The sequence below is a fragment of the Pelodiscus sinensis genome, chromosome 29, assembly GCF_052426305.1.
Source record: "Pelodiscus sinensis isolate ZL-2025 chromosome 29, ASM5242630v1, whole genome shotgun sequence".
NCBI classification, from domain to species: domain Eukaryota; kingdom Metazoa; phylum Chordata; order Testudines; family Trionychidae; genus Pelodiscus; species Pelodiscus sinensis.
In genome coordinates, this window is record NC_143080.1 from 1,087,786 (window position 1) to 1,139,209 (window position 51,424).

Sequence of the window (51,424 nt, forward strand, 5' to 3'; positions counted from 1 at the left end):
GATGGTCCTGCAGGTCCTGGTCGACGACTGTGGACAGTTCATGGACATTTTTGTCGGGTGGTTGGGCAGGACACACAATGCCCGCAGTTTCAAGAATTTCAGCCTCCACCACAAGCTGGAGGCTGGCGCATTCTTTTCCCAGCGTGATTTTTGGGTCGGGGTCGTGCAGATGCCACTGTGGGCTTTCTTGCGCAAAATCGCATCTAGACTGGCCACGGAGCGCACTTTTTGCGCAAAAGCATCCTTGCCAATCTAGACGCGCTTTTGCAGAAATACTTTTAACAGAAAAACTTTTCCATTGAAAGTATTTCCGCAAAATCATGCCAGTCTAGACGTAGCCAGGAGGTGCCTTGTGCATGCAGGCATGCCCGTGTGCCATGTGCAGCACTCCTCGGGCTGTGTACATACATGCATGTGCCCTTATCCCCAGCCTGCTTCCAACAGTGGCTAGTGGTGGGAGGGCATCCTCTCTCCCCGCCCCACTGGGGTAAGACGTGTGTGGTGCTCCGGGGCTGCCTCCTAAGGCTGCGTGGCACAGACTGGCGCTGCATGCTTCCCCATGCACGGAATACAGCACATAGCCAGGCTGAGCAGGGCAAGCAACAATTGCACCCCATCCCCTCTGCGCCCCCCTCCAAGGTGGGAAGGGGCTGCACGCCCCCCAGGATGCAGGGGCGCTCGGTACAGGAGGGGCAGGCTGCAGTCCTTGCCCTGGCCTCCTGCAACAGGTACCCATCCTGCCAGCCCAGAGCCTGGGCGGGGGGAGGAGGAGGGGATGCCCACCAGTGCGCACGCGCCGCGTTCTCCGCGCGCCGCCTCGCCTCAGCGCGCGCCTGTCGGGCTCCCCCGCCACGCGCTCCCCAGCTCCCTCGACGCCCTTCCCGCCCGCTCGCGCGCTGCGCATGCTCAGTGCGTGCCGCTCCGCTCCACACCCCCCCACCCCTTCCCCGAGCGTGGCGTCGCGGCGCTGAGGGACGGCGTCGCGGCGAGGCCCGGATGTACAGCGGTTTGGGGCACTATGAGGAGCCCGCCAGGGGACGGCAGCCCGCGGCCCCGCTCTCAGGTGAGGCGGGCGGGGAGAGCGGATGGCGGAGCTGGCGAGGCGCGTGGCTGGCCCGAGGGAAGGCGTTGGTGGCACCACACCCCCTCCGAGAGTCCCCTGTGGGGCAGCTCCAAGCAGGGGCCTCGCCAGCTGGCTGGGAACGAGAGGCCCGCAACGGCCGCCCCCCTCCTCCACGCTGGTGGTTCAAATGGTCCTGTGACGGCGGTAGCCCTGCTGCCAAATAGTGAGCCATGGTAGCGTAGGGGAAGAGAAGCAGAACAGCGCATGCGTGTCAGCGCCGCCAAATTGTGAGCCGCTGGGAGTCGAAACAGTGGGGAAGCGGCGGACGCATTTGCTGGGAGGAGGACGCGCGTGCGCAGTAAAGAGGAGAGGCTGTGCATGTGTGCGCGCGCGCGCAGCCTCCGTCAGGGTGCGGGAGGAGGGACCGTCAGGGGATTACGCACGCGCAGCTCGAAGGGAAGCGCTGGGAGCAGCAACATCCTGCTGCTTCGTGTCCTCAGCGCCTGCGCAGACCGTCGCTGCAGGGACCTGCGGAATAAGGATCCTCTGCATCTGCGCAGGGAGAATTGGAGAAGGGAGACATGCTGCCAAATAGTGAGCTGTAGCTGCTTGTATTCTCAAAGGGGGCTGTCTGCAGAGAGTGGGGGTAGGAGTCCTGGGAGCGAGGTTTTATCCTCACCTATTCCAGCTGTCCGAACCAGAAACCCTTTGACTCTCTACCCTGCTGTAGAACAAAGCTGCCTAGAGCAGTAGGGGTAACTCACTGAAGCTAGGAGGTAAGAGTTTTGGGGAAGGGGGCCAGTAGTTAAACAAGCAAGGATAATGGCGAAAGGGGATAAAGCTGTTGAATCAGCAAGGAGTGGAGTGAGACGCAGAGGTAACCCCTTAAAAATAAGAACTGTATAGTGAGGCCAGTAATTAGGAGGAAAGCATTTCTGTCAACAAGTACAAATTGGTTGAGAGATGAGGATTGGAGTAAAGGAAGTGAAATGGTCAGCAGCTAAACAAAGAGAGTGTGTTGTTGGGGAGGTGGGAATGACCAATATTAGCTAAACTAATGAGGATTGTGAGGAAAACAGCTTAACCAGCAGGGAAAATCAGATTTTATATCAGCTTAATACTGCATAGTATGAGTTGATATTTCTCTTAGCAGAATGCCCCAGGCCTGTGACTATAGTAATACATCATCATAGGTGATGAGAGGCAACTGAGTTCTTTTTTTGTACATGTTAAATATGATTATAATATGAACTGATTTACAGATGTATTGATATTTGTTTCTGGAATACTTTGGTAACATGTTCAATAAAACATTTATTGCATGGCTGTGGTCTGTGAGAATGAAACCATATTTTTGTAAAAGGAAAACTTCATTTTAAAAATGTGTATCACTTGATTGTCTTCACTTTTTTGTGAAGTGTGTGGGCGGATGTGATTTTTGTGATGTCAGAACATCATCATGGTTTATAAAGAGAAATGCCTTTTTGTAAATTAATGTTTTCTGGTTTCTTTGTGTTGTAAATTCAGGTTGGCCTTCTATAAGAAATGTGACAAATTATCATTTGGGCTGCATGTTAGGGATGTAAAAGAGTAGTAGATTAGTTGACTACTTGCTTCCCCACCTGTTGCTGCTTCTGTATCAGAGGCAGCAAGGGGGGTGGAAGCAGGAGCCAGTGTTGGGGAGAGCTAGTTTAAAAGAGCTGGGGGGGGGGGCAGGGGAGGCAGAGTCACAGCAGTCAAAGACTTAGCATGAGCCGGGACAGCTGAGTACTTGCTCATGCTGGGTCCAGCTCTTGCTACATTTAAAAGGCAGATCTGTAGCAGGGGTAGGTCCAGAACCTGGTGTGAGCTGGGACTCATCAGTCCCAGCTTGCACCAGGTCTGGGACCTACCCCTGCTGCGGATCTGCAGTTTAAATGTAATAGGCGCTGGGCTGTCTGCATGCCCAGCTCCTACGACATTTAAACTGCAGAGCCTCAGTGGGGCCCCTTATCAGCTAATCATGTACGTAATACAAATTGTATTGACTACAGGCAGTCCCCGAGTTACGCGGATCCGACTTATGTCGGATCCGCAGTTACAAACGGGGCCGTCTCCCTGGTCTCCAGCAGACCAGGGAGACGAAGCAAAGCGGCGGAGCACGCGGGCAGCGGACAGCCCAGACGCGTCTGGGCTGTCCGCTGCCCGTGTGTTCCGCGGCTTTGCTCCCCATCCCCCTAGTCTGCAGACCAGGGAGACGGGGAGCAAAGCAGAGCAAAGCCGCGGAGCCCGAGGGCAGCAGGACAGCCACGGCGCGTCTGGGCTGTCCCGCTGCCCCCGTGCTCCGCGGCTTTGCTCCGGACGCCTGTGGTACAGCAGCTGGGGCGCTGCCGGTTGGTCCCGTAGCGCCGCTCTGGGAGCTTCCGGACCAACCCGGCAGCACCCCAGCTGCTCTGCCCCAGGCGTCCTGATTCAGCCACTGCTGGTCAGTTTCAGCAGCGGCTGACTTGGGGACGCCTGGGGCAAAGCAGCTGGGGTGCTGCTGGGTTGGTCCAGTAGCGCCGAGGAGCGGCGGCGCTACTGGACCCAACCCAGCAGCACCCCAGCTGCTCTGCCCCAGGCGTCCCCAAGCCAGCTGCTGCTGAAACTGACCAGTGGCTGACTACAGGAAGCCCCTGCCCCGGGCTTCCTGGAATCAGCCGCTGATCAGTTTCAGCAGCAGCTGACTTGGGGATGCCTGGGGTTCTTAAGTTGAATCTGTATGTAAGTCAGAACTGGCGTCCAGATTCAGCCGCTGTTGAAACTGATCAGTTTCAGCAGCGGCTGAATCTGGACGCCAGTTCCGACTTACATACAGATTCAACTTAAGAACAAACCTACAGTCCCTATCTTGTACGTAACCTGGGGACTGCCTGTACACGATTAGTTAATTACCCGCTTCTTAACATCCTTACTGCAAGTCTGTCATCACATTTTTTATCAGAAATCACATTGCAATCCTGGTAAATCTGGTATGTGTTATGAGCGTATAAAGTCACAGTGTGGGGAGGTCTGGTCCTGAGCCTAGGTTGGGAGGTCCTTATTTCTTGAGGTGAGTAGGGTTGTGGGAAAGAGAGGTGGCCTCAGAGAGAGTCTGCCTTGCTCTCAGCTATGGTTCTTGTTCTGCAGGACTGACCCAGCTCTCTGTTCCAGCTGTTTGTCTCTTGCCATTTTTTTTGCAGGTGGGACTCTCTCTGTAATATTTTGCCCCTACCCTTTCTGGCCCTGGACCACTTGGTCCAAGTTATGGCTGCAGATGTGGTCAGAGACACACAATCGTAACAAACCTGTAGCCCCAATTAATATTAATGGTTATAGGCTTTACGAAAATGACTTTTCTAAACTGGAAACTATTCAAGTACACTGTGTAGCGCAGACATGATTCTGTGCTGTTTTGTTTTGTTTTTTAACCAGAGTGGTAGGCCTGAAATGGCTTGCATTGATGTCACTTGCATCATTGTGAATCTGGAATGAAGATATGTGGCTCAAGGGCGGGGTTGTATTTTTGTCACTATTGTATCTAGAGGCCTCGAACTTTGGCAGTGTCAATGCATCACTGAAAACATGGTATTAAATCAGAAACAGTCAATAATAGAAAACAGGCACACAGTATAAGCCTCTAACTACTGTAAAATCTGATTCATGGACTTCGGGAACACTTAGTCTGACAAAGTTGACATTGAAAAATCTTTGGCATTTCTATTATCAAGGTGATTGTTACACTTTTTAAGGCCATATTCGAAAGATACAAGATGGTTTTAGCACCTTTTAAAATATTATAATTGTAATGAATTTCTAAATTTCTTAGGTGTATGCTTGATTATAAGTGGTCAATAAAGACAGTAGTAGCTCTTTTCTATAGCAGGAGCTTTATGTAGGATGTTGTTGTACCTACATAATGGAACTTCTTCAAATGGTGGTGGGAACTATCATTGGGGCACTTTGTTTTGAAACAGTTTCCATGGTAGTGCCATTGCTGTTCCAGTTGTGCAGTGTCAACAATGGGAACCCTTACAAAAATTTTCCACTAGTTCAGTTGAGCTGGCGTTAAAACTGGTCAGTGATCTATGATGATAGTCTTGTAGCCACTAACTGTCTTTATTGCTGTTACTGTGTCAGTTAGACCTGCTGAAAAATAAAACCAGTTCCAGCTGCCAGAACTATCTGTAGATTAGTGTCACGTCAGGCCAACTGAACCAGTGTTAGGATTAGTGGAATGGGGGGGGGAGGGGAGGGAAAGGAAGGCTGGGAATTTACATTTCTGTAGCATAGCCCAGGTTTAATGTACACAATGTTAGATTTGTGATCTGTCTGTCATTATGAATTTTCTAGATCCAAATACAATTGGAGAGGTTTAGCAGCTTTATTCTTGTTACACACCTTTCTGTTCAGTATTTACCTCATGTGACTTGCCATTGCAGTGCCTCACACATGTTCTCAACCCGTAAGCTAACTATCTTGGTGTTTTATTTTGATAAAAGTTTGACCCAGAGATGGCAAAATGTATTATTATTACATTAATAATCAGAGTTACTCTTTGCTTGCAAGAGCAATGAAAAGCTCAAAATGGCTAGGTTCAAATTGTTATGTTTGGAAATATGTACTGCTAATGATCTGCTCAGGTTCCCCCCACTCCTGCCTTCAGCTTAGTTGTCTGCACAATTGAAGTGTTACATAAGATCCTGCTGTAATGTTCCAGTCTCTGATTATTGCTGCTTGCTGTTCATCATGAAAAGGGAATCAAACAGAAATTCTTTTATTTATAATAGAAACGATTTATATATTCAGGTTCTGATACATTGCTTGCTGCCTCACTTCTAATTCAGAATCTTGCAGGATGTTATGGGATTTTAGCATGAACAGCATATTCAAGAGGCTTTTTAATGCATCATATATCACACGTTCTAAAGACTCCTGAAAGCACAGAAGGTTAACATAAGATTAAGAATACTCAAGTCTGGGTTTAAAATATGTCCTTTGTTGGTGAGGCAATTGTAATCTTGTGTTCAGAAAGTCATCTCCCGTTTTCATGTTCTCACTGCTGGCCATGTACTGAACTCTGGCGATGAGGGTGGGAGAATGTTCTATGAAGCTCTCTTTCTATGCTGGTGATATGACTAATATTCAAGAAAATACACAGGAGACATTTAACGTGCCATTTACTTTGATTTTTTTTTCTTACCTAGGACAAAAAAGACGGAGAACCAATGACTCTGTAGCAAATACTTGGATACTTGGGAGGTCATTTTTACACTGTGAGTAAATTCTGTTGCTGATTACAGGAGTTACATTGCTGATTTCTGTGTGGCAGAGCTGGCTTTTCAGCTTTGAGAGTGTTGGATTAATAAAGAAGCTAGGAGCACAGGAGGAATTAAAAAAATCAAACAATAAGCTTTAACTGGACATATTGTTCTAGCTTCTGCTTTGGAAGAGGCTAAAAAAATATTGCTAGCTGCACTGATGCCTACCACTGTAGGAACACTTAAAAAACACAGAATAGTGTAACAACACCTTAAAGACTAACAAAACATGTAGATGTGCCCAGGAAAGCTCATGATACCAACCCATTTTCTCAGGTAACAATTATTAAAATGTCTATACTCTTCTGTAGACATTAGTGTTACACTTAACTCATAATATATGTCCTGTATATTGCAAAGTATGGTTATAGTCACTTCAAACTGAAATATCAATACATCCACTGTGTAGATAGTTGATGTAGACTACCTTTTTGTGGTATAGAAATGGTTGAATTCATTTGACTGTATTTGACAAGGTCCATCTAAAGCAATTTCCAGTGCCTCTTTTTCCAAAGCTTCAACTTTCTCTAATAACAAAAAATGCTTTTATTTAGACATTGTGTGCAGATCCTGGGAAAATGGGCTACAGAATGAAAACAGAACATTGCTCACTAGCATTCTTAATTTGATTTAAGTGTGATTTATACATACAGGCAGTCCCCGGGTTACGTACAAGATAGGGACTATAGGTTTGTTCTTAAGTTGAATTTGTATGTAAGTCGGAACTGGCTCCAGATTCAGCTGCTGCCACTGAAACTGACCAGGGTCTGACTACAGGAAGCCAGAGGTAGAGTTGCTCTGCCCCTAGCTTCCTGGAATCAGCCTGATCAGTTTCAACAGCTGCTGAATCTGGAGTCTGGGACAGAACAGCTGGGGCGCTGCCCGGTAGGTTCCCACAGGACCAACTCGGCAGCACCCCAGCTGCTCTACCCGAGGAGTCCCGCAACAAAAGCCTGGTCTGCTGGGGGGGGGGGGACCCCACTGCCCGTGCGGCTTTGCTCCTGTCTCCCTGGGGTGCTGGGGGGAATCCCCCCCAGCACACCAGGGAGACCCGAGCAAAGCCGCACAGGTGGAGGGACCCCGCCGCCCGTGTGGCTTTGCTCCTTTGCCCCCGAGCAAAGCCGCGCAGCCGGCGGGATGCCGCCTGTGCAGCTTTGCTCCTGTCTCCCTGGTCTGCTGGGGGGGGGGGGGTCCAGCAAAGCCGCTGGACCCCCCCCAGCACACCAGGGAGACCTGAGCAAAGCCGCACAGGCGGAGGGACCCCGCCGCCCGTGTGGCTTTGCTCCTGTCTTCCTGGTCTGCTGGGGGGGGGGGGAGGGTCCAGCAAAGCCGCTGGACCCCCCCCCCCAGCAGACCAGGGACACCCGAGCAAAGCCGCCGCCTGGGCGGCTTGGCTCGTAAAGCCACCCAGGCGGCGGCTTTGCTCGGGTGTCCCTGGTCTGCTGGGGGGGTCCAGCAGCTTTGCTGAACCCCCCAGCAGACCAGGGAGACCGGGAGAAGCTTTTCTCGCCCCGGAGGACACGGGTGGCGACCCGCCGCCTGTGAGCTCCGGGGCGAAACAAGCCTCGTTCATAAGTGCGGATCCGACATAAGTCGGATCCGCGTAAGTCGGGGACTGCCTGTATAAATGAATGAACTGGGCATTAGAACCTATATGCTAGTTAGAAAAATCCGCTTTTTTAAATGTGGACAAAGTTAAGATTTGTTGTGTAAGAAAGCAAGACTATTGATTTTAAGTAAATTCAGGAGGTTTTGAAGTGGAAAGTACTGGCCAACTTGAGCTTTTTCTACATTTTGTGTCTGAGAAGGTCACAAAAGAGATACATGCAACCTGGAAAGTGTCTCGCTCCCACCCTTACAAAGGAACTCTTCTGTCCTGTAAAGCAGAAGGGTCAACAAAGAGCTAGTTGATAGCAAATTGCAGAACTATGATCAGCTTTTATCAGGGACTGAAAATTATGCTTGTTTTGATTAACATGCCATTGAGGGGTTTTCAGTGGTAGGAGTTTGTTGGGGGTCTCCAAGGCTGATGTATGGCTGAAGGTGGTGATTTTTCAAGAATAGGTTCTGGAACAAATTACGGGAACCGGTGGAAGATGCTGCTGCTTCCAGTATGTTTCCGGTTTGAGAGGGCTCTCCAACACCTTGATGAATACTTTGGTATAGATGTGCTCTGAGGGAAACAAGTATTGTGGGCAACTTACAGATTTATACCATTAACAAGATTGTTAAGCTTAAATGTAACATCTCAAAAGGGCAGCATCGAGTAATGAGTATTTGTATACTCTGCTCACACTTGATAATTAGCAGCTAATGTCTTAACAGTTTCTAATTAATTTTAGTTGTCAGTTAGTTGGGGTCGTCCCGATGGGTTCCTGCTCCATCAATGATAACCGAAGGCTGCTTGCGTGTGTGCTCAGTAATGTGTGCCATGTTGATTTACACAATTAGTCACCACCACAGACCCCAAGAGAGCCTTCAAAGAGCACAAATCAAATAAGGATTGAAGGTGCCTGGCCAAGTTTATTGTTAAGCAAAGTACAGTAATAGTGGTCAGTAGACCCTACTGAATCACTACATTTATGTACCCATAACAGTGGCCTCAGCTCAACTCCCACTGCCCCCTGGATGGCCAAAGATTGTGTCGTGTCCCCCTCCCCCCCCCCCCTACAAGACACTACTTCATATATACCACTTTCATAGGCGTGCGCACGGAGTGTGCTGGGTGTGCCCAGGCACACCCTAATGTCTCGGGCCTAGTAGCCCGAGCCATTTTTGCACCCTGGGCCCCACCCAGCCCAGTAGCACAGCGTGGCCCAGCAGCACGGTGCGGCACCCGGGAGCGCCCCCGCCCAGCCTGGCAGTATGGCGCAGCGCCATTGGGGCGCCCCTGGCAGCACGGCGTGGCACCCGGGAGCGCCCTCATCTGGCCCGACAGCACAGCGCGGTGCCCCGGGGCTGCCCCCGCCCATCCCAGTAGCACCGCGTGGCACCTGGCCCTGCAGCACCGCGTGACGCCCTGGGGGTGTCCCTGACTGTCCTGGCTTCACCACGTGGCGCCCCGCCCTGCATCACCGTGCGGTATGATGCCCCAGGGGCGTCCCCGCCCGGCCCTGCAGCACCATACGGCGCCCCGGGGGTGCCCCTCCCCGGCGCTCCAGCTTGGGCTGGCTCTGACTCCAGCCCTGCAAGCTGTAAGGCAGAAGCTGAAAGTAAGGCGGGGGGGAATAAGAGGAAGGGGTGGGAGAGGAAGGGGCTTTTGCGGTGGGGGAGGGTGGAGGAAGAAGAAAGAGGAAGGGGTGTAAGGGGCTTGTACGGAGGTGGAGGGGAGAGGGGGAAGAAAGGGGACAGGGTAGAGGAGACACAAATGCTAGGGCGGAAGTGGAGACAATGAGGAAAAGGGCAGGAGGGGAGGTGTCAATGGGAGGGGTGACGGTGATGCTGGAAGAGGAGAGGGTAAGGGCATTGGGGATTGGAGGGGGAGGTGCTGGGAGAAGGCTTGACAGAAGGGGTAGGCATGAGGAAGATGGGGTTGGAGCAAGTCATGTGTGAGGGCACAGGGGCATGAGGAGAATGGGGGCAGAGGGTGGTGAGGGGATGGGCATCAGGGGAAAAAGGACAAAGGGGGCAGGGGCAGTGAGGGAAGGGGGAGGCACCAGGAGGGTGCAGGGGGAAGGTGAAGGTGCCAGGGATTCTGGGGGTGAAGCAGAAGGGCAGACACCTGCAGGGAAGGGACCAGCACCAGAGGAGAGAGGTGAGGGAGGTGTTAGACGAAGGGATGAGGAGAGGTAGCTCACATGATCAGAGTGGGGCTACTGGAGGAGTGGGCGTAGGGTGGAGAGAAGAGCTGGTGGAGGAGGGGCAGGTCTCAGGAAGGCTGAGAGCAGTGAGAAGGGCAGGAGTCAGGACAGCAGAGGAGGGTGAGGGGTTGGGGGGCAGCAGGCAGGGGAGTTGATGGAGCAAGGGAAAGAGACATGGCAGCAGAGGGGAAAGGTAGATATTTATTAATAACTTGGGTGCCACAATGGCACATCCAAACAAGCCACATGAATTCGGCACTTGTGCACAACATAATTCATTCTGCTCATGGGAGGAAACTCTTAGAGAGAAACTAGAGGGGCCAAACTAATCCCTATTGGTAGGTGGATGGTGGGAAAAGTCCTTGGGTTGGGGGTCACACGACACTTTTTACTTTTGGTCATGTGCCCATCTTGCCTGGAGAGGGTTACTTCCAGAGCCGTGGCTAATGGGGGTCAGGTGCGTGGTTAATGGGGGTTAGGGATGTGGCTAATGGGGGTTCAAAGTGCATTTAAAAAAAATTATTTGGGTGCACACTAATGAAATGTGCTGCGCACGCCTATGACCACTTTATAAACAAACAAGTTACACATCACTCACGTCCCACCCTCTCACATTTCTTCGATACCACCCATCACTAGGGATGTTAAAATTAGACTAATCAACTAATCAAATAGTCGATGGAATTTCTATGGACTATTCGATTAGTCAATAAGGGCGCTTCCACTTTGAAATGTAGCAAGAGCCCACCTGACTGTTGCTACATTTCAAAGGCAGAAGTGCATGCGGTGTTCCACCTTTGAAATGTACAAGAGTCCCTGCTGGGACTGGGGGTAATCCTAACCCTGCCCCCTAACACAGAGCTGGAGGTAACTGGCTTTTAAGCCAGCTCCCCCCCCCCTCAGAACTCTTTCTATCAGAAAGAGGCAGCAAGCGGGGGAAAGCAACTAGTTGACTAGTGTGTCGACTATCTGATAAACAAAAGCTTATCGGATAGTTGATTAGTCGCTTTCATCCCTACCCATCGCTCTGTACCTCGCAGTTTGATTAGATCATCGCTGTCTATTATGCTGTCATTTTAGACCCTTTCCTGAACCTAGCTCTGTCTGTGGTGAGTGAGGGTACCAAGGTCTTTTTTAATGAGCTGGCGGTACCATTCTTTTGGAATGTGCTTTGAACTTATGACCAGTACCAATTACTGTTTTACAGTTGGTACCTAGTACCAATTAATGTTCTATACCTGGGCCTATTGCCAATTAGTGTTTTACACTCTCAGCCCGGTTTGTGCCAAGTTCTATGAGTGGGGCCTACCTCTTGCTCACAACATAGCTTTGCTGTATGTTAGCCATGTTTTATCCTTTGTTAGCTAGGCCTCAGGCTTCAACCTGTGCTACATGGACTTTAGTTTTAGGCCTTCATCTTCCTACAGTCATAGTAGCATTTTGTAGATACATTGTCCCACACACGTCACAGTAAAACAGACTATAACATAGCCCGCTCCAACCCAGCCTATTTATTATTTGTTGAAAGACCCAGTCTCCTGTTAAACTAAATAGGGTTCTCTTTTTTTTATTTGACTGCCCTTTTATTTGATGCCACTTGTCATCACCTACAGCCCCCAACTTAAACCTGTCCAACACATTATCAATAAACTACAGCCTATACTGGGACAGGATACTAAACTCCAAGAGGCTCTGGGAGACAGACCCATAGTTTCCTATAGACAACCACCTAACCTCAAGATGATTCTTACCAACAACCACAGGACATACCACACTAACACCAACCCTGGTACCTTCCCTTGCAACAAACCCCGTTGCCAGCTTTGTCCACATATTCACTCTGCTGATACCATTATTGGACCTAACCAAGTGAGTTATAAGATCAAGAACACACATTCCTGCGCATCCAGAAATATAATTTATGCTATCATGTGCCGAAAGTGTCCGTCTGCTATGTACATTGGACAAACATCTCAGACACTTCGCCAAAGGATTAATGCCCACAAAACAGATATCAGACAAGATCACAAAGAAAAAACAGTTTCTTGCCATTTTAACCAGAAAGGACACTCTCTCAATGACTTAACCACCTGCATTCTGCTACAAAGACCTTTTACATCTGCACTTGAAAGGGAATCCTCTGAAATGTCATTCATGTTAAAATTCGACACTCTCCGGGAAGGAATGAACAAACACTCCCATTACCAAGATAGCTTCCCCAATTATCACCTCTAATACCATTAGCTCACAGACATCCCACTCTCCCCACCTCTAATATCATCAATTCACAGACACTTACTTTCCTTCCTCCCCCCCCCCCCCCCCCCGAATCCCCCTCCTGTTCTGAAATGTGATTTGTCCTTTTCATATGTGTTCACTTTTTTAAATTGTATCCTTTGGTATATATGGTTGTGACTATTTTCTTCCACTGTTTGATCTGAGGAAGTGGGTCTGGCCCACGAAGGCTCATCATCTAATAAACCATCTTGTTAGTCTTTAAAGTGCTACATAGTCCTGCATTTTGTTTCAGCTACACCAGACTAACACGGCTACATTTCTATCGCTTTTAAGATGTAGATTGATATGTTAGCTTACAAAGGCTTGGTGACATTTGTTTCTCTTCTCTTGTTAAGCAATCTGAGAATCTTTTATTCATGTGTGAGATGAAGAGACTGTAATGCAGCTCCTATTGCCTGTGGACCAGGAACTGCGGCTACTGGGCACTGACATGTCAGCAGCTGCTTAGGTAAACATAACGTCTGGTAGCCCACCAGTGGCTAATCCTTATGAACTGAATGCAGCTGGTACTCCAGAGGTTCCCCACTCCTGTTTTAACCCAACAAAGCAAATACCTTCTTAGTTAAGGTTTCATCCTTCACTTTGCTTTCTTGTTCTTGGGTATAGAAGGGAGACTCAGAAGATTAGTAATGATATGTACCAGAGTGAAATAATCCAGACCCTAAGGCTACGTCTACACTGCCCCCTTTTCCGGAAGGGGCATGTAAATTTCACCAGTCGTCGTAGGGAAATCCGTGGGGGCTTTAAATATCCCCCGGGGCCTTTAAATAAAAATGTCCGCCGCTTTTCTTCCGGCTTTTAAAAAAGCCGGAAAAGACCCTCTACACTGGCCCCGATCCTCCGGAAAAAGTGCCCTTTTTTGGAGGGTCTTATTCCTACTGTTAATTTTAGTAGAATGTTTCTCCCAGTTTTTTATCTAAATCTTTTTCATGTGGTTTTTCGATTTATAATAGTTTATATTTTTTCTCCATACTATGTAAACTGAAAAACTGTTGCACTCCACTTTTAGCTGGAATAGCTATTGACTCTATGATTTTCCTGCCTTTGGTTGTCCTGTTTATAGCATAAACTACTTACGAGAAATGCAGTGGACATGGATCACTTAAAAATAATGAACAAATAATTTGTATAGGACTAATATATAATCAAACGTAATGTTTGGGTCTTATGAGTCATTCCTGTGCTGTGCTTATAAAACCATTCTAGAACCATTAGTATATTCTGTGCACAATACAGGCATTATCCACATTGTTCTTTAGGACCCAGCTTTACAGGTAGAACACAACCCAATAACTGAAGAATTAGATAAATACCAACTGATTCTATTTGAATCTTTGAAAATGTGTTGCCCATTTTGTGGAGTGGGGATCCCAACAGCTTACTCACTCCAGCTGAATTTGGAGACAGTTCACCAGAGTTCAGTCCATGTGCAACAGAAGAAAATAATCTGTGTTCATAGTCAGGACTTAAAAAATTTTCCTTAACACCTACTCCAAGGACTAATTTTACTAATCCTAGATGAAAAATATCTGTAGTGCTACCTAGGGATATAATAGTGTAGTCGATTAACCAATTAACCTATAAGTTTTTGCTTATCAGTTAATGCTATATACTGCAAGCATTCCTCCTCTCCCTTGCCAGTACTTTTTTAGCAGACTGGCCAGCCTGTGTAGCTGCACCACCCTCTGCCCTGACACTTGCTGGGCTGTACAACCCTAAACAGGAAACATGACTGGGGGCAGAGCAGAGGGCAGTACAACAGCACAGCTAGGAGGAGCAGCTGGCACAGGTATGCTGCAGTTCCCAGTGGTAGAATCCTGCAGATCAGCAGATACCAATTTCTCTCACGGATATCCACATCCACAGATAGATAAGTGTATCTGCACAGAGCTCTACTTCAAACTGACCTACAAAGGGGAGGGAAGAACTTGGAATTCTCCTCGTCCCCATCCCCCCTTTATTCTGTATGAAGAAGGCATGAGAGCTTTTTGTTTTTTCAGAGAAGAATGGACAGGGTATTTCTTGTTACATGATTCTAAATTGCATTAACAGGAGTGTTGTGAGCAAGACCGGAGAAGTCATTCTTCTGCTCTACTCTGTGCTGATTAGACCTCTGATGCAGTGTTGTATCCATTTCTGGGCACCACATTTCAAGAAAGATGTGGAGAAATTGGAGAAGGTCCAGAGAAGAGCAACAAGAATGATTAAAGGTCTAGAGAAGATGTCCTATGAGGGAAGACTGAAAGAATTGGGCTTGTTTAGTTTGGAAAGAAGACTTGGGGTGGACATTATAGTGGTTTTCAAGTATCTAAAAGGGTGTCATAAGGAGGAGGGAGAAAACTTGTTCATCTTGGCCTGTGAGGATAGGACAAGGAGTACTGCACAAAGGGATCTAGGGGTCATAGTGGAACACAAGCTAAATATGAGTCAACAGTGCACTCTACTGATTAGGCTTCAACTGGCATACGGTGTCCATTTTAGGAAATATAGAGAAACTGGAGAAGGTCCAGAGAAGAGCAAACAAGTGATGCAAGTTCTAGAAAACATGGCTCATGTGGAAATTTGAAAGAACTAGGTTTGTTTAGCCTGTAAAAGAGAAAACAGATGACATGACAGCAGTTTCAAGTATCTAAAAGGGTGTTACAAGGAAAAGGGAGAAAAATTGTTCTCCTTAGCCTCTGAAGACAGGACAAGCAGTGGGCTTACATTGTAGCAGGGGAATTTTAAGTTGGACATTAGGAAAAGTTTAACTGTCAGGGTGGTTAAACACTGGAATAAATTGTCCAAGGAGGCTGTGGAATCTCCATCTCTCCATCTCTGGAGATATGTAAGAGTAGGTTAGACGGACATCTATGGGATGGTCTAGACCAGTGTGTCTCACCTTTTATTTATATATATATATATAGAGTACACCTTTTTCAAAAAATAAAGAACCCCCAGTACCTATAGTTTTCAGACACACAATTTTTATTTCTACTATTGCAACACATTTGTTTAAACAACTTAATCGTAGCTGGGTGAGCGATTATAATTTTTGTACTTTTTACATCCAAAAATTTCAAGCGCAGTAAAACTTAAAACAAAAATTCAGTTCTCTCCACATTTCATTTGTGTTCATGTACCCCCCCAGCCTTCTCTCGAGTACCCCTAAGGGGACTTGTACCACTGGTTGCGATACACTGGTCTAGACAGTGCTTGGTCCTGCAGTGAGGGCAGGGAACTAGACTGGACTTTGATGACCTCTCGAGGTCCCTTCCAGTTCTAGTATTCTATGATTGAGACTCCGTTTCATGTCTTTTGTAGGACCCTGGACTCTGCCTGGGCTCCTGGAATCAGAAAGAAATGCTGTCAACTTGCATGTACTGTATTCCCATCCCCTAAGTATTCATAACTCGTGAATCAGTCTGCCTATCCCTCAAAAGGAGAATGACTTGTTGAAATCACAGATTTCACTTGGGGATCTTTTAATTTGACATCTGGTGTTTGAAGTATTTGGCTGAACTTGGGACACATTTCTTAGCTCTTTTCCACAAACCTTGAGACAAAGTTTTCCTTTTAAAAAAAGAAAAAGAATGCTGAGATTCTCTTCTAATACTGTGCACCAGCAAACAAGTCAATCTACTAAATCAGAGCAGTCAGTTAATCATGGCACATGAGCTGTGAAGTAGTGAAGTTCCCATATCTGGTTTAATTCTAATCAGGTGGGTGGGACTTTCTAGGGGGGGGGGAAATCCCCAATTATCAGGAGGCTTGTGATCAAATCAGGAGAGTTGGCATCATGATATCTAGTCATTTTCACAAAACGAGTCAATAGTTTCACAGTTTATACCCGTGAAAGGGACATCTCTGCACACATCTCCCTCCCTCCCATTTCCCATCCCCACCCGTGGAGCAGGGATTTACTCTAGTCTTGCTGTATGGCCTCTGGAGGCAGCAGCGGCTTCCATGAGTTTTTATTCACCCAGGAGCAGCAGATGGGGGCCCAAGGGATGTGTGGGGTGAGTGCACGGGCCAGCAGGAGGGACCAGGAGATACACAGTGGAGGTGGAATAAGTGGAGGCCTGCGAAAGGGGGGTGCCCACTGGCCTGCTATGAGGATTGGCCCTAAGGTAAATTGAATTTGAGACTCCTGCTTTAGGACAGATTTTGAAAGAAACAGTGAAGACATGGAGGTAAATGGGAAACTAGATAAAATGCAATGTTGGCTTACTGAAGTTTGGGGGGGGGGGGGAGATCTGGACGAGGAAAATGTGGTAGATCTAATCTAGCTTGACTTCCATAAAGCATTCTTATAGTACCACATTGGTGGTAATTATTTAAGATGAAGAAAATAGGCATTAATACAAAAACTGCAAGGTGGGTGAAGAAATAGCTAAAGAGCAGATAACAGTGGGTTCTGCTGAGCTGAGAATCCTCCGTTTCGAGGGAGCTTACTAATGTAATTCCTCTGCATGCAATATGGTGGCAGGACTCTTCTGCTAATTTACCTTAACAGGTATTAAACTTAACCCAAAAAAACTTTTTTAGCTTTTTCCTGGAGGAGAAAAAATGAACCCAGGAAACCCCATAAAATGTTTATGATATTAAATACTCTTCATTTTCATAAACATTCCTCAAATGTGAGAGCGCTCACAATGACAAGCTTGCACTCCTATAAGCGGAACATATAATGTAGTTCCCTGTCTGCTAGCAAGCTAAACCAACCACTCTTGTTTCTGGCATTTGACACCAAATCCCTTTACTGATTTTTAATTGGGCTTTTCAGGGCACCCCTTATTACAAATTCTTTTGACAACACCAGTCTAAGGTGCTAAAACATGCTGAGTTGACTGGAATGTTTGAGTGTGTACAAATTAAAATGTTCAGCTGTCTGTGATTTTTGTACTTGCACAATTTTCCACCATCTTTATTCAGCAACTTGAGACAAATTTCTGCATAAATATGTATCTGCATTGTACAGTTTGCATCTTCTGTTAAAAATAATTCAGAATTTTTTCTTATGAGCCATGTTTCATCTTTCTTTGTTTGGACTCAACTTTTGACCTTTGTACAATAGAACCTCCATTACAAACACCAGAGTTACAAACTGACCAGTCAAGCACACACCTTATTTGTAACCCGCAAAAGGCAGTAGCAGGGACTTAAAAAAAACAACCCAAAATACAGGCACTCCCCATGTTACAGACATCTGCACATAGAAACAAAAGCTCACCTGCTGCCTCAAGGAACAGGCAAGAAGAGCAGGTGGTGGTGGGCAGTGCAAATGCTGACTGGAGGAGCAGGGAATGGTCACATAGCCAGTGGCTAGAGAGAAGTTGCGCTTTGAAGGGTAAACTGCCACTTCTCTCCAGCCACTGACTGCCCCCTGCTCCTGGTTACTTGGGGCTGGGTGCAGTTCGTGGGGAGAGAGGAGTGGCAGACGGGATGGGGCTGGCTGCAGGAGCTGGCACAGAGCCCATGCAAGTGGGGAGGGAGGGGAGAAGAGTGAGTGGCTGGGAAATGCCCAGAAGTCCCCTTCAGAATCTCCACCTGCCTCATCTTGCTCTAATTAAACTTGCCTTTCCTCAAGCAACAGCATTAAAGATTAAATAAACTATTTCTACTAATTTTCATTGCAGATATACAGTATTTCAGCTACATTATGAGTTAAATAGGCATTTGTGGACTAGCCTGGGAACCTTACTACCATTTATGACATTGTTTCTATGGGAAAATGTGTTCTGAGTTCCAAGCAAAATAAACTTTTGAAACATAACCTGTTTGTAAATTGGGGACCTCCTGTAAACAAGTACAGTACTGTGCAAAACATAGACTACTGAAAAAAGGGGGGGGGATCTTAAAAGATTTGACAGTGTAATAACTGTTTTTATGCTTATTTAATTTAATTTAAATGAAAGTGACTTTTTCTTATGCATAATACAGCTTTGAAACTTTACTACGGCAATTTCAGTTGTAAACTTTTGAAAGAGCAACCATGACATTTTGTTTAGAATTATGAGTGTTTCAGTTAAACACCTCAGGAATTGAGGTTGTTTATAATGCTGAGGTTCTACTGTATTGAGGATCACTCTCGTTGGCCAAGTAACAGATCTCCATAGTTCATTTTAATTGCTTTTTATATTTTTATCCTTCTGTGGTTCTAGTTTTGATAAAATCAAGCAAGACTTCTGCTGAGACTCAGGTAGATCACAGGCTGATGACACTACTATCTGATCCCTCCAAAACTAGTTTCAGTTGCTCTTTCAAATGTAGGACCTCTCCATGGAATTGCTGCTTGTGTGAGAAATGCTATGTTTTAATCTAAGTGGTCCACATTGTCAATGCACATTGCAGCATACTTATGGCTGTTAAATAGACTCCATCTTCATGAGAATTCCTTTGAATGTCACAAGAAAGCAGGGACATCAGTCCTCCTTTTTCCAGCTGATGTCAGTTACACAATTTGAACATTCACAGCATGCTGTAGGACTGTTAGGCGTGTTGAGAAAATAAAGACTAAATAATACCAAGCATGCATAAGCCTGAAGATTAGGTTTATTGCAATTATTATTAATAATGGTTATTATATTAGTGCCTAAGGACAAAAAGGGTGCCTATTATGCTGGATACTGTACAAACCAGAAGCACAGAGTTTATTTTCACTATGCAATCAATTTAAGATTTTTACTATACCTTTCTTTGTGGGTTTTGCACATAATCAATACTATTGCAAAGAATATAAATTCTCCTATAAAAATCGCTGTAGCTGTTTTTGATCAATTATCTTGTGTTAACAAGCATGCTGTTTCTTTTATTAATTCACTTTCAAAATCGGTCAGTGGACCTGCAAATTTAAATCTTCCCAGAGGAATGAGTTTTGGACAAAAGTGCTTTATTTAAATTGCTCATTTTGTTCTACACTGAGGATGATGCTGTTGACGTTTTTAAAAAATTGTAACTTCCTTATGTCCAAGTCATTTGCCTTTCATTTGGTGGTTGGGTTTTTAGTAGTAAATCACTGATTTTTGTCTCATTTTGGATGTCAAATGTGGCATACACTACTACTGAATGCAACAAATGTTGAAGAGCTGCTGGAAGCTTGGAATAGGGACTTAAATTATTATGTTGGTTGCCTCTGATTACAAGTGACAGTAAACATGTCTCACATGAGGCTCATCAAACATGTCCGGGTTTTGCTCATCCCCTTTAGTAAATGGTTTTTCTATGGTACATTTTATCCAGAAGAAGTTAACTTTCTGCACTTCTTAAAATGAGGAATAGTCAGTCCCCCTTTAAGTTTTTTTTATTTAACAGCACTTGATAGTGTTTATATTTTACATTGCAAAAGTGTGTTGTTGAGTGCAGTAGAATGCACTTTTTAACAATCTGTTAGTTGTTAACCAGCAAAATAGTTTATATTCTGTCTGAGCGTTGCGGGTAAGTGGAGGACAGGTGCACATGGCTGCAGCTGGTGAAGGAAGTGCTAGCGCATACTTTCCTTGTATAGAGTCGTGCAGACTTGCCTGTTGCTAGTGATTGACATGTCCCAGCGCTTCCTTCCCTGGCTGCAGCCCTGCAGATGTGCCTGCAGCTAGAAAGAGTGACTGTGAGAAAGGGGGCAGTGAGGTTTGGTGGGGTGCATCCCAAGGACGGCATATCCCAGCTTTTCCTTCAAGGGCTGCTGGGATTTGCCAAACCCAGGGTCCAAGTGCAAGAGCAGGATGCAGCACCGGGAGGTATTGAGCATCCCTTTGATCTTCAGCATCTCCTTTGGCTCCTCTTCCCAGTGCTGCCCTACCTGCAGTCTCAAGCAGGTTTGCAGAGCTGCAGCCGGGGAAGATCCATCAAAAAGTTGCCAGGTAGTCTCATGCCTGCTGCCAGTATTTTCCATATTTACTACAATTAGAATGAGAAAACCACATCGTCATTTCAGCAATATGAAGACAGAAAAATAAAGCCAGCTTTAAATAGGGCATATGAAACCACAGTTCTGACCACCACCTAGAAGTTTATAGATCCTTGCAAAGCAAGTCCTTGTAACATTTCCCACCCCCACCCCTTGTGAACATTCAATAACAATTGTCCAGTCACTATTACCTCCATCCTTTTTCTTTAAACTACTTGATAGTTGTATAACTTCCTGTTTTTTAATAAGCATAAGGACCCCTGTAATTTCACTACCACTCCTCTCATAATTTTTCAGAATAGCTTTCATTCAGAGATTGAAATTAGATCTTACTAGAGATGTGAACGACTAGTCGACTATCGATAAGCAAATGCTTATTGGATCGTCATAAGCTTGTTGACTAGTCACTCCTCACCCCCCTTTGCTGCCTCTATCAGAAAGAGGCAGCAAAGCAGGGGAAGAAGGGTGTACTTCAAAGTGGTATCGCTGTGTGGAGCCTAGGGCCAGACCCTGGGTTCCACACAGCACTGCTGCTTTGAAACACTGCTGCAGGAGCCCGGGCTCCTGGAACATTTCAAAGCAGCAGCATCTCTCAGAGCCCAGAATCAACTGGGAACTCCCCAGTTGATCCCTAGTTCCACGCAGCGCTGACGCTTTGAAATGCCAGGAGGAGCCTGATGCTGGGGGACCCTAGTTAGTTGGGAGGGTTCGTTTTTTAAAAAAGGGCACCAAAACTTTATCTCATAAGGATTTCCAATAGTACGTGCATTTCAATGTTTTATTTTTAATACCAGAAACAATAAGATCTGGGGATGTTAAATTGCGGGTAATTGACTATTCAACTAGTCGATAGGGCGTCTCTGCCTTTGAATTGTAGCAACAGCCCTAGGGCTGTTGCTACACTTTAAAGGCGAAAGTGTCACGTGAAGCTCAGGGTCAGCTGGGGACTCCCCACTGACCCCGGGCTCCATGCGGCACTGCTGCTTTGAAATGCTGCAGGAGCTCGAGCTCCCGCAGTGGCATTTCAAAGCAGCAGCACCACGTGGAGCCCAGGATCTGGCCCCAGACTCTATGCTAGGGATGTGAAATATCGGTTAATTGAACAGTCGAGTAACCTCATGAATTCTTATCGGTTACTCAACTATTCTATAGTAACCTGGTGTGGAACCAGCAGCCAGTGTGCTCTCTCCCCACCCCTGAAGAGCCCCTGCCACTCTGTGCTGCTGCTTCTGTATCAGAGGCACAGTGGGGGTAGGTCCTGGACCCCAGCGCAAGCAGGGATTGAGCCAGGCTGCTGGCCAGCCTGCTAAAAAAGAACTGGCAAGGGAGGGGAGGAATGCGTGTAGTCTATAGCATTAAGCTATAAGCTTTTGCTTATCTATTGACTACACTATTACATCCCTACTCCATGCAGCACTGCTGCTTTGAAGTACTTCCTTCTTCCCCCACACCTTGCTGCCTTTTTATGATAGAGGCAGCAAAGTCGGGGAGCGACTAGTTGACAAGCTTGTCGACTATTTGATAAGCATTTGCTTATTGGATAGTCAACTAGTCCTTCACATCCCTCTCAGCAACCAGTAAAGCCAAGCCCCACAATTGGAATAAGTTTGGGCTGTGTACTAGCTTGTGTATATTCTTCTGAGATTGCTGTATAACAGTTTAGGAATGTGCCAAAATCAAAATGCGTAAATGTCAGGGACCTTCATCAAAGACCTGAGAAGAACAATAATAAAAGCAAGTCAAGTAGGGAGTGCCCTAGTTTGATTTGGGGTTAGGGTTCTGTATTCTGGGTTTGTTCCCATTAAGTGTTCGTATATTGAAAGGAGAAGTGAATATGGTCTTTGTCTCTAATTTCCTTCTTTGTGATCCGATGTCTATACTGCAGTCAGAAGTGTAATTACAGCTTGGGTAGACATCCCTGTGCTAGCTTTTCCCATAGCTATGCTGTTAAAAATAGCGGTGTAGATATGCTGGCACAGACTTCAACGTGGGCTATACAAGCAAGCCAAGGACCCTGGGTATGAAGCTGTTGCCAGTGCATCCACATTGCTATTTTAATAGTACTAGTGCTGGCATGTTTGCTCAAGGTGTAGTCACACTGTCAATGTAGTGGGCTTCCCATGCACTCTGGCTTCCACCAGTTCCTTCATGCCGCGCTGCTGTCTCTGAGGGAGGCAGCAGCGAGGGTGAGGCAGCTGTGTGGAAGGTGGCACCCCATGCATACTGGCTCCCACCTAACACCCCCCCTCGCTGTATTAGTGGCAGTGGTGGAGCATGTGGCTCTGTGGGAGCTGTATGTGCGGGGAGCTGGAAAAGCCAGCTCTGTGTGCACTGGTTTCCTTCTCCCCCCCCCTCCCCCCCGACTCTGATACAGAGGCAGTGGGTGGGGGGAGAGGGGCCTGCATGTAACAGTTAGGATTAACCAATGAGTCCAAGCTCATCAATTAATTGTGTAAAAGGTGACATGTTCACATCTCTAATCTAAAGGTGTTTAAAAGAGGAATGGGCGTCACGTCTTGTTTTGTTTTTATCCTTGAGTAAAATGTCCTGCAAATTCTAATGGAATTGCTCTTTTCTCCTTTTTGGGGGCTCGGTAGGTTGAAGACAGCATAGCTATTTCTTTCGCTGACTTGTGAAATCCTGTTTAATCTTCAAACTGGCGATGTCAAGGGTGCCGAGTCCTCCTCCTCCGGCAGAAATGTCGAGTGGACCTGTAGCTGAAAGCTGGTGCTACACTCAGGTAAATTCACAATGTGCCCAGATGTTCACAGGTTGATAAGATCACACCACACAATAAGAAGCTTGGTGATCTAAACAATTGTAGAGCCCAGGTTTTCAGAAATGAAAGACTAATTACTTTAACTGACTAAACCATTGCTGCCAGGCCTACAGTAGATTTTAGTTACAAATATTTAGATCACTTCATCTCTAAACTGGATCTTCTATGAATGGAAGCAGCACAGGCTGACTCAGGTCAGAGGAAGTGGGAGGCTAATGTCACTCTGTCTCCACTCTTATGGAACTTCCTGAGGTATATTGAAAAAGTTGAGGTGCTCCATTTTGGAGATGCAGCTATTACAGAATTAGATTCAGTTTTGTTTCCCTTGGGTTACTTTTCACATACAAGAGAGGAGGTCAAGGGCCTTGGTAGAACTCTCCATGGGTTGCTGGGCAGTGCAGTCGTAGGTGTAGGTAGAGCAATGTATCTTAATTAAGGATGTTAAGAAGCGGGTAATTGCCTAATTGTGGTGTTGATACAATTTGTATCGACTACACAATTTGTTAAGGGGTCCCTCTGCAGCTTTGCAGCTTAAATGTGGTAGGAGCCACAGCCCAGCTCCTGCTACATTTAAACTGCAGTGGGGGTAGGTCTGGAACCCTGCACAAGCTGGGACTGAGTAGTCCTGCTCTTGTTGGGTCCTGCACTGCTGCACCTCTGCCTTCCCCGCCTCTCTCCGCACCGAGGAGACAGTGCTGGGGGGGAACTGGCTTTTAACATTTTTAAAAATAGTGAATTTTCATTTTTTCAGCTTCTTCAATGTAAAGTTACACAGATCTTGTTATTGTAGGGGTCCTAACCAAAAAGGAATTGTGGGGGATTGTAAGATTTTTTTGTAGTGTGTGTGTGTGTGTGTGTGTGTGTGTGTGTGTGTGTGTGTGTGTGTGTGTGTGTGTGTGTGTGTGTGTGTGTGTGTGTGTGTGTGGTACTCTTACCCTTACTTCTGCACTGCTGCTGACGTGGTGCAGCTTTGAGAGGAGGGTGCTATCCTGCCAGCTGGCTCTGAAAGCAGCACAGAATTAAGGCCAAGTCTACACTGAAGGAGAAAGTAGCTGCAAGATGCACAACTCTAGCTATGTGAATTGTGTTGCTGCAGTTGATCTACCTTGCATCTATTTTTTTCCCCTCCCCCTTTGGGGTGGCCCCATAGCAGGAGATTGACGAGAGAAACTCTCCTGTTGACTAGGCTTGATGGGGTGCCTTCAGCATTTAGTTTAGTGGCTCCTTACCAGACCCACTGGTAATTGAACGCCAGATTGACCTCCAGAGTGTCAATCTTCCTGGAAGTGTAGATGTGCCCTGAGAGTGGCAATACCACAGCTGCCCCCAAAATAACCTTGTGACCTCCCTGCAACTTTTTTTTTTTTTTTTTTTGCATCAGGACTCCCAATTTGAGATGCACACGATAGAGCAGTGTAATTTTTATAGGATAGGGTAAAAGCACACACAAGATCAGATTTTATAGCAGAGGACTAGATTTCACAGTTCGTGACTTGTTTTTCATAGCCTTGAATTTGTTAGAACTCCACTCAGTATGCACAGTTATGACCCTGAATTGCTTCTTTGTTTTGAATCTTCAGATTAAAGTGGTAAAGTTTTCATACATGTGGACCATAAACAACTTTAGTTTCTGCCGGGAGGAAATGGGCGAGGTCATCAAAAGTTCAACCTTTTCATCAGGAGCCAATGATAAACTGAAATGGTAAGAAATGTTACAGAAGATACCCAGCATATACAGACAGGAGAGATCAGTTATGTCCTTAGCACACTGGGCGCATACACACTCAGGGAAAAGATATTGTTGCCCTGGCACAGTGTTTGGGTGCATGCAACATACACATCAGCATCTGTCTCTATAGTTTATGGTCTTCAATGTTCTCCATAATAAGTACATAACCCTTTCATGATTTTGAATTGATTGTCTTATAGACAGGTAGGTCCAAAGATATGAATTTAGGCGCTCATATAGGAAATGTAATCTAGAAGAAATATCACACAGTATTCTTGTTATGTTTACCTTAGACAGTGGTCAGTGTAGCAGAATTTATTTGCTGTTCATTTTGTATAAAATTCACTCTTCTATTCAATGCTATGCCAGAAAATAGTTCCTCACATCTCATGCAACTATATGTTTCTACAGGTGTTTGCGTGTGAACCCTAAGGGCTTGGATGAAGAAAGTAAAGATTATCTGTCCCTCTACCTATTACTGGTTAGCTGTCCAAAGAGTGAAGTTCGTGCAAAGTTCAAATTCTCCATCCTCAATGCTAAAGGAGAAGAAACAAAAGCAATGGGTATGTGTAGCTCTTATCTGCTGAGTCACTTGCTTGTGTTTATTGATGCTAACAGCACTAGCATTTGTCTGAACCAACACATCTGTCTTTCAGAGAGCCAGCGAGCATATCGGTTTGTACAAGGCAAGGACTGGGGATTCAAGAAGTTCATTAGAAGAGACTTTCTCTTGGATGAGGCCAATGGACTTCTTCCAGATGACAAACTCACTCTCTTCTGTGAGGCAAGTCTCCTCATCAACTGAAATGGTAGCAATTTTATTGGCTTGAGATGTCACTCTCTTTCAGGATTGGTTTTTAAGAAGTCACAGGTGGCACTCCTGTGGGGGAGGAGGGTTGTCTACGTTTACAGTGCTATATGGATTTTTTTAATGAGTAATTGACTACAATATTGCCATTTCATTTATTTTTGGTTGCTGTGTTTCTGAGGTCACCCGTGGAGGAAGACAACAACAAAGCACATTCATACACTCCTTATCATTCCAGTTCTGGTTCTGCCTCGATAACTCATGATTTGACACTCATTGAAATAGTCATCAAGTAGGGTTTTTTGGGTCCCACACACTTGATAATGTAAGTGGGTTAATAAAGACATTTGGTGATGGGGCAAATGCAGTTTGAAGATTCCTAAATGTACCCAGCATACATCACTCTTTACAGTAGAAAAGATTTTTTTTTTTTTAGAGTGATATGTAGTTTTTGATTGATAAATGTATACTTTGCTTGGGTACCTAAGAACTTCATGGAGGGGACAAATTGTTTCACAGAGTAAAATCTGGGATAGCTGTCTGAGTCAAAGGGAGGACTAGTGACTGAATGTTGCCCAGTTCTGTGGGAAAATGTTTCAGCTGGTAGTTACGCAGGAATAATACTCTGAAGGAATGTCAGTGTAATACCTATTCAGTGTTCAGACTGGCCAGATGCTCCCCTTGTGAATGAGAGTGCATTTGAATTTAAAACCCCAACAATTTGGGAACAAGAAGGGCACACAAATATCTTGAAACTGAAAGATGCAGAATGGCCTTTGGAGTTCAAGAACAAGTCACATAAGTAGTATGTTCCTCTGAAGAGGACACAGTAGTGGTAACTAGGGATGTTAAATTTAGATTGACTAATCGAATAGTCAATGCAAATTACTACGGCTGTTGCTACACTTCAAAGGCAAAAGTGCTGCAGTGAGCCCACCGTCAGGCTGCACGTGGCGTTTCAAAGCAGCAGCGCCTCACAGAGCCTGGGGTCAGCAGGGGAGTCCCCATCTGACGCTTGGCTCCACGTGGCACTGCTGCTTTGAAACTCTGCGTGCAGCCTGGGGATACCCCAGCTGGCCCCGGGCTGCACATGGTGTTTCAGGGCGGCACCATGTAGTGCTGCTGCTTTGAAACGCTCCCTAATTGCCTCTTTCTGATAGAGGCAGAAAGGGGGGGAAGTGACTAGTCGACTAGCCTGTCAACTGTCTGATAAGCATTTGCTTGTCTGATAGTCAACTAGTCATTCACATCCCTAGTGGTAACTTTTGTGATCGGTCAGGAACACACTGAACAGCCCCTTGTCCAATCGTGAAAGGCTTGAAATTTGTGTCTATGTATAAAAAGACACATTCTTCCAGAGCCTGTGTTTGCAAGACCAAACAAGTAATCTTTTGCTGTTGACCTCGCTTGTGAGAAATGATTTCCAAGAGAGTTACAAAGAGTACATCCCAAGTGACGCAAGATGGGATGAAGATGGACAGCCCTTGGTGGGTAAAGAACAGGTTAGGAACTATTTAGAAAGGCTAAACGTACACAAATCCATGGGTCCAGACTTAATGCATCCGAGGGTACTGAGGGAGTTGGCAAATGTCATTAAGGAGCCTTTGGCCATTGTCTTTGAAAAGTTGTGGAGGTCAGGAGAAATCCCGCATGATTGGAAAAAGGCAAATGTAGTGCCCATCTTCAGAAAAGGGAAGGAGGAAGATCCAGGGAACTATAGGCCGGTCAGTCTTACCTCGGTTCCTGGAAAAATCATGGAAGGGATCCTTAAAGAATCCATTTTGAGACACTTGGAAGAGAGGAAAGTAATTAGGAATAGTCAGCATGGATTCACAAAGGGAAAGTTGTGCCTGATCAATCTGATTAGCTTCTATGATGAGGTAACTGGCTCTGTGGACATGGGAAAGTCAGTGGATGTGATAGACCTTGACTTTAGCAAGGCTTTTGATACGGTCTCCCACAATATTCTTGCCAGCAAGTTAAGGGAATGTGGATTGGATAAATGGACAGTAAGATGGATAGAAAGATGGCTATAAGGACAGGCCCAGCGGGTAGTGATCAACGGCTCGATGTCAGGATGGCGGCCAGTTTCTAGTAGAGCACCCCAAGGTTCGGTTCTAGGACTGGTTTTATTCAATATCTTTATTAATGATCTGGGTGAGGGGATGGATTGCACCCTCAGCAAGTCTGCGGATGACACTAAGCTAGGGGGAAAGGTAGATACACTTGAGGGCAGAGATAAGGTCCAGAGTGACTTAGACAAATTGGAGCATTGGGCTACAAGAAATCTGATGAGGTTCAACAAGGACAATTGCAAAGTTCTGCACTAGGGATGGAAGAATCCCAAGCATTGTTACAGGCTGGGGACCAACCAGCTAAGTAGTAGTTTTGCAGAAAAGGACCTGGGGGCTACAGTGGATGAGAAGCTGGATATGAGTCAGCAGTGCGCCCTTGTAGCCAAGAAGGCTAATGGCATATTAGGTTGTATTAAGAGGAGCATTGCCAGCAGATCCAGAGATGTCATCATTCCCCTTTATTTGGCTCTGGTGAGGCCACATCTGGAGTATTGTGTCCAGTTCTGGGCCCCCCCACTCCAAAAATGATATGGACGCATTGAAGAGGATCCAGTGGAGGGCAACCAAAATGATTAGGGGGTTGGAGCATATGACCTATTAGGAGAAACTGAGGGACTTGGGTCTGTTTAGTCTGCAGAAGTGAAGAGTGAGGGGGGATTTGATAGCAGCCTTCAACTTCCTAAAGGGAGGTTCCAAAGAGAATGGAGAGAGGCTGTTCTCAGTAGTGACAGATGGCAGAACAAGGAGCAATGGTCTCAAGTTGAGGTGGGAGAGGTCCAGGTTGGATATTAGGAAAAACTATTTCACTAGGAGGGTAGTGAAGCACTGGGCTGGGTTCCCTAGGGAAGTAGTGGAGTCTCCATCCCTAGAGGTGTTTAAGTCTCGGCTTGACAAAGCCCTGGCCAAGTTGATTTAGTTGGGATTGGTCCTGCCTAGAGCAGGGGGCTGGACTTGACCTTCTGAGGTCTCTTCCGGTTCTATGATTCTATGGTTCTGTGGAGGGTCTCTTCAGGCATGCTCAGTGTTGTCATAAGTCCTAACATTTTACCATTAACTTCAGTTGGAGCATTAGCTTGATTGGGAGCAGACTTTTAGGTTAATACTGAGGCCTTTAGAAAATCCTACTAATAGTAAAAGGCGAAAGATTTATGCAATCTTATCTGTATTGTTTTCTGAGTGGGATTTTCAAAAGTTCCTGACCGATTTAGGAACAAAAGTTTCATGGACTTTCAATGGAACTTCTGCTTTTAAATCACCAAGGTACTTCTGCAAATTTCAGCCTCAATATGTGCATCCAAGAATATTTCTGATAAGGAAATGGGCATTCCCGTTACTCACTAGTGAGGTTCAGAAAGGGAAAGGGTCTCCTCTTTAGAACACAGTCAGACATCCTTAGAAAACTAGTCTCGCTGAGATGAGTGGGGTTTTCTGTGGGCAGTATCTTATCTACTGTTGTTTGGTGGCTTACAAAGCACTGTAGCCTTGTAAACCAAATGTTTTAGACCAGGATAACTGTATTTATTTAGGATGCTAAATACAATTTTATAGTTTTATTTTGCATCCTGGTCTGAAAATGTTGGTCTTTAATCTAGTTTTTAGTGTCCCTCTTTGTACCCCTGCCTTCTGTTCCTCTTTATCCTTCTTAGGAAATTCAGTGTTCCTGGCACCTGTGATCTTTGTTGAAAGGCAGAGACAGCAGGCCCCCTTTTTTGCTGGGTATCATGGACATGATTTTTCATGAGGGTAAAGTCTTTGATTTTGCTGCAGCAGCTGAAACCCACCCCAATCTCCCACCTCAAAAGAAAAAAGAAAAGAAAAATGCTTCATTTACAGTTGTATAGAGTGGTTATTTTCCTCTGCATGTTTTCTCCAAGCATTATAGACTGTATCTGTTTGCCTCAGCAGACACCTCCTTTAAGAGACTTATTCAATCTGTTAATGCTGAGTATTGAGCCATTAGTGTTGTGGTTGGGATCCATGCTTTAATATCTGGGGTAGTGTTTTTTATGGCTGGGAAAATGTCTTGCATGAGGCCTGTGTAGCTTTAGCAATTTTTGCTTCTCTTTCCTTTAATTATTATTATGAATGGCTATGAATTGCCATGAGTGATGATGAATAGTCAATGGGCCATGTTAAACAATGAGTGTGAATTTATAGCCTGGTAGTGAGGGCACTCTCCTAAGATGTGGAAGATCCAAATTCAAATTCCTGCTCCGGTTACTATTTAATTACTTCTACACCGTGGAACAGCTTCAATGGGCGAGACTGAGAATTATCTACACCAGACTATCCCATAGCCGATGGCTGGAGCATTGCCCTACAGTGTGGGAAGCCCAAGTACAAATCCCTTCTCCATTAGGCAGAAGGAAGAACTGAACCCAGGTTATCCATGTGTCGAGAGAATACCTTAAGTCCGTGGTTCAAAGTTATAAGGAGAGCATCTCCAGCAGCTCCTTCTCTGCCTGTTCTGTGACTCATAGGCTAGAAGGGGCCACCAGGGTCATCTAGTCTCACCTCCTGCCAAGATGCAGCATTTGTCATCTAAACCATCCAAGACATATGGCTATCCAGCCTCCTTTTGAAAACCTCCAGGGACGAGGCTTCCACAGCTTTCCTACCCAGTCTGTTCTATTGTCCTACTGATAGGAAGTTTTTCCTGCAATTTAATCTTAATCTGCTATTCTCTGGTTCAAATTCATTATCTCTTGTCCTGCCTTTTGTGGTAAAAGAAAACACCTTTTTCTCCATCTTTCTATGGCAGCCTTTCAAGTATCTGAAGATGGTGATCATATTCTCCCCCTTAGTCTCCTCATGTCCAAACCTAACATACCCAGTTCCTTCAGCCTTTGATCATATGACTTTGGTCATCTTTGTTGTTGGCTTTTGGGTTTCTCTCTATCCATTCTATACATTGGTGACCAACCCTTGTTCTCAGTTTGACATGAACTGAAACTTTCAAATTTCTGAATGGCCAGTGAACAAAAAAAATCATGTTGTCCAAATCTTTAAGCCAAGTGTCTGCGTTCCCAAAGAGAATTTTTTTCCTGTTCTCACAGGGCATCATTTTTTTCTGTTGCCTGTTCCGTGGCTTGTTCTGTCGATATTCATTGTGCACGAGGAGAAGCTTAAATTTATAGGTTGCTGATGTCAGAGGGGAAGGGAATGTAATTTGTAAGCTCAAAGTTGTTGAGAGGGAACTTCTGCTAGTTTTTGCTGATGCTTGTATGTTTCTTACCACATAAATAGGTGTGCCATATGCTCTTCTAACACTTCTCTACTGGCCACAGGTGCTGGTGCTACTGCTGGCATCTGTGCTTTCCTTCAGCAAGAATCTTTCCTATAGAGAAGCTCTCTAAGGAATTAGCAACACTTGGTGTTGAGCGACTATTGTGCGGGGGTTGTCAGTGATATGTAGGGTTTTTTGAGAGGGGGGAGGGTCAGTTCTGTATAGATTGCTGAGTTGTCTCTGTCTTAGCAGCACCCTCTTTATTTTGTTAGTTTTTCTCAAGTGTCCCCACTGCTTTGTTCACCTCTGACTGTGAACCCTTCTACCAACTTGTTGAGAATGCAGTTGGGGAGGAGAATAATGGTCCTTGTCTAGCACTTTCAATTCACACCCCACTTGCTCATCAGTTTGGAGATTCTCTGGATGGACTGTGTAGGTGGTGTTTCCCTCTCTAGCTCTCATCTGCATGCCTGTCTGCTGTTAAATTGCTCTCTAAATCCAGGAATAATAGACTCCAAAAAAAGTTACAGCATCAGCCATCCAAGTTTTACTTGTGCTGCCCTATCAGTGTTCTTCCATTTTATAGGATTGGGGGATTTAATATTCATGGACCATTTGTTCTTTGCTCAGTCTGAGTCTGCCAAAAGGGTATCATTTGTTTTATGGATTCTTGTCCACTAGGAATTGGAAAGACATCACTAAGGTGAAGATTTTGTCACCGTTATTTTTAGTAAACAAAAGTTCAGAGGTCTGTTACTTATCTATGCCTTTTACTAAAAATGGTGGGTGCGGGAACTAACAGCTCCCTGGCCCCCACAGCAGCTGTTGGGAGCTCCAAGCTGAAGTAGAAAATGTCACTGAGGTCTCTGAAAGTCACAGAATCCAGAACTTCTCTGGCAAAATCTTACCCTTGGATATCACCAACTCATTTCATGTAGGCTTCACACACCCATCACATGGTAGCTACTTTTGGTTGCCACGTAACATTTCTGAGATTATAGCTAGTGACCAGGGATCCATCCCAGATCTCCTGAGTTCGCCAATCCCTTCATCATTTCATGAATAATAGTTGTAACTGAAGTGACTGCCTAAGAAGGAGCACTGCTGAAAGGGATCTAGGGGTCATAGTGGACCACAATCTAAACATGACAGTCTACGCAATCTAAACAGTGTGACGCTATTGCAAAAAAACAAACATGATTCTGGGAGGCATTGACTGGAATGTTGTGAGCAAGACATGAGAAGTCATTCTTCTGCTCTACTCTGCTCTGATTAGTCATCAGTTGGAGTATTGTGTCCAGTTCTGGGCACCACATTTCAAGAAAGATGTGGAGAAATTGTAGAAAGTCCAGAGAAGAGCAACAAGAATGATTAAAGGTCTAGAAAACATGATCTGAGGGAAGACTGAAAGAATTGGGCTTTAGTTTAGAAAAGAGAAGACAGAGAGGGGACATGATAGCAGTTTTCAAGTATCTAAAAGGGTGTTAAAAGGAGGAGGGAGAAAAATGGTTCTCCTTGGCCTCTAATGATAGGACAAAAAGCAATGGGCTTAAATTGCAGAAAGGGAAGTTTAGGTTGGACATTAAGAAAAGTTTCCTCAGGGTGGTGAAACGCTGGAATAAATTGCCTAGTGATGCTGTGGCATCTCCATCATTGGAGATATTCAAGAGTAGGTTGGATAGATATCTATTAGGGGTGATCTCTAGATGATGCTTGGTCCTGCCGTGAGGGCAGGGGACTGGACTTGATGACCTCGCAAGGTCCCTTCCAGTTCTAGTGTTCTATGATTCTTACACAAGATAGAAACTAATTGCTTGCAGATATGTATCAGTGTAAAAGAAGTGTGTGTGTGTGGGGGGGGGGGACTTTGCAAGAGATTGAAATACTGGAACTGAACCAGAAACAGCAATAGTGGAAAAACCTGTAGAGTAGAGTGCTCATTAGGCTGTCTTGTGTTCGTCAGACTCTTTGTTCGTCAGATCTTGTTAAGATCTTTGCGGATCAAGTGCTAGATTATAGAAGACATTTGTGCATCTGCAGGGAGCTGCAGCCTCTGTCCCATGGTAGGCTCTGGTGCCCTGCAAACAGGCCTGTTCCACGTCAGCCAGTGCCCCCCCGCCTGCGGTGGTGGGCTTGCTCAAGCCAGGCTGCAGCAGACACCTCCCGCCTGCCCGCCCGCCTATTTAATCGGTTAACCAGTTACTATATATAGTGTGTGTGTATGTGTATGTATATGTATATGTATATGTATATATATAGACTGAAGGGAAAAACAACTGAGGAGAGTTGGAAGTATTTCAAAGGGACGTTGTTAAGAGCCCAAAAGCAAACAATTCCGCTGTGTAGGAAAGATAGAAAATATGGCAAAAGACCAGCTTGGCTTAACAAGGAGATCTTGCATGATCTCAAAATAAAAAAGGAGTCATATAAAAAATGGAAACTAGGACAAATAACAAAGGATGAATATAGGCAAGCAACACGGGAATGCAGGGGCAAGATTAGAAAGGCAAAGGCACAAAATGAGCTCAAACTAACTACAGGCATAAAGGGAAACAAGAAGACCTTTTATAAATACATTAAAAGCAAGAGGAAGACCAAGGACAGGGTAGGACCACTGCTCAGTGAGGAGGAAGAAGTAGTAACAGGAAACTTGGAAATGGCGGAGATGTTCAATCACTTCTTTGTTTCAGTCTTCACCGAGAAGTCTGGAGGTGTGCCTAACGTAGTGAATACAAGCAGAGAGAGGGTAAGTTTAGAAGATAGGATACACAAAGAACAAGTTAAAAATCACTTAGGAAAGTTAGATGTCAGCAAGTCACCAGGTCCTGATGAAATGCATCCCAGGATACTCAAGGAGCTGATAGAGGAGGTATCTGAGCCTTTAGCTATGATCTTTGAAAAATCATGGAAGACAGGGGAGATTCCAGAAGACTGGAAAAGGGCAAATATTGTGCCCATCTATAAAAAGGGGAATAAGAACAACTCAGGAAACTACAGACCGGTCAGTTTAACGTCTGTCCCAGGGAAGATAATGGAGCAGGTAATTAAGGAAATCATATGCAAACACTTGGAAGGTAATAAAGTGATAGGGAATAGCCAGCATGGGTTTGTGAAGAACAAGTCATGCCAAACTAATCTGATAGCTTTCTTTGATAGGATAACGAGCCTTGTGGATAAGGGAGAAGCGGTGGATGTCATATACCTAGACTTTAGTAAGGCATTTGATACGGTCTCGCATGATATTCTTATTGATAAACTAGGCAAATATAACTTAGATAGGGCCACGATAAGGTGGGTGCATAATTGGCTGGATAACCGTAGTCAGAGAGTTGTTGTTAACGGTGCTAAATCCTGCTGGAAAGGGATAACAAGTGGAGTTCCGCAAGGGTCTGTTTTGGGACCCGTACTGTTCAATATCTTCATCAATGATGTAGATATTGGGATAGAGAGTATGCTTATTAAGTTTGCAGATGATACCAAACTGGGTGGGGTTGCAACTTCTTTGGAGGATAGGGGCATAATTCAAAATGACCTTAGCAAGTTAGAGAAATGGTCAGAGGTAAACAGGATGAAGTTTAATAAAGAGAAATGCAAAGTGCTCCACTTAGGAAGGAACAATCAGTTCCATACATCCAAGATGGGAAGCGACTGTCTAGGAAGGAGCATGATGGAAAGGGATCTAGGGGTCATAGTGGACCACAAGTTAAATATGAGTCAACAGTGTGATGCTGTTGCAAAAAAAGCAAATATGATTCTAGGTTGTATCAACAGGTGTGTTGTAAGCAAAACTCGTGAAGTCATTCTGCCACTCTACTCTGCACTAGTTAGGCCTCAGCTGGAGTACTGTGTCCAGTTCTGGGCACCACATTTCAAGAAAGATGTGGAGAAATTGGAAAGGGTACAGAGAAGAGCGACAAGAATGATTAAAGGTCTAGAGAACATGACCTATGAAGCCAGGCTTCATGAACTGGGCTTGTTTAGTTTGGAAAAAAGAAGATTAAGGGGGGACATGATAGCGGTTTTCAAATATCTAAAAGGGTGTCATAAGGAGGAAGGAGAAAATTTGTTCCTCTTGGTTTCTGAGGACAGGACAAGGAGTAATGGGCTTAAAGTGCAGCAAGGGAGGTTCAGATTGGACATTAGGAAAAAATTCCTAACTGTCAGGGTGGTCAAATATTGGAATAAATTGCCAAGGGAGGTGATGGAATCTTCCTCTCTGGAGATATTTAAGAACAGGTTAGATAGACATCTGTCAGGGATGGTGTAGATGGTGCTGCCCCTTGAGGGCAGGGGGCTGGACTCGACCTCTCAAGGTCCCTTCCAGTCCTATGATTCTATATAACCAGTCAGCCAATTAAATGGTATTTTACATCCCTAGTCAGGAATGGTGTCCAGAATAGGTGGACCGTTTGCCAGATTGGATGGCGGTGGCTTTAGTTGGGGATCTTGTAGGAGAGAACTTGGATGGAGGCTGTTTCAGATACAGATGGCTCTTCAGTGTGGGCATATATCTAGTTCCACTGTTTTTTCATTTGGGAGATGAGGGTTTGATCTCTCAATTTCCCTTCACATGTCCTGGAAAGTGAAGCCTGATGTAGACAAATTAACATGTTGCTTCTTTTCAGGTGAGTGTGGTACAGGACTCGGTCAATATCTCTGGCCAGAACACCATGAACATGGTGAAGGTACCTGAATGCCGCTTGGCGGATGAGTTGGGAGGACTCTGGGAGAATTCTCGCTTCACAGACTGCTGTCTGTGTGTTGCAGGCCAGGAATTCCAGGCTCACAAAGCTATACTGGCAGGTCAGTATTGACTTGTGAAAGTCTTAACAGGATGGGAAACAGCAGCAGTATGGCAGATGGAGTGGTCTCATAATAAGTCTTTGAGATACTTCTGCTTTTAGGAAAGTGCTCCAGGAAATAGCAGCAAAAATGCCTCAGATCCCAGCCAACTATAGTTCTATAGTGAAAGAAGATTCTTTGACGATGGCAGCTAATTTTCTGCTGTAATGTTGCTGCGGGGATGGAGGGTTTTCTCCATTAATAGGATTTCCTGCTTCCTTGCTAGATGAGAAGGGTGTGGAGATATGTTTGTGATTGGCAGTGTAATGTGTCCCCAAAGCAATTGGGCAGGGAAGTTGCCAGCTTTTTCAGAAGCATCTTTGCTTAGTGCCATGAAATACATTTTGATTGCCTTAGATCTCTTCATTTAGTCTTTGGCCTTGTCTGAAGAGCCCCAGGAAACCCTGATTTACACATCTTCAAGTTACTTTGCTTCTGGGTCAGCTAAACCAGTGTGTTTCAACCTTTATTTATTTATTTTTTAAAGTACCCCTTTTTCCAAAAAAACTTTTTTTATAAGTACCCCCAGTACCTACAGTTTTCAGACACACAACATTATTTTCTACCATTGCAACACATTTGTTTAAACAGCTTAATCGTAGATGGGCAGGCAATGAAATTTTTGGGTGTGAAAAGTACAAAAATAATAAAGGGCTGTAAAACTTTAAACAAAAATTTAGTTTTCTTCAAATTTCATTTGTGTTGACATACCTCCCCCACCCCCCCCAGACTTGAGTACCTCAGGGTACTCGTACCACTGGTTGAGAAACACTGAGCTAAACAAAGGCAGTGTATAGGTGTGATGATATTTTGAGTTTGTGACTGCTGCTGTCTTGTAATATTTCCTGTCTAATACCAGAAAACATTGGGGAGGGAAAGATATGGGGTATTATATCCTTCAGTTCCTCTGGGGATAAAGGCGGAGTGCTAGTATTTTAATTGTATTTGTTTTATTTCCCCCATCACCATAGCACGTTCCCCAGTTTTCAGTGCCATGTTTGAACATGAGATGGAAGAGAGTAAAAAGGTAAGTAACTAAAGAGAGGAGTTTTCCCAGCTGGCTGAATAGATCTCAGGTTAATTCTTAATATCCTTGATGACTTGAGAATACGAGGTAGAAGCTGATGTATGTCATGGACACAAACTGTTTTTTAAACGTTTTGGCATTTTTTCTCATGGCTCTGTTTTAGCTTCCCTGGAGGGAGGAAGAAAGGTCAATGAGACATCTTTGATGTTTGTTACCTGAGAGAGAGAGAATGAGCAGTAGGATAGAGACAATTAGAAAATATTAAATAAAACCAACTTTTTTACTCGCTTTTGTGAGTAGTACAAGTTGCTTAAGAGTTCTCTGTATACATAATTTTGAAATTCAGAAAACTCTGGTAGAAAGAGATCTATGTTTAGCATTATGTTAGGATCTTAATAATCTTCATTCTTCTGAGACAGAATCGGGTTGAAATCAATGATGTGGAGCCAGAAGTTTTTAAGGAAATGATGTGCTTTATTTACACGGGGAAGGCACCAAACCTTGACAAAATGGCTGACGATTTGCTGGCAGCTGCTGACAAGGTACAGTTGGGATTTGTGGTTGTTTGGGGGATTGGTAATGACATATGCCTTGTTTTACATGGTTGAGCCTTGGAGATTTTTGCATTGATGTTTTCACAGAGATCCTTGAACTGTACTGAGGCACTGTTGAGTGAGCTTAGATGAACATGCATGCATGGGCACTCATGCACTTGTGGTTTTTGGTGAAAAGTACACCAGGGTAGTTCTGTTGAACTGCTCCTATTAACTGAATCTAGTCTTATGTAGCATAGGGAAAATGAAAGAAATGCCAGTGTAACTCATACAAGGAATTAATTCAAAGCTTTCTGTCCTCAGTTCAAGTAGCGAGAGGAGAGAGAGCACCTTGTTCTGTTAAATTCTTGATGGCCATGTTAAATACTTGTCCCAATGCTCGCTTAAAAAGCTGTCCTAGAACTCAGGGTTCATCTCTGTTCATCGTAGTCTAGCATGTGAGATAAGAGGCAAGTTCAGGACAGAACTGGAAATAGGTGGCCAGGGCATTGAATCTCAGAAGTAGTGCTCTGTTTTGCCAGACAGGAATCCTAGTCTTAGTCTTTGCTTTTCCTCTGGGCTGGCTGGTGGTGGAAACTCCTAGCGGGAATGCTGTGAACATAAGCAGTGGGGAGGCTCTAATGTTTGCAGTGGCAGTCCCTGCATTTTGAGAAGAAATGGGTGCGCTGGAGGGAGCTTACTGCCTTAACTCTGCTATGACTTTACAGGGAGGTATTGGGGATACTCTGGCTGGAGGGCTGGTGGTAGTCCATGTCTGGCAAGAGCACTGCAGTGGCATAGCCTGCCAGCCTCTGTCCACCTCCCTTTGGAGCACCAAGGACAGAAGATGCGTTGCTGGCCTATGAGTCATATTTACTGGTGGAAATTCTTAATCTATAACCAGAATTTTTATTTCCTTTCTTTTGCTTTTAAAAGTGAATTTAGTGCTGGTAAAAGATGCCAGTTTGACAGCACTGGAGACTAAAGTCCTCTATTTATCCACCAAACAGGTTCAGCACGGGTAGCAGCAGTGCAAGATTCTCCACACTGCCCTGCCATTGTGCCTCAACTCTGACCTGGAGGGACCACCTCTAGGGGTGAGAGCGTAGTTCAGTCTCCATGCTTCTTCAGTCCTTGGATTCTCTTGTGGGTGCCAATTAGCCTGGTGGATTTTAAGATGTGGATGCATGTAACTGTGTTCCACACAAACCACCATGCAGCCAGCAAATAGTAACTACTTCCTGCCAGTACTGACCAGGGCCTCGTCCAAATTGGTGATGTGGAAGTGACACATTCTATATGAGGGCTTTGTAATAGCATAACTAGAATTACAAAGGGGGATAATACAAGCAGATCCTCGCACACAGTATAACCATTGCCACATGTTTTATTCTGTGCTGAAAGAGGATTTATTTGAAAGCTCATATGCCATCTTCAACTGAGGCAAAGTAGATAATCCGTAGTAGTATATTAAGGACAGAGTCAGCTTTAAGTTTGAATTTCTTGGCTTTTAATAGCGCTTTTTCTTTTAAACTCCCCTCGTGTGTCTTTTGAAAAGCAGAAGCAGAAATCTTTCATGAAAGCATATAAAACATCTAATATTTGCCCATGAGACCTGAAACTGCTTCTTCTGAACTCTTCCAGTCTCTTGGGGGAAAATATGTAATTAGACCAAAAACAAAACAAAACATGTCTTCTAAACTCAGGAGACACTATTTCAGTCTCTTGGGTAAGTACGCTATTAGGCAGTTTTTTTCAAAAGTGTAATTAAGAAAGAGAGAAAAAAAACTTAGTACCCGAGAGACCAGAATGTCTACTTTTGTCCAATTACATAATTGGGAGCTGTTACTTGTAGTGAAATGAAAATTGTATGTGGGGGAAGCAATGGATTCAGTATACACAGGAAATGTTTTTTAGCTTCTACTAGCAGATAGCAGTATGGAATAACTGCTTGCAAAAACTTCAGAGGGATAGTCAAGTTAGTTTGTAACTAGAAAAACTTAAACAACGGATAGTCTAGTCGCACCTTAAAGACTAACAAAACATGTAGATGGTATCATGAGCTTTCGTGGGCAAAACCCACTTATTCAGATGACTGGAGTATTATAAAGTCCTTGCAAAAAGTCCTCCTTGCCCCCCTTTCAGTTATACAAATTTATCTAGTAAATTCTATTTCCCTTTCTCACATAGAGGTCATTCAGCTAAAAAACTTGCCATCCTCCCTCAGATTCTTTGGCAAGGGAAAACTATCCTTGCTGTACGTGCCATGGGTCAAACTGAAAGGAGCGTTCTCACCATGTTTTATAAATGAAACAGGTCTTATCATATGAAGCCATTGATTATAACGTTATCTATAATGGAATAAAGTCCACCAGAATGTCTAAAAATTAGTTTTATACAGTGCCTTTCACATTGTGAGTATCCCAGTGCTCTTTATAAAGTCAAGAAAATGACACAGACACCAGCACTGCAGTGACTGTAGGCAAATGAAACCGACCTCATGAGTCCAGTTGTAGTTCATACATAATCTCTCGCATATTGCTGAGGATTTGCCATTAATATAGCTTCTCACCCCAAAGGGTTCCAAAAAGCTTTATAAACTATTCACTAGGATCACCTCTCCACCACTGGAGTATAATTATGTCTCAGATGAAAAGCAGCAGCTCTTTAACAGCAGTAATGATGCACATCATTTTAAGATAAGTGCGAAAGCTTACCATGTTTAAGTGTTAGGGGAATTTATGTAATCTGAATGTAACTAGTCAAGGTAGAATTTGATTAGAACACTGGGATATCTGGCCTTCTGCTTGTGAAGGACATCATGAGAGTCAGGACTTCATTTTTTGTTTCATCCAAAAGACATCTCCAGGATCAGATCTCACAGACCAAGATTTTCAAAAGTGACTAGAGATTCTAGTTGCCTCCATTTTTTGGTTCCCAGCTGAAAGACTTTAAAGAATCTTATTTAGGAGGTTGGAAGCTCAGCACTTTCTAAAAATCATTTCCTTTTAAGCTATCAGCTTGAGCACCAAGATTACATGTTGCTTTTGAAAACCTGGATCATATTGCCTGCCGATTGTTTCAATACAGATTCAAGAGCTGCAGAAACTGGTGTGTGAGATTTGATAGCTGCTCCTCTTCTTAGGGTTCCCTTTCAGTTTATCTACTGACTACTCACTTGGCCCAAACACCCCATGGCTCAAATTATTTGATACTGTTGTAACACAAGATGACCAGAAACTGTTTGAGAAATGGAAGTTAGAGTAGAGTTTTTGCCCATGCTTTTCAGATGTGCTGTGATAATTTCAGTTTCTATCTGGATTACCACAGGAAACAGGTCTCTGCTTAACTTCTTAGTTAAAAAGTAGTACTTTGTGTTTGACGAGGTTCTTGACTTGCTGAGTATTAATGGCAAAGAAACCAAGTGAAAGCTGGAATGTTAGAACACCTATGGAGCATTACTGGAATGTTAGAACACCTATGGAGCATTCATTATAACATAGGTTTGTCTACTGAACAAGAACTTTATATGTAGCAATAGAGTAAAAGAAGCACTAGGTTTCAGCAATATGTGGTGTGAAATATCTGAGAGAAGAGTTTTGAATGAGAATTCCAGTCATCCTTAAGCATGACAACGACGCTAGTAATGCTGTAACAAAAGAAGGTGGGATAAGAGTTATGGTGGGTATGGTTCCTGTCCATTCTTCTGCTCAGGGTGGGCGCACAGCTCTACACTTTTGCTGGTCAGAAGCCTCTTATGAATACAGATTGTGAGTGTGTGTAACTAACAAAGTGGAGAAGTCTGTGCAGTATAATAGCATAGCCTTTGTTACTGGAGGGAGAAGCAGCACAAATAGCGCTTCAGTGCAGGTCAAGTTAAGGCTTTCTCCATTGTAACCATAATTTGGCTTCTGTTTTGCAGTATGCTCTGGAACGCTTGAAGGTGATGTGCGAGGATGCACTGTGCAGTAACCTATCTGTGGAAAATGCAGCTGAGATTCTCATTCTGGCTGATCTACACAGTGCTGATCAGCTAAAAACTCAAGCTGTGGACTTCATTAACTAGTAAGTTTGCTACAGTCCCACCCTTGGGTCAGGAATGAAACAAATTTGGAGGAGAAAACAAACTGCTGAATTTACCCCAGTCCTCTTGTGACTGATCAATCCAGAGGGTGGAGGTAGCGATCTTCTTTAATCTTACAGGTCTGTAATACTGAAATATAAAAATCTATTTTTCTGGCATCCTAGAAAATGCCATTAATTCTAAGGATTAATTAATAAGTTTTCTCTGGATCACTTCAGGGGATGTGTGGAGAGGAGTGCTGCAGACTATTGAACTGCCTCACTATTTCTGTGGGTGGGAACTTTTAAAATATAAAATAACACTAGAGGGAGAGAGATGTCATTAATATTTGGAAATGTTCATATAGCAGATATTTTCCTAGGTAAACTTGACTATATCAAGGTCTGAAATCTTTCGTGGTGCTAGCTGATTGTCTTGTCTCCCAGCTACGTGGCATATGTGGGAAGTCCTATCTCTTGTCATGAATGGGGATTTGTGATGAATGGGAGGTTTACTGCCCTTTTCTGAACATCCTAGCCATTCAGTTAACTAAATTGCCTGTAAGGATTAAACTCATAGACAGTGAGTCCTAGAGAGTCTCCAGGAATGCTAGGGAGATAGGAAGTGTTGGCAGGAAGCCAGGAGAGCCAGTAAAAAGAGTGTGGGTTTTTGAATCGGAAGCAATAATCTTCCTGCTGCAGTCCTTGTGTGATGCGAGTAGAGCTGGAAGACCATGGGTTGAGCCAGGAACAAAGCTGGAATTACCCAGCTATATCCATGCCTCCAAGGACTAAACCTTGGAACAACAGGGATGTGAGTAGAACAGGGAATGTTTAGTCGGACCTGATCAGATTATTCTTTTTTTGGAGGGTTTGGTGAACTTCTCTGTGCTGAGCCCATTGCACCTTCCCCACCCCTTGCCTAGGTCACAACTCCCTCCCAAACCCTGCACTTCCTCCTACACCTCTCCTCCAGGCCAGAATCTTCCCCTGCATCCCAATCCTCTACCCCAAGCTCCCTTCTGCACTCAACCTCTGTCTCAGACCCCACACCCTTTCCATGGAAAAGTACTGCCCTTGACCACTTACCAAAATCTTGGAGTCGACCTCTCCCCACCTCCCCCCCCCACATCAAAAATTATTGCCCACTTCTTATAGGCAATTTAGTTAACCGAGGGTGTGTCTAGACTACATGACTCTGTCGATGGAGCGATGTAGTCTGGACACACCCTGAATAGCTGGGATACCCAGAAAAGAGTAGTACCGCTCCCATTCTTGAAAGAGAGGTACATTGTGTCTTGCCTCAGAACATTCATGTTTTGATCATTAAATTTTACCATGCTGAAGGGACCATGCAAAACAAAAGGTAAACTAACAGGACCAAAATTTGCGAACAGACTATAAGTGATAAAACATGTGCACTAAATGAGAGATTCCAGTACCCGAGAGAGAGAACTTCCTCAGGGCATGTGAAAACAATCTGTTTTAATGTGGCTTACTCAGCAAAATCAATAACTCTAAACTTTTTTAATTTTCTGTTTTCTTTCTAGTCATGCTTCTGATGTCATGGAGACCTCAGGCTGGAAGTCCATGGTGGTATCACATCCCCATTTGGTGGCTGAAGCATATCGCTCTTTGGCCTCCGCACAGTGTCCCTTCCTGGGTCCACCACGTAAGCGACTGAAGCAATCCTAAGGCCATCCCTGTCACATAACCCCATGTTTTTCTGGAAGCAGCAGCAGCTATTGCTGCTCTGACCTTGGCCACCAGGTAGACAGCGCAATCTGAGGAGCTTTTACTCTGTTTGTGGGGGGAGAGACTGCTTCGTGAGACCCAGACTTTTTAAAACAGCACCAAGTAACTTGTGGGAAGGGGGGAGGGTGGGCGGGCCTGGGGCCCAGAAGCTGTTCAACCTAACAAATCCCTGTCGCTGCATCGTCTGTGTTCCCTTCCACTTGGCTGAGTCAGTAACTACGGGGTTCGGTTTAAGCACCAGCCCACTCGGACAATCCCAGTAGTGGTACTGGGGGAAACAAAGGCTCTGTGTCTGACAGCACAGAACAAATCGTCAGACTCCCGGAGCAAAGAGGACATTTTAGTTTTGGAGAGAGTAGGAAAAGAAGAAAAATTCCAACGAGATTCTGAAGAGGAAGTACCTGGTGGGAGCTCCAGTAGTATTTATATAAAAGAAAGAATTTAAGTCCTTCCACTTGTGCTAAAAACTGGACATTTGTGTAACTCCTTAATGCCATTCAGCAACAAGAAGATCAGTTTCTCTCTTAGTAGCACTTGTATGTTGATTGAAAAAAAATCTTTTTTACTGAATGACAAGTTGAAGTGAAAGGGGACAGCAAAATGTTGTGTGCTAAGGAGGATGTGAATAGACTAAAGGCAGCCTTTACACATCTGTTGGCTTTCTAGGACTGGAAAATCCTTGATCTGAAGTGTGCTGTCTGACAAGGACAATGGTTACCTGTTTTTAGATATTGTGGGAAATGTTTTTGCATTTTTCCCTGCTTTATTTTTCCCCCTTTTTTAAAAAAAGAAGTTTTATTGTTCATGAATGCTATGTCAAAGGTCCCTGTCCTGAGTTGCTAATGATTCTTATCAACTGTTTGTACCTGACTTGCTGACTGTCTAGGAGCCAGTCCTGTTCCTTTCTATTAGTCACTCTTCTTACAGGGAAGAAGTTCCAAAATAGCTGGTAATTTTTTTCTTTTTGAAAAATATAAATAATTACTATTTTGTACTGTGCAGTATCTTTTTTTTTTCTTGTTCCCTCTATTTTTAGACTCCCCCCAGTTGCAAGCCAGTTCCCAAAATGTTCAGTGTATCGGGTACTGATAGTGACATTCCAGTCCCAGAATCCAAATGGGAGTTAAGGAAGGTTGTGCACAGAGCTATAATGTCAAATTACATATTATTCCTTTTAGCAGATATTGCCGAAATACCCGAGAACATTTTGTGTTACTAGCTACATGAAGCTGACCCCTAGCCTTACCTGTATCTAGAGATGTATATATAAATATGGGAAGAGAGCTCATTTGTTCAACTGATCTGGTTTATAGGAGCAGTATGAAAGGCTGGATGGCTGAATGTGGGGGAGAGGGATCATCTCTTTGGGCTATCACTAGGCCAAGATCTCTATGGGAGTTAAATTGAAGCACGTTGCTTCCGGGTGGCAGAAAATTGATCCGACTGCAAGATGGCCAGGCAGGACGTGTCACTGAAGGTGTGTTGGGGGTCACTGGGCCGTGCACTCCAGCAGCAGTCAGATGCGGCTCCTCCGCCGGCAGATAGAACGGAAGGTTCATTAGTCAACAGGGATACAACGTAGAACAGACATGTCAGTACAGTAACCAGAAGCATTCTGTACAATCCATCTCTGGGGGAGGGGAGGCCCAGAGCCAGGGCCCTGGCCCGTCCCCTGCCTCCCAAGCCAGCCAAGACCGACCCGCTTCTGGTCCCAGCTCCCCAGACAGGCTCTTCCTCTGGCCTTTGTCCTGCTTCCTGGGCAAAAGGTGTCACCTGGTCGCATCCTCTCCTGGGCCCAAGTTACAAAGGACATCAGCCATTCTGTAGGTGGGGAGGCTCCCTCAGTGGAAGTGACGCCCAAAATTCTCACCCCCACCTAGGTATTGATGCAATGCCCAGGGGAACAGAGGCACACACGTGGGTTACTATAGGACAGTAGAACTCACATACAACATAACAAGGTGAATGAAACCCCCAGTTCATCAGAGCACGAAATCTACTTGAGACAACAATTGAGCGTTTGTCTGGGAAATGGATTAGATTACAGGCAGTCCCCTGGTTACATACAAGATAGGGACTGTAGGTTTGTTCTTAAGTTGAATTTGTATGTAAGTCGGAACTGGTACATATTGTAGGGGAAACTCTAGCCAAACATTTCTCCAGAGCTCAGTTTTATTCTCCCACACCTCACTTCCCTCTGTCCTTTATTCTCAAGCTAAGGTGTCTGCTGAGAAAAGCTGCTCCGCATCTCCCTGGTGTGCTGGGGAGGGGTCTCTAGCTTCGCGTCTCCCTGGTCTGCTGGGGGGAAGCAGCAAGTGCGGGGTTGCCTCACCCCGTTTGTAAGTAGGGATCCGATGTAAGTCGGATCCATGTAACCCGGGGACTGCCTGTACTTTGTTTCTGATTCTGTTATGATTCCCTTTCACAGCCTTTGTCTCTTGTATGAAAGAGAAAATACTAGAACTGGAAGGGACTTCGAGAGGGCATCGAGTCCCGTCCCCTGCCCTCACGGCAGGACCAAGCACCGTCTAGACCATCCCTGATAGATGTCTGTCTAACCCAGGGCTGGGCAAAATACGGCCCAGAGGCCATATGTCCTGCCAAGCCACAGGATCCAGCCCGTGGACCACCCTGCCGGGACCCTCAGGCACGTAGCTGCACGTTTAAAGCACAGTCCGTGGGCTGTCTACTCTGGAGGGAGGGGAAAGATTTGTGCGATCTCCCCACCCCCAGCCCAATCCTCAGCTCCTATTGGCTGGAAACAACCTGCCAATAGGAGCTGAGAGATTGGTCTGGGGGATGAGAGCAGTGCAAATCTCTTTTCTCTCCCAAGCCATGTGGAAGGAGCAGCCTGCAGTTTCAAGCAAAGCTGCTACAGGCAGGGAGCCCAGCCTGCCTTGGGGTGCTGCATGGCTGCTGGCTTACGTAAGCGCATCCCAGCTAGAGCCTGCCTCTGGCACCCTGCCCCTCCTGCATCCAAACTCCCTCTCCAAAGTCACCTTGCAAACCCTCTGCACCTCCCTGCCCCAGGTCACAACTCTCTCCCAGTCTCTGTACCCCCTTCTACACTCCTCCCCTGGGCCAGAATTCTCTCCTGCACCCAAACACCCTCTCAGATCCTGCACCCTATTTCCTTGCCCCAGGTGACCACCCAAACCCTCTACAGTCTGGACCCCCTTTCCCCTGGGAGGTCACCATTCCCTCCCAGACTTCACCCCCCCCCCTCCTAAAATCTCTCCCCTAGGCCAAAATCCTCTCCTTAACCAATACCCTCTCCCTAACCCTACACCCCAATCCCCTGACCCAGGTCAAAACCTCCTCCTTTGCTCAGACTCCCGCTCGACCTCACACCGTCTCCTGCATCCCAGTCCCTTACCTTGTGTGCCCTTTGTGCCCAACTTCCATCCTAGATCCCGCATCCCCACCACGGAAAAGTGCAAACCTAGACCACTTTCCAAAATCTTAGAGGGCTTCTCCCCCCCCCCCCCTCCCCAAAATTATTGTCCACCCCTGGTCTAACCTGTTCTTGTGGAATCTCCATCACTGGAGATATACAACCTCCCTGGGCAATTTATTCCCTGACAGGTAGGAAGTTTTTCCTAATGTCCAACCTAAACCTCCTTTGCTGCAGTTTAAGCCCCTTGCTTCTTGTCCTATCATCAGAAGCCAAGAACAATTTTTCTCCCTTCTTCTTATAACACCCTTTCAGATACTTGAAAACCGCTATCATGTCCCCTCTCTGTCTTCTCTTTTCTAAACTAAACAAGCTCAAATCTTTCAGTCTTCCCTTATAGATCATGTTTTCTAGACCTTTAATTATTTTTGTTGCTCTTTTCTGCACCTCCAATTTCTTCACATCTTTCTTGAACTGTGGTACCTGAACTGGACACACTACTTCAGTTGAAGCCTAATCAGCACAGAGTAGAGCGGAAGAAGGACTTCTCGTGTCTTGCACACAACACTCTTGTTAATGCAGCCCAGAATCATGTTTGCTCTTTTTGCAACAGTGTCACATTGTGTCATATTTAGCTTGTAGTCCACTATGACCCCTAGATCGCTCTCTGCAGTACTTCTTCCTAGACAATCACTTCCCATTCTGCGTCTGTGAAACAGATTGCTCCTTCCTAAGTGGAGTACTTTGCATTTGTCCTTATTAAACATCCTATTTACCTCAGATCATTTCTCTAGTTTGTCCAGATCATTTTGAATGTTGACCCTATCCTCCAAAGCAACCTCTCCCAGCTTGGTATTGTCTGCAAACTTAATAATAATCTCTCTATGCCATCATCTAAATTGATGAAGTTATTGAACAGAACCAGACCGAAAACTGACCTGGTGGGACCCCACTTGTTATGCCCTTCCAGCATGATTGTGAACTCTGAGAGCAGTTATCCAGCCAGTTATGCACTAACCTGATAGTAGCCCCATCTAGGTTGTATTTCCCTAGTTTATTGATAAGAAGGTCATATGAGACTGTATCAAATGCCTTACTAAAGTCTAGGTAAACCACATCCACCACTTCTCTCTTATCCACAAGACTTGTTATCCTATCAAGGACAGCTCTCAGATTGGTTTGACATGATTTGTTCTTTACCAATCCATGCTGGCTGTTATCTGTCACCTTATTATCTTCCAGGTGTTTGCAGATAAATTCCTTAATTACTTGCTCCATTATCTTCCCTGGCACAGAAGTTAAACTGACTGATGTGTAGTTTCCTGAGTTGTTCTTATTTCCCTTTTTATAAATGGGCCCTAGATTTGCCCTTTTCCAGTCTTCTGGAATCTCTCCCGACTTCCATGATTTATTTTTTTTCAAAGATGGTAGCTAAAGGCTCAGATACCGCCTGTATCAGCTCCTTGAATACTAACTTTTCTAAGTAATTTTTAACTTGTTCTTTTATTTTAACTTCTAAACCTACCCCATTTCCACTAGCATTCACTGTCAGGCATCCCTTCGTCAAACGTCTTGGTGAAAACTGAAACAAAAGTCATTAAGCACCTTTGCCACTTCCAAGCTTCCTATTATTGTTTCTCCCTCTTCACTGAGCAATGGGCTTACCCCAGGGGTGGGCAAAAGCCTCTCAGCGGCGCCTCTGGGGCCGTTCCCAGATCGCATGGCTGTGGCGCTGCCGGGGCCGGCCCCATACTATGTGGCCACTGCGGGGCTGGGACAGTGTGGCTGCAGCCGTTGCTGGAAAGGGACACAAAGCTGGGTAAGGTCCCCCTCATGCCTAGAACTCCCCATATTCTCCCTCAACCGCCCCCTCAAGACCTGGCACCCCCACCTTGCTCCGACACCCTCCCTTGTTCCTGCACCCCCTCTCCTGGCCACACACTGCACCCTCCTTTGTTCCTACTCCCTCTACCTGGCCAGACACCCTACTCCCAGCCTACTTCTGCACTCCAGCTCCCTCCCAGATCCTGCATCCCATCCCTATCCTACTTGTTGGCAGCTCTGTCTCATGCACTGTACCCCTCATTTTTGTCCCTACCCCAGAGCCTAAGGAGGTCCATAAAATCCACTAACTCCGGAACCTCAGAAAAGTAAATCTGGTCTATGGGAAGCCCTGAACCTCAGTGCCCCCCATCCCTTCCCATCAACCCGAGAGGCTGGGACACAAGTGAGTTGTCTCAGTTGAGGCCACATCTGTGAGCACTGGAGGAGTTTTTTTGCTTCTCGCTTGTGTGGTCCTCAACTGATTTTTTTTTTTTCTGTGGGTCAGGGACCCCGACCCAAAAAGGGTTCCCCACTCCTGCCCTCCATAAAGAAAACATCGAAACCTTTTGTGTTGGACGTAATATTTTACTTTATTTGAAATGAAGTTTGATGAACTAACATGAGATAGTTAAAAGGCTTAATCTGTTTCATAATTAAATTGAACCGTTCTCACTAGCTGCAGCTGGTTTAGAAAATAAGGTCACTGTACCCAGCTTGCCCTTGCCTCCCCTCCCCCGGCACACAGATCTGTGAATAAGTTAAATCTCAGTACGCCACTTCTGAAAGGTTGCTGACCCTGCACTAACAGGTAAGATCTGCATCTTTATTTATTTATTAATGAAGCTGCTGTAAGTAGAGCTATTATTGGTTTAAAAAAGTGTCATCAGCACTTGGACCCATACATTAGAGGCACGTCCCCTCTGCAAGATTGCTGATCCCTGCCATAGCGCGTTGCCTGGCAGGCGCAAGCCCTTTAAACAGAACCAATTGAAAGGGCTTGCAGCTCTCAGTCCCACTGGCCCATTGCCTGGGAGGTGCGAGCCCTTTCAACTGCTTCAATTCAAAGGACTTGTGCCTGCCGGGCAGCTGCCAGGCAACAGGTAGGTTAGCAGCAGGGCCAGGAGCTGCAAGCCTGTTGTGTGAATTCTAAGCCTCCACCCCAGACAGCTCTGGGAGGAGGCTAGCCCCCAGCACCCTCCCATCTGCTCCAGGTCCCTTCCATTGGCCAGAAGTCAGGGAGCAGGGATCTCAGGCCAAGCAAAGCTCCTGGCAGTGTAATTCCCAGCCCCGCCCGTTCCTCCTGAGGCCCTGCCCCGTCTGGGCCAGCCTGTGACCACTTCTGCAATTTGTAAAGTGCCCCCCCTTCAAAATTACTGCCCACCCCGGCCTACCCTGACCTTTGGTCTTCCTCTTGCTTCTAATATATTTGTAGAATGTCTTCATCGCCCTTTATATGTCTAGCTAGATTTAGCTTGTTTTGTGCCTTTTGCCTTTCTAATCTTGCCCCTGCATACCTGTGGTGTTTGCTTATATTCATCCTTTGCAATTTGACCTAGTTTCCACTTTTTATGAGACTCCATTTTGATTTTTAGATCATTTAAGATCTCTTGGTTGATCCAAAGGTATTCTCCTGCCAGACTTTCTATCTTTCCTATGCAGTGGAATAGTTTGTTTTGGGCCCTTAATAATAATGTCCCTTTGAAAAACTGCCAACTCTCTTCAGTTGTTTTCCCATGGAACCTTACCTACCCTGAGTTTACTAAAATCTACCTTCCTGAAATCCATTGTCTCTCTTGTTGTTCTCCCTTCTACCATTCCTTAGAATCCATGAACTGTGATTTCATGATCACTTTCACCCAAGCTGCCTTCCACTTTCAAATTTTCAACCAGTTCCTCCCTATTTGTTAAAATCAAGAACAGCTTCCCCCCAGTCCCTTTCTCAACCTTCCGAAATAAAATTTTGTCTCCAATGCTGTCCAAGAATGTATTGGATAATCCGTGCCCTGCTGTGTTAGTTTCCCAACCTATGTCTGGACAGTTGAAATCCCCCATCGCCACCAAATCCTGTGCTTTGGATGATTTTGTGAGTTGTTTAAAAAAGAGCCTTTACTCAAGTGCTTGCAGGAGAGTGTCCTTCCTGTCCCAGCCTGCTCCCCTTGCCAGACCCTCAGCATACACACTCACTGCCTTTTCCACATTTCACTTGGCTCTCAAATTCCCACCATGTATCTGTTGCTGAAACGCTGACTAACCCTGTGTGTGGGATTCAGTGTGCACTTCCTTTTAGGTAGAGTGAGGCATGTAATCAAGTGTTCACCCTTTCCCTGCTGCTCCAGCCTTGCGAGAGATGCAAAGTGGCAGGCCCAAGTTTTATAACTGCAGTCTACCTTTAAGCTTACTGCTAGGGATGTTAGAGATGGATTAATGGAATAATCATGTAACCGCATCAAAACCCAGCGGTTACATGATTATTCAATAGTCCCTGGGGGTGAAGTCAGCAGCCAGGGCACGCTCGGGGTGGCAGCAGCCCCTGTCCATGTTGGGTCTGAGCTCCCTGCCCAGCCTTATCAATGTTGACATCTCTATTTGCTGCTCGCTAAGCTGTCTAATTATTCTACGGAAGTTTTATTGTTTACTGAAAGGTTAAAACCACAAAGCTTTCAACCCTGTTGGGACAGCGTGAACAACTGTTCTGGGAGTCTCCCTGGCCCAGCCTTTCCTAGGGATGCAGACATGCCTACCAGAAGGCAAATGGGTCTTGGCGTCACTTGTCCCGCCCCTTCTTTGGGGAGGTACTTACTGGAAAGCAAAGCCATATTTGGCAGCCTCTTTCCCAGCGGGAGGGAGCTATACCTGCAGGAAAGTAATCAGTTCTGGGACTTGTCCCTCCCAGCCTTTCCTGTAGGGCCAGAGATGTCTCCAGGGCATACTCAGTGTCATGAAAGTTCCCTGAACTCGGAGGCGTGAAGGAGGCTACTTGTTCATGTTGTTCCAGTTGATTTAAAC

At 45.2% G+C, this 51,424-nt stretch overlaps 1 protein-coding gene across 7 annotated transcripts; it reads left to right on the plus strand.

The window, feature by feature from the left end:
• Nucleotides 1-910: 910 nt before the first annotated feature.
• Nucleotides 911-44,199, plus strand: SPOP (speckle type BTB/POZ protein). 7 transcript variants are annotated; one of them, XM_075911546.2, is made up of 13 exons: nucleotides 911-1,063; nucleotides 6,268-6,336; nucleotides 12,815-12,927; nucleotides 15,783-15,838; nucleotides 22,962-23,104; nucleotides 24,724-24,845; nucleotides 25,284-25,435; nucleotides 25,529-25,656; nucleotides 35,607-35,784; nucleotides 36,795-36,850; nucleotides 37,270-37,392; nucleotides 41,306-41,448; nucleotides 42,996-44,199. In XM_075911546.2, exons 5-13 carry the CDS (start codon nucleotides 23,027-23,029, stop codon nucleotides 43,138-43,140), a joined length of 1,125 nt encoding a protein of 374 aa, XP_075767661.1. In that variant the 5' UTR covers nucleotides 911-1,063; nucleotides 6,268-6,336; nucleotides 12,815-12,927; nucleotides 15,783-15,838; nucleotides 22,962-23,026; the 3' UTR covers nucleotides 43,141-44,199. The 7 variants fall into 7 exon arrangements, with proteins under 7 accessions (XP_075767661.1, XP_075767660.1, XP_075767659.1 ...); XM_075911545.1 differs by lacking the exon at nucleotides 15,783-15,838; XM_025183266.3 differs by lacking the exons at nucleotides 911-1,063; nucleotides 15,783-15,838 and adding an exon at nucleotides 1,532-1,657.
• The last annotated feature ends 7,225 nt before the right edge of the window (nucleotides 44,200-51,424 follow it).

Bases quoted from the DNA above. Each gene is read 5' to 3' on its own strand.
- SPOP (XM_075911546.2), top strand. From the start codon at position 23,027: ATGTCAAGGGTGCCGAGTCCTCCTCCTCCGGCAGAAATGTCGAGTGGA. The intron at 25,436-25,528 runs GTATGTGTAGCT...TCTGTCTTTCAG, and splicing joins AGAAGAAACAAAAGCAATGG to AGAGCCAGCGAGCATATCGG. The intron at 37,393-41,305 runs GTACAGTTGGGA...TCTGTTTTGCAG, and splicing joins TGCTGGCAGCTGCTGACAAG to TATGCTCTGGAACGCTTGAA.